Raw genomic sequence first — 72,089 nt, 5'->3', positions numbered from 1 at the left:
TTGGGAAACACTTGATCAACTATCCTGACAAGCTGTTTCTGCCCTCTGCAAACAGCTCTTAAACAAACACTGGATCCATTAACTGATGTGAAATTGCTTTCACTCTATGCACTGCATCAAAGGTGACATGTAAGTGTGTGCGGGCATGCGCGTGAATAGATTCACACAATGATGTTGAAATGATAAAAGAAAAAAGAACTTGATCATGTCTTTTAAGATGCTTCGCTCTCCTTTTGAAAAAAAGAAAATGTCATACATGTCATGAAAAGTAAACCCTGTAGAAAAAAATATAACAGTAACAAAATCTCCCTTTCCTCAACCTCTGAAACTGCTTCCCAGAGACAAAAATTATCAACTGCTTCTTATATGTCCTTCCAGAGATAATTTAATGGACACACACACACACTCTCTGTCGACTGCTTTGGGGCTGTGAGGAAGCACTATGCTCAGGGACAGTGGGGTAGAAGTTAGAGTAAGAAGTTGATGGGAGGGACTTCCCTTGAGGTCCAGTGGCTAAGACTGAGCTTCCAACACAGCGGGTGTGGGTTTGATCCCTGGTCAGGGAACTAAGATCCCACATGCCTCGAAGATGAAAAAAAAAAAAAAAAAGATGGGAATGTTTAGAGAAGAAGTACAGCATATAGGAGACCTGCTTTGAAGTGATAACACAGTGGAACAGTTTTAGGAATTAGGGATGGGTGAGGTGTGGGGTTTGAAGAGGAACGCAAGGGCCAAATGGGAGGAAGGGTCCAAGTAATGAGGGGAGTCTGGGTTTCTTGAGGGGATTGAAATGAACAAAGATAAAGGTCACAATAGAGATGAGTGCTGATGACCACAAAGAGGTAAATGAGGGTGAGGTTATGAGGGTGGAGCTGAAGGGGCTGGGAAACTGAAGCTGGGAGAAGAGGGAGCCTGGCCATGAACCTATGGGGTTTTAGGGAGGTTTTTAACACTTGTAGATAGAGGTGTGGAGGCCAAGTGAGGGGTGGTCATACGTGCTGCAAATGACTATTTTCTCAGATTGTTGTTTGTTTCTTACTTTATTAATATATATAATATTAACAATATATAAATATTTGCATTGACTTTATTGCATATAGGGGAGCCTGGTGGACTGCCATCTATGGGGTTGCAGAGGCAGACATGACTGAAGTGACTTAGCAGCAGCAACATATTCATAAGTATATTATATATTGACTTTTTTGATATATGATATTAATAATATATTAATATATGGTTATAGAAGTTTTTACTTTTTATATTGTCAAAATTATTATTTCCTTTATGACTTCAAGGTGTATTTTTTACTTAAGAATGCTTTCCTTATTACAAAATCATTACAAATATTACAAATTTCTTAGAATAAAAACATTAAAAATGTTTTGTTTTAATATTTTTATTCCCTATATAGACTCTATTTTGGTTTAATGAGTATATAGGAATCTGGATTTTTGCTTTTTCTACATGGCCAACTTAATGTTCCGGCACTATTCATCAAATAGTTCATTTTTTTTTAAATGTTTTGAAATTCCTAAGTTGCCCTTTGAGTGTTTATTTACTATGTGTTCACATCTTTCCCTGTCAGCTCCTAACGCAGTCCTGGACAAAAATTTTCAGTTCACAGGCTTTAAAACAATTTCTGTACTCTCAGCATCCTACCTCTTGGTTTAAATAAAAATCTGAAAACAAACGTCTTCTACCTTTCAAATCTAGATGTATCAGTGAACACAAAGCATCTTGCAGACTTTGGTTGCACCCAATACTGGGACATTCATGCCAATCTTGCCATTTGTGTTTTGGGGACAACGTTTATAAAATAACTCCTGGAAAAACCCCTCTGTAGGTATTCTCTTTCTTAATGACTTCATTTTGACCAACATACTTTCTCCAGAAGAATGTTAGAATACGGAGCCTGGGAAAATGGCTAATATAATCCATTTCACAGTCCATTTACATAATGGCCATTTCAGTAACTCCTTATACTTCAAAGTCTCATTGGAGGTATCTGGAGAGCAAGTCGAAGGTCATCCAGACCAAGCACATCACGTTGCTGCAAACCCCAGAAAACTTCCCTTATTTTTCTTCATTTCTTACAGAAGTGCTTTCACTTCTCAAATTCTCAAGTACTGCCTTAAACCTATGAGATTTTTTGATTCTGAAAAAGAAGGAGGAACACTAAACAGCATTTCCTTAGAGAAATGGATAACAGTCCCGCATCTCTGACATGTGTGATCCATCCTGTCAGATGGGAGCCCTACTCTCTGTCCACTTCCCACGGTCTTGCTCAGCCCTTATGTTCTGAAGAGTCACTACGGCCTTCCTGCCTCCAACTCTCTCCTTTCTAGTCTATGGTCCAGATGGCCTCCCCTGTTCTTCTTCCAGCATGCAAATGGGAATAGGTGGCCCCCTGCTTGGGAAGCTCTCATGGTTCTCTACTGCCTACATCAGGAAGCCAAACCCTGGAGCCCGACATGCCAGGTTCTTCACGCAGAATCCAACCTACAACTCAAGCTGAATCTCCTGCCATCCCCTTGCAGGGACCCCCTAATGGATCCCTATCTAGCATCCCAAGCTTTGTGTACAGTTCTCCCCACACCTGATACAGCTCCTTGTACCTCCAATCTCCCAGATCAGGGAAATAAGACAGTTTACAGCACAAATGCCATCATCGCTGGGAGCCCCCTCTCTTGTCCCTCAAGGACCTTCACTTCCTCATTAGCATTCCTATACAATTTAGTTTCTACAGTGAGAAACAGCGCTCACTGTTTCTTAGTGGGTTGATTATGACACTGGCTCTCCCACTGGACTGCGACTGCTTCGTCGGTAGCAGCAACATTTAAACATCTTGTACCAGCACAGTTGCACCGTCTTGAGCACATCGTGGATTATCTCATTTCGTCTTCCAAACAATCCTCGGGGCAGGCATTTTTATAATCTTCATTTTCAGATAAGAAAATTGAGCCTGAAAAAGTTTAAGTAACAAACGCGCCCACAGATTGTGTGTTCACTCAGTGTACTGTGTGTCTGGGACTCAACCTCTCTGTGTGGCTCCAAAGCCCCTGAATGAATGAAAGAACCATGTGCAACTTGGTGACTTCTCAAGAAATGTGCTTTTGTGGAAGCTCCATGTGGCTCTGAGAGCTCCCTCCCGCCTGTGTGACCTTGGGCAAGTTACTGACTCTCTCTGAGTTTGTGGGCTTGCAACTGTAAAACTAAGATAATGAACTGCTTAACCATCTCACAGGGCTTTTGAGAGGATTAAATGAAATAATGTATGCAAAATACATAAAGGCTGGCAGAATCAGTTAGTAATGGATACTCTCTCTTCCCTTCTCCCTCATTGCCTATGCCATAGAGACAACACACTGTCCTCAGACATCTATCTGGCTGCCCCGACCAGAGACGAAACCAAGCAGGGGCAAGAGAGATAAGAACCCAACCGGACAGCAGTTTTTGACAGTATTATCTTTACCTCATGCCACTTCCACCAGGATCTCAAAAGAATAATGATCTTAAATATGCCATACCATTGCTTTTATCTCATATATCATTTTGGGGAAGAAATGGCCTCTTAGAAGCTATAGAAATAAAGAAGTAACTGGATGTTTCCTCTTGCTTGTCCTAAAGGGACTGTCACTCCTTGCCATAGGATCTTAGCGTTCAGGCATTGGCTTTCAAATTCAAGAGAAAAACAATCCCTTAGAAAGTCTTTTAATTTGCTTTTTTTGGCACCACTAACATCATTATCAAATGACTTCAAAGTTCTGGCTTCAGTGATAAGATTGCAGCTCTCATGGCTGGTGGAAAGATGGGGAAGAAAAAGTGTTTTAACACTTTGGAGACATGGTTTTATGGAGTCACAAACTGTGTCTTTGTTTCTTTCAACTTTCTGAAATCAAGTGTTACGTTTTTGACACGTAGGACATGTGAGGAACTAGAATGCAAGGGTGAGAATAGTCCCTGGACCTTTCTAAGCCCTTCTAGTCTACCAGCAGAAGCAAAGAGGTAAAATACAGCAACTCATTTGGACTGTTCGGTGATTTGAGATAGATTCACACAGTGTCAGGGGAATACAAGAAGGGATGCCTGGCCCATCTGGGAATCAGAGTGGATTGGTAGCGGCTGGGAGCTGCCCAGAGAGGGTATCCCAAGGTCAAAATCTTGGGAGGTGAATAGGAGTTAGCCACACTAAGTGGGAAAAAATGTTCCTTCATAACCTGAGTCAAGCCTGCTATTAGATATGGGATCAGTTATATTTGTATTCACTACAGGACAATTATATTGATCACTGTGACATCATAGAGTCTTAAAACAGAATTGAGATATAATATATATATGTATATTGGGGGGCTTATTGTAAAAGAACAAAAGAGAACTCTTTCTATGTGTGATTAAACATGGTAGTGATATAAGTAGCTTTGTGAGAATATAATCATTTTAGCCCAAAGAATGTAAGAATTAGTTTTTTTAATTAATGCAAAGCATATACCATTATCCAAATTGCATTTGTGATATTGTGATTTTATACTCAATGCTGTGAATCTGAAATAAGTTAAATATATTACTAGGTGCACTTAAAATTTCAATTAAGTTTAAAAATTAGATTAAGATCCATGTGAATTTCTTTTTTTCTGTCATCTCTCTCAAACCTCATAATATCCCTGTGAATGAACCCCCTTGGTAACCTGTTGATAAGGCAGGTAGCACCTTCACTTGAGGAAACCATGTGTGTTTGCCGCTCACTCAAATTCTTAGCTGAGGGCAGTGGCAGAGTTACAGGGACCAAATGTCACTGTCACTGTTAAAGTGACCAAATGTTCAGAAGCAAAAAGAAACTTGTGTACTAGGCAATGTGCTTAGAATTTTCACATAAATTATATTTAATTCCTATACTAACCTAGAGCATAGGTGTTTTGTTCACTTTTAGAAATGAGAAAACTGAGGCTCAGAGTTGGAATATGAGCAAGCTAAGGAGATTTCAAGTGGCCTCGTTGGAATGTGAGCCTGGTTTTCCAAAGCCACTCATCTGTTCTCACATTTCTGCAACCTATATGTTTCAGCTGTATTCTAACATTGAGCATAGTGCCTGTCACATTGTGGCTATCCTTGCACCCACTTTTGTGGAATGACTAAGTGATAAATAGAATGTGTACTTTGGTGGCCAGCAAGGAAGGCAAAAAGAATCAGTTCAGCTGCTCAGTTGTGTCCAACTCCTTGCAACCTTAAGGACTGAAGCACACCAGTCTCCCCTGTCCATCACCAACTCCCTAACCTTGCTCAAACGCATGTCCATTGAGTCGATGATGCCATCCAACCATCCCATCCTCTGTCATCCCCTTCTCCTCCTGCCTTCAATCTTTCCCAGCATCAGGATCTTTTCCAGTGAGTCAGTTCTTCGCATCAGGTGGCCAAAGTATTGGAGTTTCAGCTTCAGCATCAGCCCTTCCAATGAATATTCAGGACTGATTTCCTTCAGGATGGACTGGTTGGATCTCCTTGCAGTCCAAGGGACTCTCAAGAGTCTTCTCCAACACCACAGTTCAAAAGAGTCAATTCTTCGGCCCTTAGCTTTCTTCACAGTCCAACTCTCACATCTGGAAAAATCATAGCTTTGACTAGATGGACCTTTGTTAGCAAAGTAATGTCTCTGCTTTTTAATACACTGTCTAGGTTTGTCATAGTTTTTCTTCCAAGGAGCAAGCATCTTTTAATTTCATGGCTGCAGTCACCACCTGCAGTGATTTTGGAGCCCCTCAAAATAAAGTCTCTCACTGTTTCCATTGTTTCCTCATCTATTTGCCATGAAGTGATGGACCAGATGCCATGATCTTAGTTTTCTGAATGTTAAGCTTTAAGCCAACTTTTCACTCTTCTCTTTCACTTTCGTCAAGGGCTCTTTAGTTCTTCTTCCCTTTCTGCCCTAAAGGTGGTGTCATCTGCGTATCTGAGGTTATTGATATTTTTCCCAGCAATCTTGATTCCAGCTTGTGCTTCATCCAGCCCAGCATTTCACATGATATACTCTGCATACAAGTTAAATGAGCAGAGTGACAATATACAACCTTGGTGTACTCCTTTCCCAATTTGGAACCAGTCTGTTGTTCCACGTCCAGTTCTAACTGTTGCTTCTTGACCTGCATACACATTTCTCAGGAGGCAGGTAAGGTGGTCTGGTATTCCCAAAGGCAAAAAGAATACTGTTTAGTATTTAGTGAAGGAAAGTATTTAGTGTTCATTTTAATGATAAAGGTGGAAGGCCAGGTCAAGGAAGTGAAATATTAACAAATAAAAATGTATTTGGCAAAAGGTAGCAGGGAAAGTATTGCTGAAAATGTCTCTGAATCCTTTTCTCAGAGTCCATAAGCATGGTATTGCACAAAATGTTTCTCTGGACCCCGACTGCCTCGTTTATGGAATCACTGACTTTTCCTTGGCATCAAACTTCTATATACAACAACCTTATTCTTGCTCTTTGTCTGACTCTGTAGGCGATGCAAAACCTCTGCAGTTAATATTTGGCTGGAGCCCAAATGCAAAATTCCTTTTCTTATTTATTTATTAAGGATGCCACTTTTCACAGATGACCACCAGTTAATGAATAGCATTGGCTTTGACAAAATTGGATTCTCAGTTATTCAGCAAATATTATTAAATAGCTATTATGCACAAGAGAGAACATTAACTTTCTATTAGATGGCAGAAAAAGCCTGTTGTGTGAAGCTCCCCAGAGTCAGAGTTCTAGTACTGGGTTCCAGTACTGTGTCTACCACCAATCAATATATGATCTGGGCTACTGAGCATCTTACTTTGAACTCTGTAAATTTAAGATGCTGCCTGGATCTCAGTTTGTGGCTTAACTGTGTTCTTAGGGGATATTTGGGAATGAGTGGGAGTGTATGGGGTCATCCAAATGACATTGGCATTTAGTGTCCTGAGACCCGAAATGATAAAAATTCCATGCAATATGGGAGTCAGTCCCCCACCACAAGAATGCATAGTCTGACCAAGATTGTAAGTGTTTCTCAATTCAAAAACACTGGTGGAAATCTGTTCTCTGAGACAGTGACTGAGAGGCAAATTGCAGTTCCGTTAACTTTGACAAAGTCAACAGGCGATGATGTTAAATATAGACAGGCTTCTGGCAAAATACTTTCCAAGGAGTAGAAACAAACAAACAAACAAAACGGGAATATTAAATGAGCGCTTTTTGTGATGCATCTTGGCAAAGAAGCTACTAAAATACTGCTCATTATTGTAGCACATTTTTTATTCATTATCTTAAATAATTTGTAAAGCAGTAGCTTGAATGCCATATGGAACATTAACCTTGCTAATGAATTCAGTGACTCAGCATTTTTCTCACCATAGTCTTAGTTCCACACCACCTTGGTTCATATGAAAGCTCCCTGCTGCCGCTGCTAAGTCACTTCAGTCGTGTCTGACTCTGTGTGACCCCATAGATGGCAGCCCACCAGGCTACTCTGTCCCTGGGATTCTCCCGGCAAGAACACTGGAGTGGGGTGCCATTTCCTTCTCCAGTGCATGAAAGTGAAAAGTGAAAGTGAAGTTGCTCAGCCGTGTCCGACCCTCAGCGATCCCATGGACTGCAGCCTTCCAGGCTCCTCCGTCCATGGGATTTTCCAGGCAAGAGTACTGGAGTGGGTTGCCATTGCCTTCTCTGAAAGAACCTTAGACTTGGTAAATTTCTCTTTGCACCACTGATTTTCTTTCATAACAGTAACAGAAGAGCTATGTGCTCCAGACTTCCTGTTGCTTAATTATTTCATTTTGCCATTAAAATTAATTGTCAGTAAGGATAATGAAAGTGATTCCCAGACATTTTAGTAGTTTGAATCATCATAAGCCTCTTGGTAGCATGATGCTGGCTGGCGCTGCCATCCTAGGCCAGCTCTATTGCTCTTCAGAACGCATCCCGTCTGGGACAGCCCCATTGTAGTCCTCTGTGCCTTGTGAGATTTTAGGGTTCCAAAGCTTTTTACAGACAATAAAATCTATTTTTAAAATATGAGCATACACAGGAACTTCCCTGGTTGTCCAGTGGTAGAGAATCTGCCTTGTGAAACAGGGGACGTGGGTTTGATTCCTGGTAGGGGAATGAAGATCCCGTGAGCCTGATTGCAGCTGAGTGTCATGATGCTATAACTACTGAGCCTGTGGGCCACAATTAGAGAGTCTGTGCACCACATGGAAAAGATCCTGCATAATATACTAACACTCAACACAGCCAAATAAATAAATTAACTAAAATGTAATAAAAAATAAAAAATATGGGCATGCCCAAAAATGTTCTTATTGACCAAATCAAAGTTTTGAAATCTTTGGCCTATTTTACTCGGTTCAAGAATAGGTAAAAGCAACCTTCTCATCCCACATTTGGCAGTGGGGCTACCTCCCTTCTTTTCCTCATTTTCTCTGGATTTGGGTCTCTATTACCATCACCACATAATGTTTGATTCACGTGGGGCCACCTGCATTACTATAAACAAACCTTGGTTTTGTTTAGAGAAGGCATGAGTCCAGCCTCAGGTGATGGATTGTATCTGATCATGATCAGTCATGACAAACCTCTGCCCCAATTTCCCCAATTTTTACATTTCTTGCAGAGAAGAGATGCCAGTTTATCTAGCTCTGGCTTATGAAATCTTGAAACGTAAAGGGAATTATAGGAAATTTCTAGGAAAGATTATTTTTATAAAAACAAACAAACAAAAGAGGTGGCTAATGATGCTTTGTGTGTCCTCTAGAGTGTGGACACAATGCTTGCAGATGCAGCAGCCGTCTTGTGACCAGGAGGTGGAGCCGAATGATGTAAACATCCTGGTCCCTTGGCGGCATCTTTCAGTGTCTGTCTAGACCTGCCTGCCTTACTCAGGATGTCTCGGAATGTGAAAAAAGAAAAAAGTCAACCTCTATTTGCCTACGTCATTGTAGTAAAATTTTCTGTTATTTACAGTTAAATATAAACCTGACTGATGTATTTTATGCCCAGTTGAACATGTGACTCTGGGGGTCTTGGAAATTTGGGCATGAGAATGTTGCTGGCACTAATATAGTGTAGTGAATTTAACATTAGTATTTTAAGGCTACTTAATGTGAAATATTCCTTCCTTTCCCAAATGGTAGAAAGTTGGGTACATCAAGCATATTTGGATAAAGTAAGTGCTGCTGTTGCCCCATATGTGTTTCAGGAAGCCAAACAAAGCGTCAGATAATAGGAATGTAAAAACATTAGGACTGGACATCTCCAAGGTATCACTTCCATAAGAAAGTGAAGTAACTGGGAGAAGAGAAGAAAACAAATGTTTGCTGGATTTAATTGAACTGAACTGAACATTTGGGGGAATTCAGGAATACAGTTGTGAGTTGAAGTGTGTGTGTGCCGTATTATTCAAGTGACTGAAGAGGGTTATGATGGTATTTTCCAGTGGAAATCATTTACATTTTTATTACTGGGTTTCAAAATGCACTGGGAAAAGTAATGGGTCAACATCTCTGAATCCTATTTGTACTCCATGATTTTACTCAGTCTGTCTGAGTTCCATTTTCTCAACTATGAAATGGGAATAATAACTCATATCTTATCAACACAGAATTGCTGTAGAAATCAAGTGAGATGAAATGGATAAAATTCCATTTTATACTATATTTACTTTGTAAATGAGAGATGCCATCAACATCATCGTAATCATATCATTCCATGCTTTATAAAACAGATGTGTTCATTATTGTTATTTTATTGATTTGACTTTAAAGACAAACCTTTGGGTGATTTTTCACTTGGGAAGGATCCAGAGGACAGTCAGCTGCCCGACTGTTCAGCACATACCCTCTGCAGGGCTTCAGGGAAGCCAACCTTGAAACTGAAAAATTCTAACAGCAACTGAAAATAAAGAACAAGGAGGGTTGGCAGGGAGTTTCTTACAAGGGATAAGATATATTATAAAGCCTTAGCAATTGAAACAGTGCGGCATAGGGGTAATAGATAGATCAGTGATAGAAAACAAAGAGCTTAGAGATACATCCCTGCATACCACAGAAACCTGATTTGGTATTAAGATGGTTTTACAATTCATGGAGGAAAGGCTGCATTGTTTAATAAATGATATAGGGACAACTGGTCTTCAAAACCAAAAAAAAAAAAAAATGTTTAGGCAAACCTCATATCACATACACACACACAAAATTCCAGTCAGAATAAAGTTTAAATAAGAGAAAAAATAAATTTAAGACTATTGGGATAAAATATGGAATATTGTTATAAAGGTGACTACAGGGAATAATATTAAAAGCATAAGCCCTAAAGGGATCTTTAAAGATTTGACTACATCAATCAAAAATTTTATCTTGCATGATGGAAATGCTGTATCATTGAGCAGTAACTCCTCAGTTTCCTCTCCTTCCAGCCCCTGGCAACTTCTATTCCACTTTCTGCTTCTGTGAGTTTGACTACTTTCAGTTCAGTTCAGTTCAGTCGCTCAGTCGTGTCTGACTCTTTGCGACCCCATGAATCGCAGTACGCCAGGCCTCCCTGTCCATCACCAACTCCCAGAGTTCACTTGACTACTTTAGATACCTCATATAAATAGAATCACGCAGTATTCGTCCTTCTGTGATGGGCTTATTTCATTAGCATAATGTTCTCAGGATTCATCCATGCTGTAAGATGATAGGAGTTCCCTTTTTGAAAAGACTGAATAATATTTAATTTAGAAGCAAACAGTTTGCTTCTATCAATGGACATTTAGCTTGTTTCCACCTCTTAAATATGGTAATTCTGCCATGAGCACTGGAATGCAAATATCTATCTCTTCAAGATCCTGTTTTCAATTTTTTAATAAATACCCAGAGGTGGGATTGCTGGATCAAATGGAAGTTCTGTGTTTAATATTTTGAGGAATCTTCATATTGTTTTCCCTGGTGGTTGTACCAACTTACATTCCCAGCAACAGTGCACAGGAGTTCCAATTTCCAAACACTTGTTATTTTTAGGTTGAGTTTGCGTGTTTGTTTGTTTGGATTAATGGACATTTTAACCACTGTGTGGTGATATCTCTTATGGTTGTGATTTACATTTCCCTGATGATTAATGATATTAAGCATCTTTTCACATACCTGTTGGTCGTTTGTACATCTTCTTTGGAGCAATGTCTAATCAAGTCTTTTGCCCACTTTTAAAATCAGCTTATTTGTTTTTCGCTATTGAACTGAAGAGATTCCTTCTGTATTTTGACTGTTAACCCCTTATCTGGTATATGATTTGCAAGTACTTTTTCCCCATCCTGTAGGTTGCTTTGCATTTTCCCTCTGTGGATTGTTTCCTTTGCTGTACAGAAGTTTTCAGTTTGGTGTAGCCTCTCTCCCTCCCTCCCTCCCTTCCCTGTATCTCTCTGTTTCTCTCTCTCTCTCTCTGGTTTTGTTGCCATATCAAAGAATCATTCCAACGAACAGTATTAGGAAAATTTATCCCTTTGTTTTCTTTTAGGAGTTTTATAGCTTCAGGTCTTATGTTTAAGTTCTTAATCCATTTTGAGTTGATTTTTGGTATGGTCTAAGGATCCAGTTTCATTCTTCTACATGTGGACATTCAGTTTTCCCAACACCATTTGTTGAAGAGATTATCCTTTCCTTATTATATTGTCTTTGTATCCTTGTTGAAGATCATTTGATCATGTATGTATGGGTTTATCTCTGGGCTGTCTATTCTGTTTCATTGTTCTATATATCTATTTTATGTTAGTACCATATGGATTGGGGGCAGGAGGAGAAGGGGACGACGGAGGATGAGATGGCTGGATGGCATCACTGACTCGATGGACGGGAGTCTGAGTGAACTCCGGGAGTTGGTGATGGACAGGGAGGCCTGGCGTGCTGCGATTCATGGGGTCGCAAGGAGTCTGACCCGACTGAGTGACTGAACTGAACTGAACTGAACTGAACCATATGTTCTGATTACTATAGCTCTGTAATATATTTTGAAGTCAGGAAGCATTAGGATTCCAGCTTCGTCCTTCTTTTCCGAGGTTGTTTTGGCTATTTGAGGTCTTTTATGATTTCAAATGAATTTTAGGATTGCTTTTTCTATATATGTCTGTTAGGTCTATTCAGTATAGTTTTGTTCCCTATTTCCTTGTTGATCTTCTGTATGAATCTTTTATACATTATGGAAAGTAGAGGTGTTGAAATACCCTACTATTTTTGTGTTGCTGCCTTTTTCTCCCTTCAGTTCTGTCAGTGTTTGCTTCCTATATTTGAGTGCTCTGATATAGACATATGTATGTATATGCATATACTTATAATTGTTATCTCTTTCTGATGAACTGACCCTTTTGTCATTATATGATAATGTCCTTCTTTGTCTCTTGTGACAGTTTCTGATATATTCTATTTGTTGAAGTATGAATACCCCTGCTCTCTTTTGGTTAACTTGTGCTCAATACCTTTTTCTATCCTTTCATTTTTAACCTGTGCGTGTCCTTAAATCTAAAGAGAATCTCTTATAGACAGTATATAGTTGGATCTTTTTCTATGTTTTGGTGTTTTTCACTTTGTTCAGATCTGGGGGTTTTTTATCCTAGGTTTTTGAAACCCAGTGTCTATTTTACACTTAGTGAAAGTAAAGACGTTCAGTCATGTCCGACTCTGCGATCCCAGGGACTGTAGCCTACCAGGCTTCTCCATCCATGGAATTTTCCAGGCAAGAATATTGGAGTGGGTTGCCATTTCCTTCTCTAGATCTTCCCGACCCAGGGATTGAACCCGGGTCTCCTGCATTGTAGGCAGACACTACCGTCTGAGCCATGAGGGAATCCGAGCATATCTCAATTCAAATTAACCACAGGTGTTCAATAGTCACATGTGGCTTGTAACTACTGTACTGGACAGCATAGACCTACAGTATAGAAATTACTCCTATACAAGTTTAAAAGACAACCATAATAATAATTTAAGACTACTGACAAAGGAGAAAATCTGGAGGACTACAAACATATGAAAATATCTCTTTCTGTCATGGATGGAGAGATACATATTAGGACAATAAAGTATTATTTTTCATTTATTAGATTGTCAAGGAGATTAGGAGAAAAAAATGGAACACTTTCATGGTTCTTTCTGTAACTGCCTTTTTCCAAACAGAGAGCATTCTTTCCTCCTTCTGCCTGATAATGAGCTAATTTGCATTTACGTCTTCATTTGAAAGTAATCAGATGGTCACACTAGTTTGTTCCTTGTACTTACAAATGAGCCTTTGATTTAATCATTTGATTAATCAAATTCCATTAGAATCAAGCTTTTAAAAAACAAAAATATGGCTTAAATTTTGTATACAAAATGCTGTTTCAGCATAGGTTTTCATTATAACCCAAAGGTTTATTTACATTTCTGAGAGATTTAATTTTTTCTTTTATGGTTCAGACAGATTGACTTTAAATTTCACTCCAAGTTAATTTTTCCTCTCCAGTGAATTTTCCACCAATCTTTAATGATAGTAAATGATCTGTAAGCAGTTACCTACAAGAATCAATCTTGGGAGGATTCTTTTTGTTAAGAATCTCTTTAAACATTTTCATAATTTGTATTAAAGTTCAGAGTTCTTCAGAATGAGTATTTTTAGTTGGGGCTTCCCTGGTGGCTTAGACTAAGGAATCTGCCTGCAGTGCAAGAGACCAGGGTTCAATTCCTGGGTCAGGAAGATCCCCTGGAGAAGAAAATGGCAACCACTCCAGTATTCTTGCCTGGAAAACCACTCTTGCCTGGAAAATCCCATGGGTAGAGGAGCCTGGTGGGCTACAGTCCATGTATTGCAGAGTCAGGCACAATTGAGCGACTAGCACTTTCACTTTTACCTATAATGGGTAAAATATTTCAGACTGCCAGCTTTGAGATCTGTCCACATAGCTGCCTGTGGTTAGCATTCATCCAGCAGAGCCATTGATGAGAACAGGAGTTCCTTTCCATGGCTAAAAAAAAAAAAAAAAAAGGACTAAGGGAATTGCTCTTAAAATAAAGACAAAAAGAAAAAAGAAGAGCAGTGTTTTATCCCCTGGGTACTGTCATTTGAGAAGAGACCAGAACACAATGAAGAAGCTGAAGGATGGATGTCACTGAAACAAGAAATCTGGGCCAGACCAGCCTGGGGCACAGGGATTGCAGAGATCCAGGGCTTCTGAATGTCACTTAAAAGGGCTCCATCTGGTGCACACACCTTGAAATGATGTTCCTAATTGTTCTTCCTTTTCTTTCTGTCTTTTTTTTTTTTTTCCTTTGGCAAATCACAAAGAAAAAGGGAAAAAATTGCCCAGCGGGAAGAGCCAGCTGCCGAGCCTGTTAGGAGAAAAAAGAATGTGGATATGATGCTAATTCTGCTTCATTTTCTCACTTTCTACGAACGGCTGGCTGGCAGGTGCACACCCTGCCCAAAGGATCTGGGGAGTTTTGATCAGGAGCAGCAGTCTGTCTGGGGGTGGCCATGTTCTCTAAAAATCTCCATTAGCAAAGGTAGGAGAAAAGAAACAAAAGCCGATATGATTTCCATCCGTTCTTTAAGGTGATTGCTCAAGAGTTGACTGGGGGAAAATAACAAGCTCTGCTTTTCTCGACTGGAGACGTTCAGCTTCCAGAACACAGGCATAGTAAGGAGGAGCTGAAACGTATACTGTGATGACTGCTGGGGAAGAAAACAGGCTTCGAGCTGTACTTCTAGCAATATCCATAGCAAAGGAGGGCTTTGCGCAAGCTAGTGTACTTCTCTGTCTGTCTTATGCACACATACACACACACACACACACAGCCAGAGTACCAGGATGGATCAGTAAAACTACAATGGCCCCAGTGTACTCTGCATGATTTGCAAATGCTGGTGCTGGGGAAGACTCCGGGGGTGGGGTGAAAATCCTTTGTTTAAAGCAAGAAGCAGAGCATCCATTTTCCTGAGACCTTTAGATCTTCCCAGGAAGAGAGAAAGAGTGTCTCACAGTTCTGTGTCTTTTTTCCCCCAGGTAGGACTCTTCAGATCACATAATCTGGCCTAACCGGTGGGCTTTGAGGCGGGGTTCTTTGTTTCACTGGAAACCATGCCAAGCGTGCCAAGATTTCTTTCTTAGGATTCAGACAGTTCATGCGTGTCACCACCACTTTTCAGCTCAGACAACCACATCCTCTCCAAGGGTTGAAAGTCATGGTCTGGGGTCACTTTAGGCAGTTGGGCAGCTCACACTCAGCAGTGCACCTTAGTGCGATGGCCTCGCAATTTCTTCTCCCCAAGCAAAATGAAGATGGCCTGCAGAATGAAGCTGTGAGCCCTGCCTTTGCCAGCCCTAGCTGAGATCATTCACTGTAGTCATGCCCCCATGCACGCATCAGGCTTGAAGGGGATAGAAATGTCCATCACCAGAGTGGGCAGATCAGCTGTGGGGTTCAGAACTGGAACTGCTGCTAGAAATCCAGAATGTCTGGTGTCGAGTCCTGGGCTCTTGCATATCTGTTGGGTTGAAGATGTACTTAGATCCCTGAGATACTGCCTCTCCCTGCATCAGACTCATTTAAGCTGTTGTTTAAATGCAGATCCCTGGATCTCACCCCAAATTCATTATATAAGGATGGACCCTTGTGTATTTTAACACAAGGAGAATAGCCCATGAGAAAGAGCATAACAATGACTAGCAACACCAGCTTTGGTGATGACCTGTCCCCCTTCGCTTAATATTTGAGTGATCTTAGGGGAAATTTACTTAACCTTCCTCTGTCTCATGTGTCAAATGGTGATAATAACCTTAATATTCACCTCATAGAGAGGATTGAATGAGTAAATCCATTAAAGTGCCTGGAACAGTTCTAGGTACATAAATACACTGCCATTTGTTGTTGTTTAGTCACTAAGTCGTGTCCAACTCTTTTGTGACGCCACGGACCATAGCTCCACCAGGCTCCACTGTCCATGGGATTTCCCAGGCAAGAATGCTGGAGTAGGTTGCCACTCCCCACTCCAGAGGATATTCCTGAACCAGGGATCAAAACTGGGTCTCCTGGTTGGCAGGCGGATTCTTTTACTGCACCACAAGGGAAGCCCAATCAGGCTTCATATATGCTGGTTGTTACTATTATTACATAACAAGTACCCATAGTAATTCTTTATAATTAAATTTGAGGTTCGTAGGTCCAGTGTGGTCATCTTGGATTCCATTTTTTGATCAGTGCAGCTGGATCCTCCTGGATTTAGAGCTCTGTGTTGTTCCCCTAACCTCAAATATAGACCCTCTCAACTCTCGTGTAAGCCTTTTCAATTCTCCTCTGGGGTACCAGGAACTGGTAGTGCTGACAGTGGCAGAATTATACCGATGGCTTCATCTTTTCTGTAACTTAATAGGGATCTGAGGAATTCCACAATATGGTGCTTCCTGAATGCACTCGGAACTGGTACTCACCAGTCTGTCGTGTTTGCTGATGTGCATAGCAGCAAGAGCTGTAAATATCAATTCTTCCCTAGGTCTGGAGGTTTGTGTGCTGATTGCATTTCAGGTGGAACACAGCAGAAGGCCTTGCTTTTTTATTTCCCCAGAAGAAGAGATTAGGGAAGAAGAAAATAAGGATCGAGGTTTTATAGAGCTGTAGAAATTACACAGGTTGCCAAGGTAATTAATCAACATCCAAAGACAACATAAAATCTCATCCTGTACATATATGCCTCTAACCCCAGTAGGCGTCAGTCATAATATCGAAAAGAAGGAAATTACCTGAAGGAAATTGCCTGAATGGGACTGTTATAAGAGGAGGGTAGGGCTTACTTAATTAAAACACAGTTTAATTAATGCTATAACTTAAGGAGATGGGGTGAGGGCCATGCAATCATTTGGGAGTAGGAGAGGTCTGGGTGCTGTTGGATAACAATTTCACATCATTGGGAGAGGCGATGGGGAATGCATGATTAAATGCAGAAGCAGGCTGATGAATGAATCATTGGGGAAGTACATTTTTAACTAAATGGAAATGAGTCCAGGAAGAATGGTAAAAAAATCATTATAATTATCATTGTAGGGCTTTGTTAGGGAGAAGAGAGAGGATGATCTGTGGGTCAGAACGATAGCTGAATGGCTGAGCTCTGGGGTCTGCCTTACTCAGCGGGACCCCCAGTGAACCTGGGCACAGTCCGGGAAGTGGTAAACCCCTAACGACAGAAGGGCTGCTTGTAAAGACCTGGGGTCTCCTCTAGCGTTGGGCTCACACCCTACTCCATGCCGCCGCTGCCGTCTGGAGGTCTCCAGGAAACCACCAGCTGCCCTAGTGCAACATCCCCACCAGGCTGCCCTCTCCCTGCCTAATTCTGGGCAAGGATGTTCACTTCCTGGCACTTCCAGTTTCTCTCTCTCTCTTTTTTAACACTTGTCAACTGGGAAGAAAAACTCTCATTTGCTACCAACCTCAAAATAAAACTTTGTAAGTGTCCGCAGGGGAAGAGATTTATCTGGTCAAAGATGAAGATGAGAATAAGAATATGCAGTATTGTGTTTCACTTTAAGAGCATTGTCCAAAGTGAATGAGAATGAGAAAAAAGAGAGAAAAGCCCTTAACCTATCCTTAGTAGGCTGCTGCTGCTGCACCGCTTCAGTCGTGTCTGACTCTGTGCGACCCCATAGACGGCAGCCCATCAGGCTCCCCCGTCCCTGGGATTCTCCAGGCAAGAACGCTGGAGTGGGTGGCCATTTCCTTCTCCAATGCAAGAAAGTGAAAAGTGAAAGTGAAGTCTCTCAGTTGTGTCCGACTCTTCGAGACCCCATGGACTGCAGCCTACCAGGCTCCTCCATTCATGGGATTTTTCAGGCGAGAGTACTGGAGTGGGGTGCCATCACCTTCTCCGACCTTTAGTCTACCCATAACATGTTCCTGAATATATATATATAAAGTGAAAGTGAAGTCGCTCAGTCATGTCTGACTCCTTGCAACCCCATGGACTGTAACCTGCCAGGCTCCTCCATCCATAGAATTCTCCAGGCAAGAATACTGGAGTGGGTTGCCATTTCCTTCTCCAGGGGATCCTCCCAATCTCGGGATCGAACCTAATTCTCCTGCATTGCGGCAGATTCTTTACCATTTGAGCCACAAGGGAAGCCCCATATATATATAGGTATAGATATGTCTACCAACGACCTACCTACTGAACATATTTCAAAGTTTATTGATTTGGCTGTGCTGAGTCTTCATTGCTGTGTGTGCTCTTCTCTGGTTGTGGCGAGTGGGGGCTCTTCTCTAGCTGCAGTGTGCTGGCTTCACACTGTGGTGGCTTCTGTTGGGGAGCACGGCCTCTAAGCACCAGTTCAATAGTAGCGGTGCACAGGCTTAGTTGCTCCATGGCACGTGGGATTCTCCCAGATCAGGGAACGAACCCGTGTCTCCTGCATTGGCAGGCAGTTTTTTTCCACTGAGCCACCAGGGAAGCCTTCTACTTAATATTCACTATCTCTCTAGTTATCTATACCATCAGTATGGACTCATAATTCCAGTTTTAAACAGTAGATTATTATCCAGTATGGTTCTTAATTATTCTGATGCTCAAATTATCACAGATTTAGCCAATGGGAACCCCTTCAAAGCAGGGTTGGCATTTAAACCAACACACATCTGGCCATTAGATGTGTGGATTGCTTTTAGGTCCTCTTAACAGACAGTACCAGGAAATACTGGAGAAGGAAATGGCAACCCATTCCAATATTCTTGCTTAGAAAATCCCATAGACAGAGGAACCTGGTGGGCTACAGTTCATGAGATTGCAAAGGATTGTACTCGACTGAGCACACGCTTACACTAAGAAATATATGTATTTTTGTATTTGAAATGACGAGTTTGTACTGATACTCAATGATGTTTGCCCTTCCTTTAGCCTTTCTACTCCATTCCACTATCACTTGTAAGTAACAAATTTCACTGCTTTATGATTCATCTTTTTGGTAATTTTCTCCCTAAAATTTCAGATTTATGTATGTTTTGTGATTTTCCCTCATTTCTTGAACAAAAAAGATACTGTATCATATGAAATCTTTTGCATCTTGTTTTTTTAATTTAACAATACATCCTGGAAGTCATTCCATGTGAGCTAATAAAGGTCTTCCCAATTCTTTTGTCCAGCTGCATAGTATTCCTCTCTGTGCATGTTCCATAGTATTAACCAACTTCCTATGCTCAGGCATTTAGGTAATTGCCAATAATTTGCCATTACAAACAATGAAAGACATTATGACTGTATATTTTTGTGTTGTTATAGGTATATCTTCAGGATAAGTTTATACAAGTGAGATTGCTGGACTGGTTAAAAGGTGGATAAATATGGCATTTTGGTATGTATTGCTTAATTTCCCTCCATTGGTTTACCATTTTTGCATCTCTTCCAGCAATGTAGGAGCAAAAGAGAGAGAGAGAGCGCCTGTTTCTCCAGTCTTATCCAAAAAAGTATATTGTTAAACTTTTAATTTTTTCCTATCTGATAGAAAGCCTAGTATTATGTATTTGTATAGAGTATAGCTTTGATTTTAAAATCTCTGCACCTGATGTGATATATTGTTATCTTTTTTGTCCATTAAGTCTTTCTGAGGCTTATCCATTATATAATCTTTTTTTCAATGACCCAGCATGTAGTCTCTTTTTAAACATATGTTTGTATTAATGAGATATGTTAAAGAAAGTGTGTATCAGTGGATGGAATATAGTAGAAACAGGGCAATGTTTGGAGTCAGGCAGACCTGAGCTTGATTCCTTTCACAACTTAAGAGCTGTGAAGCCTCAAAAAAATTCCTCATCTTCTCTGATATTCAGTAGCCTCATTTGCAACTTGAAATAATAACAAAAATCTGCCTTCTTCTATCTGTGGGTTCCACATCTGTGGATTCAACCAAACTCTGATCAAAAATATTAAAAAAAATCCAGAAATTCCAAAAAACAAAACTTTGAATTTGCCATGTGCCAGCAACTATTTATATAACATTTATATTATATTAGATATTATAAGTAAAATAGAAATGATTTAAGTATATAAGAGGATGTATAGGTGATATGCAAATACTGAGCCATTTTATATAAGGGACTTGAGCACTGGAGGAATCCCCTAAGGATACCAGTTTGTAATTTTGGAGAGATTAGAAAATGGAAAAGAACCTGACACATTGTAGGTACTCATTATAAGGAAGATGATATTCTTTTTGCTCCTAACTTCATTATTTCCTTTCTTGGGACCTTTTTTTTTTCCCCTCAGAAATCTTTCCTTTATAGCTTAGCATGTGTTTTTCATTTTTATTTAAACAATTGAAGTTTATAAATTTATTTCTAAATTCTGCTTGGGCTCATTTCATGATTTGATATGTATTTGTATTCCCATTATTTTCTAAATGATATATTTTTGTATTATTATTTCCTCTTTGATCTCATGGTTATTAGGAGACTTAAAAGAATTCCAAATGGTTAGGTGTTTTATGGTATAATTTAAGTAAATAGCTTTTAGCTTCACTGCACTGTGGCTAGGGAGTGTGGTCTATTGAATTTCTGTTCTTTAGTTTATTGAGATTGTCTTCATTTCTGACCCTCTGGGCTCCTTTGTCCATGGGGATTCTCCAGGCAAGAATCCTGGAGTGGGTTGCCACTCCCTCCTCCAGGGGACCTTCCTGACGCAGGGATTGAGCCGACGTCTCCTGCATTGCTGGCAGATTCTTTACCAATTGAGCACCAGGGTAGCCTGACCATATGATTATTTGGTAAATATCCCATGGATCTCTCAAAAAAGAGAAAATCTATTTTCTGTGGAAGAGAGCAGACTCAGGGGTCCCAGGTATGTTAAAAAATTTAGATACAATTATGGCAGAGCAGAGGACTTCCCTGGTGGCTCAGATGGTAGAGTGTCTGTCTACAATGTGGGAGACCTGGGTTCGATCCCTGGGTCGGGAAGATCCCCTGGAGAAGGAAATGGCAACCCACTCCAGTACTGTTGCCTGGAAAATCCCATGGACAGAGGAGCCTGGTAGGCTACAGTCCATGGGTCGCAAAGAGTCGGACACGACTGAGCGACTTCACTTCACTATGACAGAGCGTGAAGTTAGGCAACATTGGCCATATGCCATACGTGGCCAGAAGCTCTATGGGGAACAATGTGAAGTATGTCCAAACTGGGATTTAGGTACCTGTGCTAAGTCTCTTCAGTCGGCTCCGACTCTTTGCGACCCCATGGACTGTAGCCCGCCAGGTTCCCCTGTCCATGGGATTCTCCAGGCAAGAATCCTGGAGTGGGTTGCCATGCCCTCCTTCAGGGGATCTTCCCAACCCAGGGGTTGAACCCGTGTCTATTATGTCTCCTGCACTGGCAGGCATGTTCTTTACCACTAGCACTTCCTGGCACACCCAAGAGGGATTCATGCATACCTAGGCACATTTAGTGGATTGGCATGTTGGCAAGTTAATTCAGATTGCTGAGTGGAATTAGACAGTTAAATAAAAGTACCATAAGAGAGAACAGCAGCAGGCCTGTGGGCTAGACTCTCATCAACCTCTCTGATGGGGGAACTGATCCTACAGCAAGGCCGTGCTACCCGGTGCAGACCTCTAGCAATACCAATGAGCCCTGGAGTTTCAATAACCTTCCCGGAAGCTCTGTCTGTAACTCCACGGTCTGAGAAGTGGAAGTGAAAAGTTTGTCACCAGAGCCTAGGAAGTGTTGCCGTTTTCTTTTCTCTCTCCCACCCCTATAGAAAGGGCATCCACAGAGTGGATCAGTGCTACGATACAGTAGAAACCTCTATTACAGAAACCAGTGAAGTTTTGTAATGCTGGTATGAACTGTTCATGAGGCAACTCCCTTCCTCTGTCAGGGGAGGGGCCTGAGTGCTGGTCCACTAGCTGTACCTGGGAAGCCCAGTCTCTGCTGTACAATGAAGTAATATATGTGTGTGTATATATATATCCCCTCCCTCTTACACCTCTCTCCCATCCCCCTATCCCACTCATCTAGGTCATCACAGAGCACCCAGCTGAGCTCTCTGTGCTATACAGCAGCTTCCCACTAGCTGTCTATTTTACACGTGGTAGGGTGTATATGTCAGTGATCAAGGAATAATAGTTTTCTTAAGATATAATCCACATGCTAGACTCGCCCTTTTAAAGTACACAACTTAATGGTCTCGGTATATACTAATAAGAATATACAACCATAATGACTGTGCAATTTTAGAACATTTTCATCACCTCAAGAAATCTCATACCAGTGAGCAGTCACCCCCACACCCTTGTCACCATGGCAACCATTAATATACTTTCAGTCTCAATGGGTTTGCCAGTTTTGAACATGTCATCTAGAAGCGTTCATCTTAAGTGAATCAAAGAGCTGAGGACTAAAGTGTCTATTTAAGTCCAGAGCACCTTACCCTTCATGTTGTACTGGTTTTTGTCCTAAAAACACAGGGACTAGTTGGTACAAAACCACACCCAGGATCCCATCCCTGGGAAGATTATAAACATCTATATATGTATATTTGCATATATATGTACATATATGCATACACATCTATTACTATGCAAATATATAATATTATTTTAAAGTGACACTGCTCAGATGCTTTATTATTCTTGGGAGCATCTGTCTGCTGTGTCATAGGCTGATGTGGCTATAAAAATTGTGTTTCTACATCACCTCTTTTTATTCTAATGGTTTTTGCTCCAGGTCTGTTGTTGTTTTCTCTAATAGATGACACTTTGTTATATTATGGCTTTCTTCTTTTCTTGTGTCTTTTTACAGATGTATTGTTTTACACACTGAGGGTATGTTACATAGCAGAAGCACACACACGTGCACACACATCCAAAGATTTTCCACAGCCCATCCATCACCCTTGTACTTGTGATCTGTTACAGATGTATGTACTCTTGACAAGGTGTGAGAGGATCATATGCTATCTTTACATGACAAGGGAGAGAAATAATATTTCTCAGTGTAAACGCTGCTGTCTTTGAAAATGTGGACATTTAGTGTCTCTAAAATCTGACTCATTGGTCCATAGATCTCCATGTTAATGTTTTTCACCATAGTTTTCAACAGTTCCTGGTTAATCAAGCTGTCAGTTTTTTGCAATAATGGGACCATTGGATACTTTTGGGTGTGAGGATGTACAGAGGAGGTTTGCCTCCTGATGTGATCTCATAATGTTCCATAATAGTTGTGTTAAAACATATTTACCAGGACATTCCTGGTGGTCCAGTGGCTAAGAATCTGTCTGCCAATGCAAGGCACGTGGGTTCGATCCCTGGTCGGGGACGATTCCACATCCCAAGGGGCAACTAAGCCCATGTGCCCAACTGCTGAGCCAGCATGCTGCAAGTACTGAAGCCCATGTGCCTTGAGCCCTTGCTCTGCAACGAGAGAAGCCCCCATCACAAGAAGCCCAGGGCATGCAACTGGAGAGAAGCCTCCACTCACTGACACTAGAGAAAGTCCATGCACGGCAACAGAAACCTAGCACAGCCAAGAATAAATAAATATTAAAAAATATATATATGTTCACTATCTTCAGACTACTAGGGTGGAGAATCTTTGAATATCTGTTACAGTACTCAGAAAACAGAGTGCTGCTGCTGCTAAGTCGCTTCCGTCGTGTCCGACTCTGTGCGACCCCATAGATGGCAGCCCACCAGGCTCCCCCATCCCTGGGATTCTCCAGGCAAGAACACTGGAGTGGGTGGCCATTTCCTTCTCCAAAGCATGAAAGTAAAAAGTGAAAGTGAAGTCGCTCAGTCGTGTCCCACTCTTCACTACCCCATGGACTGCAGCCTACCAGGCTCCTCCATCCAAGGGATTTTCCAGGCAAGAGTACTGGGGTGGGTTGCCATTGCCTTCTCCCAGAAAACAGAATGAATCCAGGTAATTACTGGGCAAGTCAAGATGGCTAAAACACCACATCAGTTTCCAAAACACAAGTGGATGATGATCTACAGAGTCTGAGTCCCTTCTTGTCTAATGAGCTTTCAAGTTTCTTCCCTGCTATTAACATGGAACATGGGCTTGAGAGGTGCCCAGATCTAATCCTAGAGATTCTGAAGCACTTTGTAAGTAGCTGGTGGGCTGCCTGTAGGAAAGAGCTTGTATCCTGAAGTGTCTTCGGATCGGAGGTCATCATGAGTGCCAACAGTTCTAGCCATTGGAAATATGGGACATTTTGATATAGCTGTTGTTGATCTGTCAACAGAGATCTGAATACTTCAGATACATGAATTTTCCTGCCGTTTAGATGCACTGTCAGATCAAACTTGCCTGAAAAGAGGTAACAGGTGTGCCAAGACCAGGACTTGATGATGAGATGCAAGATTGACTTGTCCGACTTGAAAAGGAAGATGGAAAAATGCATACCTTCTATAGACGGGTTTGACTTCAAAAAATATCTTTGCCGACTCCCCTAAATAGTACACATGGAAGACAAAAGCCTCTGAATTACTGCAACATGTAGAGCAGCGGTAGTGGCAAAGTTCGGGCTCTCTTGAAAGTGACCTGTCGGCACCCAACATTCAAAAAGAAGCTGGGGAATCTAGAAACGTGGTACTGATGAACCTATTTGCAGAGCAGGAATAGAGACAGACGTGGAGAATGGACTTGTGGACACAGGATGGGAAGGAGAAGGTGGGAGGAAGTGAGAGTTGCATTGACATATATACACTACCGAGTGTAAAACGGATAGCTAGCTAGTGGGAAGCTGCCGGAGAAGGCGATGGCACCCACTCCAGTACTCTCGCCTGGAGAAGCCCTTGGGCGGAGGAGCCTGGTGGGCTGCAGTCTATGGGGTCGCGAAGAGTCGGACACGACTGAGCGACTTGCCTTTCACTTTTCACTTTCGTGCATTGGAGAAGGAAATGGCAACCCACTCCAGTGTTCTTGCCTGGAGAATCCCAGGGACGGGGGAGCCTGGTGGGCTGCCGTCTATGGGGTCGCACAGAGTCGGACACGACTGATGTGACTTAGCAGCAGCAGCAGCAGCAGTGGGAAGCTGCTATATAACACAGGAAGCTCAGCTCAGGGCTCTGTGATGACCTAGAGCGGTGAGATGGGGGGAGAGTGAGAAGGAGGCTCAAGAGGGAGGGGATATACGTGTACTTTTATCTGACTCACATGGTTTTACGGCAGAAACTAACACACCATTATAAAGCAATTATCCTCCAACTTAAAATAAATTTTAAAAAAAGACGTTGAAGAAGAGGGATGTGAGCACAGGTGAGATGTCCTCAGTTATCTCCCAGAGCAGAATGGGGACTTGAGTAAAGGGGCTGAGACCCATCTAGCCAGCAAGCGCCCCCTGGGTTTAAAGACAACATAACCTAATTTGTACTGTCTGAGAAGTCTTGGCAAAGCTTGGGTTATAAATGAATAATAACTTAGTAGTTTTGAATAGAGGACATGTGTAAAACAGAAAATCACATGCTCATCAGAATTATGTTTTGATTAGGTGCTTTTGTAGATTCATCAAAACATCGATTGGGTAGCTCAGAATAGGGGCAAATTTCCCATTTCCTACATTTATCACCATGGAATCAATCATCTGAGTGGGCCTTGAACAGGGAGCATTCACCTTGAAAGATTAAAGTCCAGGAGAGAAAATGTGTTTGAAAGCAGGGGGGAGTCTGGCTGTCCTGTTGCCAGACATTTCAAAGGGGAATTTACCTTGGTGATTTAACCACACCGTCCAGGGTCTGGCCCTTTTGTTTTCCAGGTTCTAAACCTGAGAAAATTGCTTTTGTCAGCGTGCTGGGGTAAGATCAGTTTATCGGGCCCCTCAGTCATACTAACCGAGTTCACAAGAGACAGATGTGTAAATCAAAATGCCATTTTATTAATTTACAGCGACAAGTAGAATCGGCCAGGAGATCAGACACACTCTGTTTCAAGCACATTCTCTCCCTGTGGTGAAAGCTACGTGGGAAGTCAAATTATCTGAAGACAGCCAGGCAGCCTGGAATCTGAGTGAGAAGAGGCAGCTGTCTGGAATGTAGAGGAAGCTGGGTGCTTGGCTCTCCATCAAAGGGATTTACCTGGAGGGAATCGGACGACTGAATTCTCAGGCAGGTCACCATCCAAGCACAGACCTGGGCGTTCCCAATTTCCTCTAGCAGTGGACACAACTTTGTCTTGAGATGCCCACACCTCTGGGTCGACACGTTCCTTCTTCACCAGCACCAGTTTCACTGACTAGCTTACAGCCCCGTCACCTAGTGAGGCTGGAACATGGGCCATTGTCCCTAAGCGACCCTAACCTAGAGTCAGCAGTGCCTGTCATGTTCTGTTGAGGTTAAGAAGCCTTATATAATCACATGTGATCAGTGTGTAGACTGAACATTGCCTCCAGGCTTTGCCTGTCAAAGTCCAGGCCAGTTCCAACCAGGCAGAGGAAGCTAATGAATTGCTAATGATGGGTGATCAATGCCTTTATTTCAGAAAAGGGGCTGCCTCTTCCCTGCGAACCACTGGCTGCTCGAATTGAACCAGAGATGCTGCAGGAGCTGAGCTGATGAGAAGGATGGTCTCCTGCTCAGCCTTGTCCTCATGCATACATAATACTTGAAATGCTCAGGATGTTAGCTGACACTTGTACGAAAGGGAAGGAATAGCCTAACGGCTATTTAGGCTATAGCAGCTCTGGTTGGTTTGCTGGGACAGTCCATTCAGGGCGATCATTGCTCTGGACGCAGCCCTTCGGTCTAGTGTGACTGTCTTCCCCAGTCACCCCTTCTCTAGGCAACTCTCTTACTAACAGAGTAACCCACATGAGCCTCCAGTTGATGTAAATATATTAATAAATAATAGGTCCTGAGAGCTTGTCATTTGCCAGACTTTGCTCTGAGGCCATTACATATTAATTCATTGACGCTCTGTGTCAGTGTGGAGTTTGACGGAGTTTCATTGATGGTCCTGTGGAGTTTGGTACTATTGGTATCTTCATATTACAGAGGAAGAAATGGGACAGAAAATTTAAATAACCCAGGCCCAAGGCCACTAGTTAATAAGTGACGGAATCAGAATTCCAAACCCATCAGTCTGTCTCCCGAGTCTGTCCTTTTACCTGCAGTGTCCAACAGAGCTAAGTGGTTTCTCTAAAAAAGTACTCAGCTTTCCCCACAGAACTGTTTACATTTTAGCAGATTAGCCTGGCTCTTACTGAATTTCTAGGAATCTGCTTAAAGACTTCCCTGGTGGCTCAGATGGTAAAGAATCTGCCTGCAATGCAGGAGACCTGGGTTCGATCCATGGGTTGGGAAGATCTCCCGGAGGAGGAAATGGCAACCCACTCCAGTACTCTTGCTGGAGAATCCCTTGGACAGAGGAGCCTGGTGGGCTTCAGTCCATGGGGTCGCAAAGAGTCGGACATGATTAAGTGACTAATCATAGTACACCTTAAATATTGGGATATTCTAACAACAAATATTTGATCCTCAAGTTGTACATCCTTGCATAAGCCCTTTATCTCTCTGGAACTCAGTTTGTTTAAAATGATACAGCTGGATTGCTGAGTCTCTGACTTCCCGTCCAATATTGACTTTTTGAGTGGACCATAACCTCTGCTACTATTTTGTATTTGTAAAGATTCTAACCATTTACATAAATTATTTTATTTTTCCATTAAAGTCATGAAGTCAAGAAGTAATACTTTTATATTTCCAGAACTAGCTATCACAGTGTGGGACTTCATATGTACTGCTTATACATTGATGAACTGATTTTCATAATCATCCTGTAGAATGGGCAGAAAATATTATCTTCATTATACAGATGAAGAAACTGATGCTTAGAGAGCTTTAATAAATAACAGAAAATCACAGAGTTCATTTCTGTACCCCGCTTTGTTTCCATCCATCCCTCTTTGGTGTTGTAAATGTGCCTGTGTTTCTACAACAGCAGATTCTCAAGTAATAAACAACAGTGCAGAGTGCATTTCCTAGGCAGCTGTCTGCCAGAGAAACAAGAAGATCAGTCCTGGCAAAATGTAATTTTTCTAGCTCATTTACGAGAACTAACTGAATACTGAATATTACGGGTACATATCATTTTTGAGAGGCTTCCCAGGTGGCTCAGTGGTAAAGAATCTGCCTGCCAATTCAGGAGACACAGGTTCGATCCTGGGGTTGGGAAGATCCCCTGAAGAAAGGAATGACAACCCACTCCAGTACTCTTGCCTGGGAAATCCCATGGACAGAGGAGCCTGGCGGGCTACAGTCCGTGGGGGTTGGAAAAAGTTGGACATGATTGAGCAACTGTGACTCACACATGACATGTTTGAGGAGTTGGTAGCCAAAGATGAACATTCATTGCTCCTTTTTGACTGCATTTGAAATCCTCAGTGTTGAACAGTGACTCATGCAAGGTCACCAGGAATTGGATGCAATGAAAAGATAGCACCAATGATTCAGACTTCAACATTTTAATATATCCACCTTTTGTTATGGGCTAAAATAGTCCAGATTTCTGCAAACTCCAAATCTAATGGGGATGAAAAGAGCTCATCAAGAATTGGATTCATACTTTGATTAATTAGGGTTTTATATGTGATCATTAATGACTTTCACCACCAAAGATTTTCCAAAGAGATACTCTTTGAGCAAGGAGGAAAGAGAGTGCTAATGATCTTAAGATCATTCTGAAGTTTTATTCCCAGAGGCTCTGTTCTCTGGGAGTTGCTCAGCTCCTCCAAGCTTCAGATTCTCCAGACTTCAAAAGGAATGTTGGCCTCAGATGGGATGATCTGATGGGAAAATAAAGCCCCATGAATACATCAACCCTAATTATCAGCATGAAGAAACTCTTCCTTGGAGATCCTTAGGTATGGGAAACATGTGACAGGAGGAAAGGGCTGAATGAGAAGAGAAAGTTAGAGAGTGACTGTAGCTGGAAAGCATAATGGGCAGCTTGAACTCTTGTGGCCCACGGAAAATAAAAGTCTAGAAACACATCTGGCCATTAGGGGCATATACGCTTGCTTTTTTTCTCAGCCAAATGACTAGGCACCTCTGCAACTGCTGCTTTTTTCAGAAATGCCTTTGCGGGGTGAAAAATAAATATCTAGACATAGCTGTAATGGGATATTACTTATCCCATTCACCAACAGAATTTTGTGCACTCATCTGATTTTGAGCAACCTGAGGGCAGGGGGCCGATATGTTACCTGTTACCATTATTGTTGCTATAGTGATAGAACAGTAAAGGACTTGGAAATATAGGTAATATTTTCCTATTTGCTCCAATACTTTGGCCACCCGACATGAAGAGCCAACTCATTGGAAAACACTGATGCTGGAAGGATTTTAGAGGTGAGATGAAGGTTGGCTCTACAAATGTTATGAAAATTCAAAGTTTGGTGTGTGACGTGTAGATCAAGCTGGGTTAGTGACCCTTTGGGTAGGCATGGGTTGTATGGCATGAAGAAAGGGTCCTGCCACGTGCTCGGTCATGTCCGACTCTTTGCGACCCCATGGACTGTAGCCCTGGAGAAGGAAATGGCAACCCACTCCAGTGTTCTTGCCTGGAGAATCCCAGGGACGGGGGAGCCTGGTGGGCTGCCGTCTATGGGGTCGTACAGAGTCGGACACGACTGAAGCGACTTAGCAGCAGCAGCAGGACTATAGCCCGCCAGGCTCCTCTGTCCTTCACTACTTCCTGTTCCATATATTAGGCACAATTATATGATCAAAATGAAATAACCAGCACACTGGGCTATCTGTCTAGTATTTTGAAAGCATGTTATTGCTTATTCTAATTGAAATGCTAAAGTTAAAGATGCATGCAACCTATTTTCTTTTTGAAGGCAAATTTGTCTTACTGTTTTATGCAAGTGGATAAAATATGCTCATAAAACAATCCGTTCTGAGAAAGGCAAATGTTTCAGGGAAATTTCTGTGGGATAAGTTCTTTGTGGTTTTATTACCTAACCCTCTGTAAAAATGACTGAAAAGACAAAAGGTATTAAAAAGGGGAATGGTTCCAAATATAGAGGGAAGCAGAATAGCTGAACAGGAATTTATTATTAAAGGAGATTTATGCAAATCTCAAGAGTGCCTTAAAAGTTAATCTTAAAAACAATCCCTTTAGTCTGAGAAGATTATGCTTAAGAAAATCTTTTTGAGTAAATCCATGGGGAAAAATATTTTAATTTCCTAATTTAAAGGAAAATAGTATACATTTGTAATAGCAGGTTAGGATTTATTGTTTTAGGTGAAGTCACACCCCAAACTATTTTTCTTTGATATATCCTGCCTGTGCATTTTCTAGGTTATTTGAAAACATTCTTATTTCAGCTAAAATACATTATTAGTTACAATGAATCATCCAAACCTTTTTAAGCAAAATACTATATTAGAAAAGAAACCTGTTCTTTTTGAAGGATAAGGCAATTAAATGATGGATTGTTAGAGTTCATAGAGTAACAAATGATGGGATCCAAATACACATAAAGCAGTTATGACAAATCTCATTATTTGTTGATTCATACTCACTAGCCTGACCTGCCTCTTGAGAAATCTGTATGCAGGTCAGGAAGCAACAGTTAGAACAGGACATGGAACAATAGACTGGTTCCAAATCAGGAAAGGAATACGTCAGGGCTGTATACTCTCACCCTGCTTATTTAACTTACATGCAGAGTACTTCATGAGGAATGCTGGGCTAGATGAAGCACAAGCTGGAATCAAGATTGCTGGGAGAAATATCAATAACCTCAGATATGCAGATGACACGACGCTTATGGCAGAAAGCGAAGAATAACTGTTGCTGCTGCTGCTGCTAAGTCACTTCAGTTGTGTCCGACTCTGTGTGACCCCATAGGGAGCCCACCAGGCTCCCCCATCCCTGGGATTCTCCAGGCAAGAATAGTGGAGTGGGTTGCCATTTCCTTCTCCAATGCATGAAAGTGAAAAGTGAAAGTGAAGTCGCTCAGTCGTGTCCGACTCTTAGCGACCCTGTAGACTGCAGCCTACCAGGCTCCTCCATCCATGGGATTTTCCAGGCAAGAGTACTGGAGTGGGGTGCCTAAAGAGCCTCTTGATGAAGGTGAAAGAGGATAGTGAAAAAGTTGGCTTAAAGCTCAACATTCAGAAAACGAAGATCATGGCATCTGGTCCCATCACTTCATGGCAAATAGATGGGGAAACAATGGAAGCAGTGAGAGACTTTATTTTGAGGGGGCTCCAAAATCACTGGAGATTGTGACTGCAGCCATGAAATTAAAAGATGCTTACTCCTTGGAAGAAAAGTTATGACCAGCATAGACGGCATATTAAAAAGCAGAGACATTACTTTGCTAACAAAAGTCCATCTAGTCAAAGCTATGGTTTTTCCAGTAGTCATGTACGGATTTGAGAGTTGGACTATAAAGAAAGCTGAGTGCTGAAGAATTGATGCTTTTGAACTGTGGTGTTGGGGAAGACTCTTGAGAGTCCCTTGGCCTGCAAGGAGATCCAACCAGTCCATCCTAAAGGAAATCAGTCCTGAATATTCATTGGAAGGACTGATGCTGAAGCTGAAACTCCAATACTCTGGCCACCTGATGCGAAGAACTGACTCATCTGAAAAGATCCTGATGCTGGGAAAGATTGAAGGCAGGAGGAGAAGGGGAAGACAGAGGATGAGATGGTTGGATGGCATCTCTGACTCAATGGACATGAGTTTGAGTAAACCCCGGGAACTGGAGATGAACAGGAAGGCCTGGCATGCTACAGTCCTTGGGTTAGCAGAGAGTCAGACACCACTGAGCGACTGAACTGAACTGAACTGAACTCTTTCTCTAATCAACTAAGAAGGAAATAAGCTACCAACATGTAGAAATGTGAATTTTAAGCATTTATGTATCTCCTAGTTCCTGTACAGGGTTTTAATGAAGTGGAAAATAATTATCTTCAACACCAGACACATGTGCCCAATATGCCTTCCTCAGAAGCTCAGATGGCTGTGCGCTACTGTCTCTTCTACTTAGAACTTTGAGATTAAAATAGACCAAGTCAAGAAATTTCAGAATTGGGAGGATTTTCAAAGATGATTACAAGAGCTGTAGTTTATAGAATGCGTACTATGTTCAAGTCACTGTGGGAAGCTCTCCCAAGTCTACGCTTGCATTATCGCCACACATTATCTCATTCAGTTCTTGGACAGTACTAAATCAGCATTGTTAGCTCCAAGCTTCTTGTTCAAGCGCTAAGTCGTGTCCTACTCTTTGCAACCTGATGGACTGCAACACTCCAGGCTTCTCTGTCCTTCCTCCATTATCTCCCAAATTTCACTCAAATTCGTGTCCTTTGAGTCAGTGATGCTTCAGGCTTACAGATAAGAAAATGAAGGCTTTGAGAAGTAAATGCCCCAAAGTCTAAGGTTGTTAAGTGGTGGAGCTGGAATTAGGATACAAGTCAGATTCCAGGTCTCCTCTGAACCTGAACATTGCATTGCTATGTTCTATTATGCATTTAAAGTTTTCTTGCAAAAATCCCATCCGTGATCCTAGCCCATGTTTGAGGATTTTCATGATATTGTGAGCCCCGTAAAACCAGAGATGGTATACATTTTTTCCTACAATTGTACGAAATACATATGGCACAGTCTTGACAGCTGTTCATATTTGTTAAGTGAATAAACTCCCCTTATGTGCATATCAAGCTTTCATGTGTCTAGAACTTCAAAGAATTAATATAATCACATAATTCTTCCAATCCATTAAAAAAACATAGCTTTTTAACAAATGGGAAAACATAAGCTTAAAAAGATTGAATGAATTGGCCAGTATCCCACAGCAGTTAGTGGCTTACATTTCTCTCCCAGGTCTACACTTGGTACTAAAAGATGTTTATCCACTCTGTCTCTGATTTTCTGTCTGCCTTCACCTGTTACTCCGTCGTTCCATGCCTTTGCATGTCCCTCTTCACCTTTCTCTTCCGCAAGCCAGAGAGCAGAGACTGTATCATTTTACGTGGCTTGAATCATCTCTGCATCCCAGAACCTAGAGGTCTCCTAAACTATTGATTGTTTAAATGGATGAATCACTAAGGAAAACATAATTTTTATCTAAAACACCATTATTGCTCTCTCCCTTTTTAGAGCCAAGACCACTCTCTGCCTTATAAATGTTTCTGTAGTTTGGAATTACAGAATGTAATTCTGTCATGTAAAAATGAACTCGTAAGCCATACTTTCATGAAACAGCATGAAAGCTGCAGAAAGAATGCTCACTTGATGCAATTCAATGGCCTTGTAGGTCTGTAGTAGTTGTTGTTTTCAATACCTGAGAAACTGCATCTGTTTTACCTTATTTTCCTCTTTGTCTCCTTGATGAGTGTATATGAGTACACCGTTCAGAACTGTGGTCTTCGATTTGCTTTCTAGAGAATTTCTAAAACAATGAGGATCTTTGCACAGATGCGGTGAGGATATGTAGATTTTCACCTTTCCTGAAAACAGCTGGCAGTCCTACACATGTGGCTCTTTGAGTTCTATGGCATAATGAAAGGGATTTCCTTCCCCCTACAAATTGCAAGGCATTACTTCTGTAAAAAGATGCAGGCCGTGTACAGTAGCAGGTGCAGAATTGCTGGTGGCCTTCCAGCTCTAAGGACCATATTGCAGATCTTTCATGCTGAGGAATGCCCTTTAGGAAGATTTCAAGGATAAATTTGGGAAGCAATAGAAGGCTAACACCTTGCGCCCATATGCAAATAAGCTAATATGTGGGTGTTCTTGCCTTGTTTTGGCAATGAGATGGTTAAAACCCCTCTAATGATTCCTGCCAAATTCTGCCCCAAAGTATGGCTGCAGGCAACATTAGACATCTGCTATAAGGTAGCTACGCCAACATTAGCTATGGAAATGGAGAAAGTATCTCAATACTGAACAAATTCAAGAAAGTCTTTAATCCAGAGTGAAACAACATGTGCACCCCTGTTTTCAGGACAGTACTAGCCTGTTTCGTGAAGAAAACCCCAGATATTTCCGAGTCTTGTGTCTGTCGGCACCTTCTTACCTTTGTTATTTAGTCGCTAAGTTGCACATGATTTTTTTGCGATCCTGTGGACTATAGCCCATCAGGTTCCTCAGTCCATGGGATTTTCCCAGCAAGAATACTGAAGTGGGTTACCATTTCCTTCTCCAGGGGATCTACCTCACCCAGTGATCGAGCCAACATCTCCTGCATTGGCAGGCAGATTCTTTAACACTGAGCCACCAGGGAAGCCCTCTTCCTACCCTGCCTGCCCACAAAGACGTCTATGCTGGCAGGCTGCATACACGTGCATGAGTCAGTGGGGCATCTCAGGACATCTCACCCATTAATGTGAAGGGCTTCCAGAGATGAGAAGTTTAGTCTCTAATCATTCTATGTAATGCAAAAAAGCAGGGGTGAGGGAAGATAATTACCCCTTCCACTCCGGAAGTGTAGCAGAACAAGTCTGAGGCAGGGGAAGCTAAAAGCTTGTGTCGCCCAGTGCTATTTGTAAAAGTGGGGAAGGCAAAGGAAGGGGAGAGGAGTCACTTAAATTGTCAGATTAAGTCTGGGCTCTAATGCCTTCCTTTCTCAGTTCTCTCAGCCCTCATTATGTCTGCCTCATTTGACAGTGGAAAGGGCAGTGTCCCAGTTCTCCATAATTTTTCCCAGTAATTCTAGTAAGATTTTCTAGGTCATTGTAGTAATGGACCATTTTTCTTCCTCGTCCAGCAAGTTGCACTATCTTTCTCTGGTACAACATGCGGGGAGGATGTGGAAGTACAGTTGCCAGAGTTGGGTGGGGCGCCATCATTGCACAGCACTGAACAGCTTAAAAGGCACCATGCAAAGTGTCCCTATTTTATGGATGAGGAGAGAGAAGAACTGTGATACTGAATGACTCGGCCAGGGCCACAGGGCTCTTGAGTGGCCGAGGGGGCTTGAGCCCAGGTTTCCCAATTCAGTGATCTTACTAAGCACATTCTCTAAAAGAGACACTCTAAAAGAGTGTCTTCCCAACAAGTTTCCTTTGCTCCTTTTATTTTTTAATTTATTTTATTGACATATAGTTGATTTGCAATGTTGTGTTAATTTCTGCTGTGTAGCAAAGTGATTCAATTTTACATATATATATTCTTTTTCATATTCTTTTCCATTATGGTTTATCATAGGATATTGAAAATAGTTCCCTGTGCTGTACAATAGGACCTAGATGTTTATCCTTTCTATATATAATAGCTTGCATCTGCTAGTCCCAGACTCTCAATCCATCCCTCTCCCACCTTCCCTTCCCGTTGGGAACCACAAATCTGTTCTCTGTACCCATGAGTCTGTTTCTGTTTCATAGATAAGTTCATTTGTGTTAATATTTTAGATTCCACATATAAGTGCTATCATATGGTGTATGTCTTTTTCTTTCTGACTTAATTCACTTAGTAGATAGCATATTCAAAAGCAGAGACATTATTTTGCCGACTAAGGTCCGTCTAGTCAAGGCTATGGTTTTTCCTGTGGTCATGTATGGATGTGAGAGTTGGACTGTGAAGAAGGCTGAGTGCCGAAGAATTGATGCTTTTGAACTGTGGTGTTGGAGAAGACTCTTGAGAGTCCCTTGGACTGTAAGGAGATCCAACCAGTCCATTCTGAAGGAGATCAGCCCTGGGATTTCTTTGGAAGGACTGATGCTGATGCTGAAACTCCAGTACTTTGGCCACCTCATGCGAAGAATTGACTCATTGGAAACAACTCTGATGCTGGGAGGGATTGGGGATTGGACGACCGAGGATGAGATGGCTGGATGGCATCACTGACTCGATGGATGTGAATCTGAGTGAACTCTGGGAGTTGGTGATGGACAGGGAGGCCTGGCGTGCTGCAATTCATGAGGTTGCAAAGAGTCGGACATGACTGAGAGATTGAACTGAACTGAACTGAACTGATGATAATCCATAGGTCTATCCATGTAGCAGCAAAAGGCATGATTTCATTTTTTATGCCTGAGTAGTATTCCACAACACACCACATCTTCTTTATTCATCCATCTGTCAATGGGCATTTAGGTTGTTTCTATGTCTTGGCTATTGTAAATAGTGCTGCTATGAATATTCAAATGCATGTAATCTTTTCAAATTATAGTTTTGTCCAGGTATATGCCCAGGAGTGGGATTGCTGGATCATACGGCAACACTATTTTCAGTTTTTCTGATGAACCTCCATACTGTTTTCCATAGTCGTTGCACCAGTTTACATTCCCACCAACGATGTAGGAGGGCTCCCTCTTCTCCACACCCTCTACAGCATCTGTTATTTGTAGATTTTTAAATAATGGCCATTCTGAGCCATGTGAGGTCTTAGCTCATTTAGTTTTGATTTTCATTTCTCTAACAATTAGTGATGCTGAACATCTTTTCATGTTGTTCCTTTTTGGGGTGGTATGTTGTTCTGGTGGTTAGGACTATAATGAAAAGGCAAGACCATGACCACCAACAATCACCATGTTGGGGTGACTCCTTTGGTATGTGTGGGTGGGTGGCTGGGACCTACTTGTGTTGTCCTAAATACGCATGCGCTTTCACAGCTCCAGTCTTGCAGAAGATGAATCTTCAGTGAATTAGCAGGTAAATACTATCCCTTGTCCGGCACCCAGCCCACTTTCAAGCATCTGTAGCCAGTGCTGCTGGCCTGAACTCCGCAGCCAAGGAAAGCAGATGGCTTTCAAACACTGATTAATCACTACCCTTCCTTCTGTTAACTTTCCAGCTGTGGTTCACTTCTCCTTCCTGGCATGGAGTCATTTCTGCCCATTTCTTTTCTTCCTGGCCAAATGTGAGAAGCACTCCTGCCTTTTACTAGATCTCTTTGGTTATTGGCTTCATGTTGCTGGTGGTTGGCATCACTTTTTAGCCCATCTCAAAGCCACCCTTAGGCTGTGATCTTCATCTGTTTGACAGTCTATCCTTATCTAGCTCTTTGACCTCTAACTGCATGGTGTGGTCAGGATGAAGGAGAAAGTTAAGCTGAAAGGAAACCTCTGTGGATCAAAGAAGTCTTCCTGTATATCTCCTAGAGTTGCAGGAGAGCCGGCACCTTTGGGCTTTTTAGTTTTTTGTTTAGCCTAATTTCAAAGTCACATAGTATATACAAAACCAAAATGGAGGGATCCATGATGAAACCTTAGAGTTTGGTGAATTGTTGGTCAGATTTATTAGCATTGAAATAGTACATCTTGCCACACGGTTTTGAAGGTGGAGCAAACTTTCTTAACCCCCTCTTTTCTCGAAGCAGTGGCTCTGAATCAGAGATGCTCATCTGGATTGCTTTGGGAATTCCATCATAAGACCTGTGTTCAACCCCCACCCTGAGAATTGATTAGAGTCGAAGCATTTGTGTTTTGGAACATCTATCCAGGTGATTTTGGTTAAGAAGCATTGCTCTAAAGGGATATCTCTAAGGTAAAAGAGACAGCACAGTACTAATTAAAAAAAATAAAAACTCTGGATACCTGGGTGTAGATTCTGGCCTCTGCTAAGGGGAGACCATATAATTTATTGTCCATATCAGGATACATTTGAGAGTAAAAGAGGGAGCTGTTAATAACTGTGTCGGGACAGGAGACATAAATTGAAACTGTCCAGACAAACCAGTCACCCTACTCATTAGTCAAATGAGAGATTGGAATAGACAACTCTGAGGTTCCTTTCCGATTTATGATTCTATAATTCATGACCGCGGGGACAAGTACAAAATATGTTTTCATTCCAAATGCGTGCAGGACGGAGTTTAGGCATCAGCTACTCTCAGGGAAGCTGAGATGACAAACATCTGCAGCCTAGAGGCTGAGACCTGATAGCACTGAGCCTGAGCGGCCTGGGAGATGAATCCAATAGGAGGGGGTGACCTTCCCAGAGCAAAAGCACCAAGAGCCGCGTGTCAGTAGGGATAGACCCACCGTCAGGGTTTGTCAGAGCAGCTGTGATTTCCATCAAAGCACCGAGGACAGGAACAGACGAGATTTGAGGTCTGCTGACATTTACACACACGTCTGGATCCTACTCCAGGATACGCTGAGACATTTACACACATTTCTATATTGTCTTCCAATGTGTTACATGAAGAATTTGTACAGCTGTTTCCATGGTGCATGTCTGCCATGTGGCACAATTAGGGAAGAAGGGTTTAGGTCCATCAAATGTTCTGGTTGATTAAAAGTCAGCATATAAATTATACCCTAGACAAATTACCGATTTCCTAAAAATTGAAGTGTAATATAATGTCCTTCCACAATCCCTCAAATGCTGTTCATTTTCTCTTTTATATTTTAGAAAGCACTTCAGAGCTCTGCACTGGCATAATAAAGATCATGGCACGCTGCAGCTGGGAAAGGTCAGCCTGACAGAATCCATGGTATCAATCAACAAGTTTTAGGGAGTGCAGAAGTGTTAAGCTCATTATAGTCTGATCTTTATGGCTTTTTTCTACTTTATTTTTTGTTGTTGTTGTTGGTGGTGGTGCTTATCAAGTACATATGAAAGAAAATCTTTAGACCCTGGAACATAGTGAGAGGGCCTGAGTAGATGACACCTCCATCACAAAAAGGGTGATGGAGAGTGTGCTGAACTCTTGTTTGTGGCCTTTAAGGCGTTGGGGAAATTAGTAGAATTGTGGGGAGAGAAGCACATACAGATAGAGCGAGGAGAAGAGAAAGAGGTGGGTGAAGAAAATGAGGGGACGAAGGGAGTGAGCAGAAGGAAAGGGGAGATAAAGAGAGAGAGGCAGGGGAAAAGGAAGAAAGGGAGAGAGAAAAAGGAGAGGAAGAGGAAGCCGAGGAAGAGAAGGAAGAAGAAGGGAAGGAGGAGGGGAAGAAGGGGAGGAGGAGTGATGGAGGAAGGAAAGAAAGGAGATACTCAAATACATAAAAGGAGAAGCAAATAGAAATATGGAAAGAGATACCAGAGAGGGGAAGAGGAGGTGGACACACACATACACATACACAGATACACACGAGTGTGTGCACACACACACACACGTGTGTCTCTGAGTGAACAGGAGTAACTTCCGGGTTAGAATTTTCAGTTGTCAAAACCTAGAAAAGTCCTGAATCCGAACGTAAGAAAGGTAAGGGCTCCCATCGCCGCTGAAGCTGTTTTGATGAACAGGGTCCAACTCATTCATTTCACATCAATTTCAGCTCGCTCTGTTTGAAAGGAGGTTGACGCCGGGGCCATGCTGGAAGGGTGTACTCCGAGGACTGGCAGTGATGGAAAGCTTCTCCCTCCACGCCAGGAGGAAGCTGGCAGATTCTGAACAGCTCTGTTTCCACAACTGTGCCTGTGGCATCTGTTTGTCAGAATCCGTGCCCTGCATGTATGTGGGGTATGAACACGCTTAGCCCAGGATTAGAATTCTCCCGGCTGCAAATGGTTTTTGCTTTTTACTGATTCTTACCCATGGCAGAGAGCAGCCATGCAGCAAGAAGAAATTGCTATTGTCTGGTGAGGGGTCATTTTCAGAGAGCCTTGGAGAAAGAGCCTGTCCCTGAGAATAGAGGGGGAGAGGAAGCCAAGATGTTATCTTTTGGCTCATGGGCTGACATGGGCATATGTGGCCACAAAGGCCAGCATGAGGCTGGGGGCTCCAGGAAGAGTTTTGAAAACAAGTAGCAAAGACTTGCTTTTACTTGAGGAGGGATGCTATGCGTGTTCTCATCTCTGCACTTTAAGAAAGCCTTCAGGAAAATTGAATTTGTATCCTACTGTTGTGTGAAAATTGTACAAATCTTAATTATGTTGAATTGGTTCACAATACTTTTCAGGTCTTCTCTGAATCCTTCAACTTCTCTGAATATTCATTTTATTAATTTTTGAGTGTTTGAAATTGAAACTCTTAACTAAAAATCTTTATCTACTTAAAAATAATTGTAATATATAGTGGAACTGTATGTAACTTTGTTCAGTATTTTTCCAAGTTTCATGTAAATGTGTTATCACAGTTTTGTAAGTTAAAAAATTTTTTAAAAAGAAAGAAAACCCTAATGGAACAGGAGAATGCCCAGGGATGGGCAATGAGGTGATCAAGGGGTCAGAGGTCTGGGCAGAAGGGAAATACTGAGGTCTTCAGTCCAGAAGGGCAGAGACAAAGAAGGGAGAGGATGGCTGTCTGAAACGGGGGAAGGGAAAGGATGCAGATTGTGTGTGTGATCACAAGATTCTTGGATACCAAACGCTCAAGGTTTTATAGAGGTCATTTTAGCAAAAAAGAAACAAAATATGAATTTTTCTAGTGAACAGTAACCTTAGAAAACTTGTATATGGTAGCTAAACACCAGTAATTACCATTCCACAGACTCTCAATTGGCCTTGGGCCTGAGATTTTCTGATTAAATCCAAGCAGGTGGTTAATAATTTGTCTCTCCATCAGTGCTTGAGTCTGTATCCTGGTATCTGCCCTAGGACGTAGGGAATTTGCCCAACAAAATATGGACACCTGGTTGAAAGGTGTAACACAGCCAAGTGGCAGGTACAGAGGAGGGGAAAGGAAGGGCGGGGTTCTGGAAGTGAGTTCAGTACATACCATGCAGAAACAGCTGATGTAAACCGAGACGGGGAATCCTGGGATCCTGGTGCAGGGAAAGGGCCTTAGGTAATTAACGATTCACCGTGGAGGGCAGGGAGGATCCAAACCTGATCATTGGGCGTATTTGGTATACTTAATGTCATTGTAATGTTCCTAAAAAATAGAAGATGGAATGTGTCCAAGTCTTCTTGGTGAAGCCATTCAGGAAACAGGCTGAGAAAGCATCTCAGGGCACACCGGACAGAAATGCTGGAAAACAGCTGTCAGATGCAGTGGTCCCTCCTCTGGCCCCATAGTTCCCGGCACTGCTGTAACTGGACACTCACCACGCTTCAGAGCATCGGTCTGTTTATTTGTCTGATTTTGTCCCCAGATTTGTGAGCTCTGTGATGGCAGAAGCTCTGTGTTGCTCATCCAAAGACCTCCTTGGCCCATCCTCAGTGTCTGTTGGTAGAACAGATCATGTCCGCCTGGCTCTAGACAGGATGTGTGGTTGGCAGTGTATCCTCCATGTGGTTTATCTGCTTTCCCTGGAGCCCCTAGCACCTGCCCTGGAGCTTCCCCTTCTCCACTCAGGTACAGGAACATCACGAAGAGGATTTGACAAGTACTTAGGGAATGTGAAGCCCCCTCCCCTATCTCACAGAGGAAGAAACTGGGGTCCAGACAAGGAAAGTAAGTTAGGTCAATGTTAAGCAGCTAACCAGAGGGACATTCTGAATGAGAGCTCAGGCGATCCCTACATCCTTTCTTCTTGCTAGGCAGTGCTGCTTCCGATGTCCAGAGTTTGCCGAAATTCTAAAATAGACTGTGTTAATTGATTTGCTCATTTTTAGCTTCTATGCCAAGCTGGAGAGGATGGAGCTGAAATGGGGTGAGTTCACGCTTTATCAATACGCCGAGAGATTAGCTTTCCTTTCCCACTAGGTGAATGAGAGAGGTCTGTGCTGTGGTGCGTGGTACCCAGTAGGGAGGGAAGGAGAGGCTGCAGGTGGGGAAGAGCCCAAGGGCTGTTCGTTGCCTCATCAGGCTTAGGAAGTTCAAATTTAACCAGCTCTTAGCCAGACTTCAATGTCCTTAATGATTTGTGCCTGATGAGCTTTTCAGGCCATATTTTTCCAAAATAACAATGATAATAGTTTAGAATTTTCAAATAACTTCCATGTCCACTATTTAATTGGATCCTTCCAAGGACCATATGAGAGATAAAAATGTTGTCAAGAAAGGAAAACCCAAGGTCCTAGTAGCCTGCTGACTTTTCCCAGGACCTGTGAAGAGTCTGGGTGGCTCAGTGCACGGATAGTTACAGACATGGCCTCTGCTTGATTCAAGGCCCACCTTCTCTTCCTGAAGACTCTGCTCCCATGGCTCTGACAGTCTTGCAACTCTAGCTCACTCAGGTGACCCTTAAATGGGCTGGCTTGGACTACTGGGTAGCTTTTATGCGTTTGTGTCTGTGGCATCTGGTCCCAGCACTTCATGGCAAATAGAAGGGGAAAATGTGGAAGCAGTGACAGATTCTATTTTCTTGGGCTCCATCACTGCAGATGGTGACTGCAGCCATGAAATTAAAAGACACTTGTTCTTTGGAAGGATAGCTATAACAAACCTAGACAGCATATTAAAAAGCAGAGACATCACTTTTCTAACAAAGATCCATATAGTCAAAGCTATAGTTTTTCCAGTAGTTATGTACAGATGTGAGAGTTGGACCATAAAGAAGACTGAGTGCTGAAGAATTAATGCTTTTGAATTGTGGTGCTGGAGAAGACTCCTGAGAGTCCCTTGGACCATGAGCTAATCAAACCAGTCAATCCTAAAGGAAATCAGTCCTGAATATTCATTGGAAGGACTGACGTTGAAGCTAGACTAAAGCTTTTGCTAAAGCTTTTGACTGTGTGGATCACAATAAACTGTGGAAAATTCTGAAAGAGATGGGAATACAGACCACCTGACCTGCCTCTTGAGAAACCTATATGCAGGTCAGGAAGCAACAGTTAGAACTGGACATGGAACAACAGACTGGTTCCAAATAGGAAAAGGAGTACATCAAGGCTGTATATTGTCACCCTGCTTATTTAACTTCTATGCAGAGTATATCATGAGAAGCACTGAGCTGGAAGAAGCACAAGCTGGAATCAAGATTGCCAGGAGAAATAACCTCAGATAACCTCAGATATGCAGATGACACCGCCCTTATGGCAGAAAGTGAAGAGAAACTAAAAAGCCTCTTGATGAAAGTGAAAGAGAAGAGCGAAAAAGTTGGCTTAAAGCTCAACATTCAGAAAACTAAGATCATGGCATCTGGTCCCATCTCTTCATGGGAAATAGATGGGGAAACAGTGGAAACAGCATCAGACTTTATTTTTCTGGGCTCCAAAATCACTGCAGACAGTGACTGCAGCCATGAAATTGAAAGATGCTTACTCCTTGGAAGGAAAGTTATGACCAACCTAGATAGCATATTGAAAAGCAGAGACATTACTTTGCCAACAAAGGTCCATCTAGTCAAGGCTATGGTTTTTTCAGTGGTCATGTATGGATATGACAGTTGGACTATAAAGAAAGCTGAGTGCCGAAGAACTGATGCTTTTGAACTGTGGTGTTGGAGAAGACTCTTGAGAGTCCCTTGGACTGCAAGGAGATCCAACCAGTCCATTCTAAAGGAGACCAGCCCTGGGTGTTGATTGGAAGGACTGATGCTAAAGCTGAAACTCCAGTACTTTGGCCACCTCATGCGAAGAGTTGACTCATTGGAAAAGACTCTGATGCTGGGAGCAGGAGGAAAAGGGACGACAGAGGATGAGATGGCTGGATGGCATCACAGACTCGATGGACGTGAGTTTGGGTAAACTCCGGGAGTTGGTGATGGACAGGGAGGCCTGGAGTGCTGCAATTCATGGGGTCACAAAGAGTCAGACACAACTGAGCGACTGAACTGAACTGAACTAATGCCAAGAGCCAACTCATTGGAAAAGACCTTGATGCTGGGAAAGACTGAGGACAAAAGGAGAAAGGGGCAGCAGAGGATGAGATGGTTGGATAGCATCACCAACTCAATGGACATGAATTGAGCAAACTCTGGGAGATAGTGAAAGAAAGGAAAACCTGGCATGCTGCAGCCCATGGGGTTTAAAGAGTCAGGCATGATTTAGCAACTGAAAAACAAGAAGACCTGGGTTTACCCACAGAGCAGGCTTGGCCCATTGTCAGAACAGGCTGGGCGCTAACATCTCCTGGGGAAAGTGACAAGTAGGGTGACCCCAGATGGCATGTCTCATATGTGAGAAGCCAGTTAGATTCTGATGACTTGCCTTCTGGGGAAACTGAACCTGAGACCGGGACCTCAAATTTCATTAGTATTTTCCGCTAAGTGCACCACTTTCCACTAATATTTGGAGGGGAATTGCTTTCTAGAAGTGCAGGGGAGGCAGCGACTTTATAAAACCTCCCACTGAGCTGTCACAAACGAAAACACCTTTGGCTACCTGGAGACCAGTCAGCAGATGAGACAGAGCTTAGGTGAATGCTGTTTGATGGGTCGCACAGTCTTTAGAGGAAAAACCATGTTTGTATTAGCATCGGTTTGCCAAAGATGAAACAGAATTTAAAAACCCGATAATTCAAAGAGCTCCGAATCAAAGGTTGAGATGCTTTATAGACTTTGAACTATGCCAAAGGAAGTGCCAGTAGTTTATTTCCTTTGGAGAAGAGTGCTTACAACTAGTGTAGAGGAATTCATAAATTTTCATATTTTTTTTTACTGTCAATCCATTGATGTCCTCCTTCCTTCATTTACTCAGTCATTCAATAATGACATTTTTCTGCATTTTCTCTGTGCTGGGCACTGCTCAAAAATTTGACAGCCTACTTTTTTGGGAACACTATCTGTGTGCGCTAGAAACTCCTCTTCTAGTAGACTGTTCTGCAGAAGAGGTTAATTCCATTTTACAAAAGAGGAAACAACATGTCAGAAAAACTTGGTGAATTTCTCTCTCAAATATATAATAAAGCCTTCAGAGGATTGGTGTGAGAAACCTCTTCCCTTTCCTCAAACCTTGACAATGGTTCCCAAAGATCTGTAATTTATCATGTAAACAATAGTTTCTTGACACCTCTATTCTCTCTCCCTGAATCACAGAAGCTCTTGAAGCTGAGAAGAAATTGAGGGCTTGAATTCAGGTCTGCACATTTTCAGAGTTCAAGATCAGAGAGCCAAACTCGATTGTCTCACACAGTGCTGTGGAGGACAGAACTTTTACCCTGGACACTGGTGTATTCCAGATCCATGTGAATAAGTCACTTTCTATACAGAACAGGAACACTTTCTTGGCTCCGACAGGGCTTATCTTAAGGTCAGGAATCTTCCTAAAGAAACTAGCAGAGACATAACTCTGCAGCGTTGGGTAGCCTGTTTTAAAGCTGCATGAGATGAAATTTATTCCTCCCTCATGCTTAATTGGCAAACTCATTTTCCTTCCTCCAACTCCCTGATCCGAAAGAAACATCTATTACCGACATACTGCTGCTGTTGCTAAGTCGCATCAGTTGTGTCTGACTCTGCACGACCCCATAGACAGAAGCCCACCAGGCTCTCCTGTCCCTGGGATTCTCCAGGCAAGAACACTGGAGTGGGTTGCCATTTCCTTCTCCAATGCATGAAAGTGAAAAGTGAAAGTGAAGTTGCTCAGTCGTGTCTGACTTTTAGCAATCCCATGGACTGTAGCCTATGAGGCTCCTCTGTCCATGGGATTTCCCAGGCAAGAGTACTGAAGTGGGGTGCCATTGCCTTACCGACATAGAGAAACAAAAAGATCTTTCCTCCAATTTTATATTATGCTCTGTTCTGTGAATGACCACAGGAGAACTCACCCTTGAAAAGAGAAAGAAAAATCAGCCCTCGTGCTTCCTAGCCATTTACAGGAAGAGACTGCCTTCTCTCTTTAGAGACTGACTATATTGATTGAGAAGTGGGCTTTTGCCATTTTGGTTCCTGCTCATTGACTGGAAGGAGCCCATTTGTACTGCAGCTTCCTTGATGTAGTTGATCAGTTCAGTTCAGTCGCTCAGTCGTGTCTGACTCTTTGTGACCCCATGAACTGCAGCATGCCAGGCCTCCCTGTCCATCACCAACTCCCAGAGTCAACCCAAACCCATGTCCATTGAGTTGGTGATGCCATCAAACCATCTCATCCTCTGTCATCCCCTTTTCCTCCTGTCCTCAATCTTTCCCAGCATCAATTCTGTTCAGTTCAGTTCAGTCGCTCAGTCATGTCCGACTCTTTGCGACCCCATGAATCGCAGCACACCAGGCCTCCCTGTCCATCACCACCTCCCGGAGTTCACTCAGATTCATGTCCATCAAGTCTTTTCAAATGAGTCAGCTCTCCACATCAGGTGGCCAAAGTATTGGAGTTTCAGGTTCAACATCAGTCCTTCCAATGAACACCCAGGACTGATCTCCTTTAGGATGGACTGGCTTGATCTCCTTGCAGTCCAAAGGACTCTCAAGAGTCTTCTCCAGCACCACAGTTCAAAAGCATCAATTCTTCAGTGCTCAGCTTTCTTTATAGCCCGACTCCCACATCCATACATGACCACTGGAAAAACCATAGCCTTGACCCAGGCTGTATTTTCATACTTAGAGGTGGAAGACGAGGAAGCTGGGTGCAGGGGAGACGAGTGACCCTCTATCCACAGTCGACAACTTACTAAAGAACTGGTTAATGCAATAGTTTCAAATGCTGGGTGTCCATTTGTTTTGTCCTTTTCTTGTCTTCTAGAATTCATGTATAAATGTTTGGGAGGATTGCTAATGTCAAGCCGATGAGTCTCTTCAAACTCTGTTCTTCGGGGGAATAAATAACTATAGTTATCTCTTGCCTTGATCTTGCTCATCTTCTCTGTTGGCATTTTGTGGGCTAAATGGGCAACATTTCTCTTCCATTCCCCTTTTGCAGACACACAAACAAATTTTGGGTTAGATGATTTTTTTTTTTTTTTGGCCCTCTAGCTTACTTTTAAAGGAGTCTCTTACTTAAGGATGGACTTTTAATTTTTTACAGCTTCCTCTGTTGATTAATTCTGCTCCAGTACATTTTCTTTAGAAAATAATTAGTCTGAGAGTTCAAAGGGTTCTTCAGCTTAGCACAATGCTGGGCATGAAACAGGCCAATTATTGGCTAACAGAAGTACCCTCTCTGGGGAAGAGGCTCCTGAAACCTCATGCAATAAGATGCCTTATTCCTTAAGGAGAGGAGACCCCACGGTAGTTTGGGGAAGACTGTCAAGGTGAGTGATCAGTCAACAGACAGACCTTAAGAAGTAACTGTTCGAATCATGCGCTTTGAAACAGAGTCGAAAGTGACTAAGATTCTATCTCTGATATTACTAACAAAATAACCTTGAACAAGTTACTGAAATTTTCTAAGCTTCCATGTCTTCATCTATAAACTGGGGACAATATTACTACTTATTTCATAGAGCTGTTGTGAGAATCAAATAATATTAGTGTGTGAAGTGCTTAGCATGGCTCATGGCATTTAGAAAACACTCAGTGACTGGATTCTTGTTCTTATTTCTATAACTATTCCAGTAACCAGAGAGCTTCAGGATCTCCCTTGTGATTTCTCATGCTCCAAAGCTATTTAACTCCTCCCCCCACTAAAGCTCAAGAAGTAAACAGTCCAAGTTTGATAAAGATTGTGTCTGCGTAGTTTATGGATTAGACTATCTTTGAAGGCTTTTCCTAAAATGCTGGAGGCTGAGTTGGAGAAAAGTTAATAGGAACATTTTCTGAGAAGAGATGTTCAGCCAGCTTCACTAGGAGAGATTGGACTATCTTTCTATTTTGAAAAAGCTTTTTGTATGAAGCTACAGATGAGCCACGAAACAATTAGATCCATCACCTTGGCAGGACAGTTATCCAAGGGCCCTGGAGCACTGACTGTAACCCTATGGTAATCACTACGTATCCAGGACAATTTCATAGAAGAAGAGACGTAAAACCACCTTTCATGGAGTTTCAGTTTCTTATTAACTCTGTACTGAACTTCAAACAATTTCAGAGAAAAGGATAAGATGACATTTCAACGATGATGTCCTTCCATTACTTGTCAGTATTTACCTCTTTTTTTTTTTTTTCCCCCAGCAAATTTACACTGAGGACAACTATTGCCAACTTCTGTCTTCTACTTTAGATGATGGTTCAGTACGTTTTCATGAATCAATGGAGCTTAGAGACTCATCATTTGTAATATTGCTCAGCTATGAGTTTTCTCTTTATGCTATAAAACTACAATTACAGAACAATATAGGTGGAGAGATTTTAGAGCTATGTTATGTGTAATAAGAACCAAGACCCTGATGGTCTAGTGGTTAAAAGTCCTCCTGCCAATGCAGGGGACACGGGTTCAATCCCTGGTTCAGGAATTAAGATCCCAAAACCCAGCGCAACCATAAATAAATGAACAGAAAAATGTTTTTTTAAGAAATAAGAAGCAATTTTTATCAAACCCTTACTATGTGCCAGGCTCTGTGTGCTAAGTGCTTTATACATTTATTTAGTCATCACAATCCTGTGAGGTAGGTTTTACTAATCTCTCCATTTCACAGATAAGAAAACTGAGGCTGAAAATTTAAATGTCCTGTTCAGAGTCATGCAGGCAGTAGGTCTTAAACTCAAAACACAGGCTGGACTAAGTCTATACCTATGCTTAACTAGTATGCGATATGGTTCTTTTACTTCAGATGAGGCTCCTGGACCCCGGAGGAGTAGTGTGAGTTTGCTTGGAACCCTCTAGTTAGGAACGGGCAGGGCTGGGACCTGGTTCTTTGGACTCCCAGGCCCCTGCGTCCTCTACTGTACAATTGATTCTACCTCTCTTTGTTATATTCTAACTTTTTGTTATATCCACTAGTTTGTTGTATTTTTTAAGATTTCACATATAAGGGATATCATATAGCATTTGTCTTTCTCTGTAGGAGATTTGCTTTGAATAAAGCATCTCTCCGTAAACGCTCTTGCCAAGAACTCTCTGGATTCCTCAGAGAATGGCTCTGAGGCACTAGGTGTCTTAGCAACAGAAGACAGACCATCCCAGTTGCTTAGTTCTTAGGTCTTTGTTTCTTCATTGTTTATTATTATTATTGGCTGCACCATGGAGCATGTGGGATCTTAGTTCCCCAATCAGGGATCAAACCAAGCCCTCTGCTTTGAAGGTACAATGTCTTAACCTTTGGACTGCCACGAAGTCTCATGGCCATTGTTTCTTTAGAAAGCAGGATAAAACACATGTGTTCTTGCCCAGAATGGAACTTAAATGAAGAAAATGATCAGATAAGAAAGGTAGCCAGATTCAAATTAAATTTTATTTGCTTCATTGCAGCCTGCTCCTTCCTTTCTAGATATATCCCCCACAAGACCCTCAACAAACGGGTCACTATTTATTGCACACACCTGTCAAATATCTCCTAAGGTCCTATCAAGATCGGACTATCTCTGTTTGGATCCAAGAGGAAAGTGATGAATAAAATCTGCTCCTTTTGTGTGTCACTGTTTATTTACTTTCTGGATGAATTCATATTACAAGAAGATTCTGGAAGGGTTGTTAATTATCCCTGTAATCTAATTTATTTCTCTGGGCACCTGATATGTTCTATACCTTTGATAATGTTAATTTTATTCTTTTGTGAGCTGAGCCTGGTATTCGCAAAAAGCCGTAAGATGTAATTTACTTCTCCCCACTTGCATTCTAAATATTAACTCTATTGAAAATGATTAAATAGATTATGTAAATCATGGTCGTTGCATCCACTTTAAAGGTTAATCCTGCCATCGTGTAGCCAGATAATTAATTTGAATTGGTTCCTGAGCATTAATTCTCAGGGAAGCCCAGGTATAATGGTTGCAGTATCCTATTATGGATGTCAATGCATGCCTGCTTGGCATAAAATTTGGAAGAAACAATTCTCAGAGCTTTGAGAACAAAAGTTCCTTAGGGCCACTGAGAGACTCAGTGCATCACGGGATTAGAGTTACACTTTCTCTAGAATTTTAGAAGATAGACTTGACCAAGCTTGAGTTTTCTGAGATGTCACATCCCTTGTTGGGAAGCCAGACCCAGTTTTTCCAGTTGATTCTTTCTCTTCTCTGCCCTGGGACAGTGACCCCTAAGGACTCAATCCCTGGGACCCTTTGCTGATTGGCTGCAGGTGGATTTGGTCCAAGGGGACAGGACCAGGGTATCAGAGAGGCAGCAAATTGTTCACCCCTTCCGTGACTCCCACCGTGTGGCCTTTCTCCGTCTTCAGCTCTCATTGGCTCTGGTCCCTCCATTTCCTCCTTGTCTGTCTGCCTTAGGGATGACTGGCTTTCAACATTGCCAGTCTCTGGATATCTTTGGTCTCTGGTTTGTTTCCTTAATCCTGCTCATCTATCTGTAGATAGCTCTTCATAAAATCTCTTCATTCAAACCATCTGCAATGAATTCTGTTTCCTCCCAGGACCCTGAGTAATGCACAGGGTTTAAATAAAGACCAAACAACCCAAACTTTGGCAAATGCACTGTCAGCGATTGTGATTGTCTTCTCTGGGCCCTGGGAGCAAGGTCACAATCAATTTCCGTAGAGCTTCCGAAGGGGGAAGCCTTGGACTCCCTGTGCTCTGGAGCCAGGGGAAGTTTGCAGTCTAGACTCTGAGAAAGAAGGCCAGCATCCCATTGGTGGGCAGTTATCTGGCCCCTGCGACACGGTGACAGTGGAAGGTCATGGCCCATGAACTCAAACCAGATCAAGTTCTGATTAGTTAGTAGTGATCCAAAGATTAAGGACAGTTACATGGCTTCCTCTTCTAACTTGTTTATCAGGAACTTATTATTTTGCCTCTAGCCGACCCATCCCACTTAAAAAATCCAAAAGTAGAACACAAAAATAGTGAAAGATACCACAAGCTTAAATTTTAGGCCCCTGCCAAAAAAAAAAAAAAAATTAGCTTTGGGTTTGGGACATCAGGATAGTTTGTTAAAATCTCGGTTCATAGTTGTCCTCCGGTGATTATAGGAGACAAGAATGCTTCCCCGATGATCTCCGAAGTAACCATGTTATTTCTCCATCTGTCCTGCCTCTTTGTTTTTGGAACTCTCTTTCCTGCACTCCATATGACCTGTGGGTTCTGCCAATTGAGGGGTCTCACTGCCTCTGCTCTGAAGACAGGCATGTAACCCAGCCTGACAGACTCAATTATTCTGGAACCAGTGAGTGGTCCAGGGGCAGAATCAAGGCTAATCAGAATCCTTTACTGAAGCAGATATTGGAAAAGGAGCTTTAAGGGCAGAATAAGCTCAAAGCTGCCTGCAGCCATCTTGCTGTCACAAGAAGGAAATCTTTCAGGGCATAAAGCCAAGCAGAGTGGGAGATGAAAAGAGTGCGCCCATCTTACCGTTCAAACCCCTAAATCCAGCAAGGGCTGTAGTCCAACCCTTGGACTTCTATTTACATGAACCAATGATTTCGTCTTTTAAAAAAGGAGTTAGTTGTTGGATTTCTGTCACTGTTTCGTGGAAAGGTCTCAATGAATTCTCCTCCCTTCAAGAATAACTAACACCACTCAGTGCAAGGGAGTATGTTGCTTTTTCTTTAAGGCTTAAAAAAAAAAAAGAAAGAGCCCTTGCTCTTTCATCTGTTTCTGAAGCAAAGGCCCTCCTTATCGATCCCTCTAAATCCCTCCTCTGGCAATTTAACTAGGCTTCCTTTGTTCTTTTCTCAGTGCCTGTGTAAAATAGCTGGTTACCCCCTTCCATAGAGTCATCTTTGTATACATTTAGACTCTAATGAGTTACTCTGAAGCCAGTTTCCTCCAGGCTAAGAAATCCAAGTCTATCGCAAATATTTTTTTTCCAGCATCTTTCTCTCTAAATTGCAGAATTTTGAACGTTTTCCTCTGACCTGGAGAGGTGGAAGAATGTTTCAGAAACTTGTAGAGAAGGTCTTTATAGGAAAAAAAAATTTTACTCCAGTCATAAAAAACTCTAGTACTGAAGTCTCAAGATTAAATAAATGGGTAAGTAAATAGGTATGAAAAATTTCAGGCAGAAAAAAAAGTAAATATGTAGTCTCTAAGGGGCCTCCCAGGTGGCGCTAGTGGCAAAGAACCAGCCTGCCAATGCAGGAGACATAAGAGATGCAGGTTCCATTCCTGGGTCAGGAAGATCCCATGGAGGAGGGGATGACAACCTACTCCAGAACTCTTGCCTAGAGAGTCCCATGGACAGAGGAGCCTGACGGGCTATGGTCCACAAGGTTGCAAAGAGTTAGACACAACTGAAGTGACTTAGCACATGCATGTAGTCTATAAACCAGTTTTGGGTTCAGTTTTAGAAGAGTTTAAAGGCAGATGGATGGCAGTTTTCTGAGACTGCAGTTAGTGGTTGGGTTTTTCCATCAGGTTCAATGTGTTGTCCATGTGAAGGAGGAGGTGAGGGGTGGCTGCAGGTGGAGGCTCTCGGGTTAGTCACTACCTGAGTATTCACATACTTAAAAACAGAAGGTTGATTACTCCCAGTCTCGTTGGATATAAACTTTAAAAAAATCAAAAAGATTAGAATTTCTAGGGGCATGGATCCTACAGGAAACCTTAATTAAAGAGTGGGAGGTATAGATTGCCTTAAAGAAAAACTTTTGTTCAAGATTTATTTTTAACCATGATGAATGTGCTCTTAATTAAGACTTCTTTTGGATAAGACTCAAGGAGTTACCGTGAGATTACTGTCTTCTACGATTAACCTAGGAACATGACCCAAAATGCTTTAAATAGAAGACTTGTTAAATTTAAAGAGAACTTTCTCTCCGGTAAAATAATGCTGAGAATAATTAACTTCCAATTTGCTTTAATTACTTTTAAACATGTTTACATTTTCAAACACTAGGATGACACTGTGTTCCAGGGAATCTTGGGGTGTGGGGGTACCGGTAGGGGTCCTGAGATGAGCAACAGTTTGCATGCCTGCATACAAATAAATTATTTCAGAACCCAGGTCTCCTCCTTTCCCCCATTTCCTTTCTTTATCTAACTTCTAAGTATAATTCAATCATAGGTTTGAGTAATTTAATTAATTACATTTCCACCACTTGTTTCAAGAATGGTGTGTATCCCTGGTAATCTAAATTATTTTGAAGCAAATGAAACATTTAGAGAAGTGGATTGCAGCCCATCAGCAATTATCATTATCTGGGGGAGCTTTGAAAAAAAAAACACCAATAATTCTGGTTCCACTTCCAGAGGTTCTGATTTAATGGAAGTGGGAGGGAGGGCAGCAGCTATCAGTACTTTTTAAAGATTCCCACGATTTTAACCTGTAGTGAGGGTTAGGAGTCACGGATTCAGAGACTGAAAGAAATCACACTGCTAGTTCAAAAGCAATTCACCAGGAAGCAGTAGGGCTTCTTGGGAAGGGCTCAGGATTCAGAGTTGAGGGTTTTAATCCTGCCTTCACTCATTGTCCACTACTTGGACTTGCTCATGTACTTGGCCTCTCTGTATATCATTTCCTCATGGGTAAAACTGGGATAATTGTATCCCCTTTATGGAATTGTTTTGAGGACAAGACCTACCTGGTACATGGGGGAACCTCTGTAGCAAGAACTATTATTAATGTAGCATGTAACTGTCTAGAAACACATGTCTCCATATTCCCCTTACTTGCCTTCTCTGTGCCAGCAGGAATCCAAGTCTGCACTATTCCTGGAGACCCTGAATTCCCTGAATGGGAATGGATGACCCTGGTAGCTACACTGGGCTTGCAGAGAGACAGGGGTTCCCCAACCTCCATGATCTAATGCCTGATGATCAGATTTTTATTTATAATAATAGAAATAAAGTGCACAATAATTGTAATGTGTTTGAATCATCCCCAAATCATTCCTCCACTACCCCTAGTCTGTGGAAAAACTGTCTTCCATGAAATTGGTCCCTGGTGCCAAAAAAGTTGGAGACTGCTGGAGAGGGCCAAACACTTGTTCCTTCCAAGCCTAACCAATGCCGGTCAGTGAAATGAGTCTGAAGGTCTGAGTCCAGCTTTTTTACAAACTGTGTTACCATTTCTGTTACAAGTTATGAACTAGCTCTGCCCCCCCCTCCCATTTTTCTTAACCGATAAAATGGGATCAGACTAGAGCTATGTTCCATGTTCTTCCAATAACATGAGCCAATGAGCTTTAAAGAGTCTGTCAGTTTCAGACCAGATCTGAAAATATTTTTACCTGGTGCCCAAGCAGCTTCTACAATGAGGAGGTCCCATGAAGAGAGTGGATTTTTTTTTTTTTTTTCTGGAAAGCTGGTTCTTTTGCAATTGAGAGTAGAAAGGGTTCCATCTTGACTTTTAGCTTGAGGACAGTGATTCAAGTTACCCAGTCAGTCTCAGTGGAGAGTAAGGTCTCAGGATTGACCATAGGGGTTTATTTTTTATTGGGTCCACAGCAGAGATGGAATAACATTGCCCATGCAAGATTTAGACCGAAATTATCAGTGTTGTCTGGACCCTCAAGACCCGGATGCTGGGAAAGATTGAGGGCAGGAGGAAAAGAGGGTGACAGAGGATTAGATGGTTGTATGGCATCATGAATTCAATGGAAATGAGTTTGCCCAAACTCCAGGAGACAGCATAGGACAGGGAAGCCTGGCATGCTGCAGTCTGTGGGGTCGCAGAGCTGGACACGACTGACTGGCTGAACAACAACTGAACCCTTAGCAGCTCTCTGGGTCAGTGGGTTTTTTTTTCCCAACTGGGCATGTGTTGGAAGCCCCTGGAGGGCTTGTTCTGTCTCAGATCCCTGACTCCACCCCTGGAGTTTCTGACGCAGGAGGTCTGGGAAGAAGTCTGGCACTTTGCATTTCTAACAAATTCCAGGATGATGTAAGTGTTGCTGGTCCCAGCGTCACACTTTTAGAGGGACTTCTCTAGGTCTTACTTCACAAACGCCTGTGATGCTACAGTCCACGTAGAAAACTCTTTAAAATACTAATTGCCAGATCCCACCAGTAAAAAGTCTGATTTTGTGGATTTACAGTGAGGCCCAGGCTGTACTCATCATCAGGGAACTCGGGAAACCCTGACTGGGTCAACTACCCATTCATTGCAACAGAATCACCTGGGTGGGGGGTTGGGGGGAGCTTTGAACAAACTCTGAACCCTGGGCTTACTCCCACTTCTCAGATGCTAATTCTGAAGGGCAGGGCTGGGAGAGTGTGCATTTTTCAAGTGACCCAGTTGATTGTGATGTGGATCTAAGTTATCTCACTTTGTAGGTGAGGGCCCTAGAAAGACTGAGGTATTCATCTAGAGCAGTAGCAGAAACGGTACTAGAAACTGCATGGCCAGATCCTCTGGGCTTGGTCCACACTTCCACATTCCTTCTTGTCTGATCCATCAGAGGCTATTTCTTCTGCCATTGATTTTCAAATGGAGCACCCCGAGAGCTGGATACAGCACTGAGTTCTGACATTGATTCTTCAACACCAACTGTGTCCTCCAGTTCAACTCAATTTTGACACTAACTGCCTAGAATGAGCAACAGATCTCACAAGTTGAAAGGTGAGGTTCCCCAAAAGACGGCTCTTGCTTTAGCTGCCAGTCACAGCTGGGGTCCTCAGGCTACCCTCTCTTGCCTGTGACTTGCCTACAAATTCAGAGCTTCCCATACCACTTTAGCTTTGTTCATTTGCTAGAACAACTCACAAAATCCAGGGAAGCGCTGTCCTGCCAATTACCATTTTCTTATAAAGGACACGAATGTACAACAAGATGAAGAGACACGGAGGGGAAGGTCTGAAAGGGGCCCCAGCACAGGTGCGTCTGTCCCTGTGCACACCTCCCAGCACATCCATAAGTTCACTGCTGCTGCTGCTGCTAAGTCGCTTCAGTCGTATCCGACTCTGTGTGACCCCATGGACTGCAACCTACCAGGCTCCTCCGTCCATGGGATTTTCCAGGCAAGGGTGCTGGAGTGGGGTGCCATTGCCTTCTCCTATAAGTTCACTAACCAGGAAGATCTCTCACTTTCTCAATCACTGTTGTTGCAAGAGAGGCCATCGGAGGCGAGCAGAGATTCCAGTCCGGTCTGGGGGCTGGAAAGGGACAGTGGAAGCTCTTCCTCTGCAGAGAAGAAGATCCTTTGTCCCGTCCCAGTAAGGCCACTGCCAACCAAGCATTCCTTCCCCACTACGCCTCCCAGCAGAACCCAGCAGAACTTCCCAGGGGATCTCGGTGCTGCCAGGCCTGATGAGCGGTCAGAACAAATGTGCTGCCTCATCTCATTAGAGCCAGGCTCCAAGGTAAGCGCTCAAAGGTCAGGAGCCTTTGAAGTGGAAGAGCAGAACTGCTGAAGGGTCTTGATTCTTTAAAAGAAGTTTTCCTTCCTACTGACCGATTCGATGGAAATTCTGGAAGTTTCATGTCACACAGCAGAAAGGCCAAGTACTAGTGGGCTCGCCTGAAAGGACAAACACATCTGAAAGACGCCTCCTCGTCTCCAGACTCCTCCCACACAGATGTCTGCAGGCAGCCCAGGCTTTCCGTCACCTAGGCTTGCTGCCAGGGAGCGGTTTTTCCCTCCATTGTTTCTGAGATCTGATGGGTTAACCAGTCTCAGAGAGCTCATCTCTGTGATTCATCTCATATCACGCCCTCCCTATTCATCTTCACTGCATTATTTCTGGCCCGCATTAACTTCTCCCATCTTTATTTTAATTACAAAAACGGCACATGCTTGTTTCAGAAGAAGCCAGAAGCCAAGAAGCACAAGGAATGCAGCTCTAGAAGCTGGAAAAGACAAGAGAACAAATTCTCCTGTAGAGCCACCTTAATCTGGGCTCAGAGAAACAGATTTTGGACATCTACCCCCTAGAACTCCAAGAGAATATATGCCATTTGTGGTGATTTATTGGAGCAACCTTAGGAAACTAAGACAGGTTGATTTCAATTTTTTGGATGTGTAAATATTTTAGTACCTCCTATCTCTTGATTATTCCCTGGAGTAGGAAGTGGCACCCCACTACAGTATTCTTACCTAGAGAATTCCATGGATAGAAGACCCTGACGGGCCACTATCCATGGGGTCGCAGAGTCAGACATGACTGAGCACACACCTCTTGATAGAAACTGTTATCTCTTGAGTTTCTTGGAGAAACTCTTGACTGAAGTCTCCCTTGGTTTCAGTCTGCCCCCCATGGCCACTCCTTGACTCCCCACTTCTGGAAAATGTTATCCAAATTCTTTAGTCCAAAGGACCCCCATGCACTAACCTAACCCACTTCTTTTACCTTTGACTATTCTATGACCACTCACACCCTCAACACACGTTTGCTACCTTCATTACTTGACACCCTTTTCTATGCCTGCTGTGCCTTCCTTCACCCATCTATACGTACAGTACTTTAAGCTCCAGTTCAAATGGGACCTCTCCCCAAATGACCCTTCTGTGTCCTTGGCCCATCCTCAACAAGATGTGATCTTCACCTTCTTTGAACTTGCTTAACATTTTGCATCTCTCTTGTGGCAAATATCAACTCCATCTTGTATGGAATTGGCCAAAAGTTTCATTCAGATTCTTCCATAAGATCTGATGGGAAAAATCCAAATGAACTTTTTGGCCAACCGAATATTTGAGTTACAGATTTTATATATAAAGAGCCTAGTACTTTAATCATTTGTTGAATTATCTGACAATTAAATACCTATTGAATTGAAATGTGAGCCACAATAGAATGGGTTTTCTTGCTGTTTGTGTCGTAATTTGATACCCATGATGTGATGGGCTTCCGTGATGGCTCAGACGGTCAAGAATCCACATGCAAGCAGGAGACCTGGGTTAGATCCCTGGCATGGGAAGATCCCCTGGAGGAGGGCATGGCAACTCACTCCAGTATTCTCGCCTGGAGAATCCCATGGACAGAGAAGCCTGGCAGGCTACACCCATGGGGTTGCAGAGAGTCAAACATGACTGAGCAACTTAGCACATGTGATGAGATGGAAACCATGGACTTTAACAATGAAAGATGGACGTAGGAAAGGAAATTAATTCGGCTTGAAATATGCTTCCAGTTTTTCAAATCTCTTCCCTTCTGCCTTTCCAGATTCAAGAATAAACAGGATAGTGATGATTCAGGAGCAAAGAGAATATTCGCTGACTCCAAGCTCAGTAATGATTCTCCCCTGTGATTCAATGCCATCTCGGGCTGTTTACAGGCGTGCAAGTCCAGAACAAAGAGGAGATTGTCTCATGGCTTTTTCAGATGCATCTTCTGCAGGAAGCATGATGAATGCTACTGCTGTTTCCTAGAACAGATACAGCATCAGAATAACCTGGGATGCTGTGAAAAAATACAGATTTCTAGATACCACCTCCAAGAAGTTTCTGAATGAACAGGTTAGGAAAGGGCCCAGGGATCTATATTTTAACCAGCATGAATTGGTGGGGGCTTACCAGTCTGAAAAAACCCTTAGAGTTATTTCCACTTTTGAAATTATATTATTCAGAGTATTGTGTCCAGTTTCTGGTTCCATAATCTGAAGCTCCCAGCTTACTGACTCTGCTGGTTCTTACCATTGGCAGCCCCAAGTTTTGGTCTTCAGAAACTGTTTCTTTGGGGAAGGGAGCACTTAGAAATTGGCCAATAGGCAAGTTTGGGGGGTTTGTCTCACTGGTTCTTTTAGAATTTCGCCATTAGTAATGAGGGCTGTAACTCACAAGCTCCAGCCACTCAGTTTATCTCCTAGAGATGAAAGAAACAGGTTATTATTGCAGCTGAGAAGCCACCCAAGACAAAACATGCAAGCGTAATCCGGCGGCCATGAGTACCTGAAGGGGAGATGATCCAAGGAAGCAGAGGCGCAGATAGAACTGGTGTCTCGTTAGAACTGACCCTGTGTTCTAGGAGGAGACCTGAATGAGTCTTAGAAGCCTTGTTGCCTGTGACCTTTCCTCACCCCAGGGGCAGAAGCGGTGTTAGCCATTCCCAGTGATGGGGGTGGGACAGCTCAAGTGCTAAAGAGAGGCAAGAACTGTTGCAGAAAGGAGAACCCCTTCCAGGGCCCAAAACTGGAGTCTTGTCTGACATTTCGAAATGATTTGTCCGAGGAGACACACGTGCTGACAGAGCAAGAGATTTTATTGGGAAAGTGCACCCAGGTGGGGAGCAGGAGGGTCAGGGAACCCAGGAGAACAGCTCTGCCATGTGGCTCGCAGTCTTGGGTTTTATGGTGATGGGGTTAGTTTCCAGGTTGCCTTCAGCCAATCATTCTGACTCAGAGTCCTTCCTGGTGGTGCAAGCCTTGTTCAGCCAATATGTATGGCAGACAGAAGGATTCTGGAAGGTGGATGGACGTGTGATGTCTCCTTTTGACCTTTCCCAAACTCTTCCGGTTGGTGGAGGCTTATTAGTTTCGTGTTCCTTACCAGGACCTCCTGTCCTAATACAACTCATGCAAATGGTTCCTCTGGTGCCTGGCCAGGGTGGGCGGGTCCAGTCAGCGTGCTTCCTCTAACAGAACTAGGGAGCTCCATGCCCTGGCCCTCTTGCTCTGGTCATTCCATTCCAGAGATTTATTGCCACCTCCTAAATAAACAAAGCTATTGGAGCTTCAGGAGCCCAGTCTGACAGATGACCAAAAGTCATTTTTCAGCCTTAACACTATTTGTTTACCGTGTGTCCACTGTCATTAACCCATAAGAGCAAAAGGAGACCAGTCCATTTCATTTTCTGATTATCAAGTTTATGACATCGTTAAAATTAATTGAGCACTTATCTCAGCACATAACGAGTGAGCCATGTGGAGCAGGCAGAGTTCCTGGAAAAACACTGATGGAGGGTGTGAGTGCGTTCTTGCCATCAGCGTGGTGCAGTTGGGTCCCTGGTCCCATGCAGGTCATGGAATCTTACAGGGGACAGTTGTGCAGTTCTGGTGGTCAGCAGCCTGTACTCAGCATTGCTATTTCTCCATAGGAGGACTGAAGTAGGGCTTGGAGTCAGAGAGGAAAGACAAGACAGTCTGCACACTTACTTCTTTTGCATTAAAGAGGAAGTGGAGAGTTTCTATTTGGGATGATGACAGTTTTGGAAATGCGGGATCGTAATGGGTTGCACAGTATTGTTGAATGTAGTCCATGCCACTGAATTATACAGTTAAAATAGTTAAAATCTTACTGGTCAATTTGTGGTATGCATATTTTACAATTTTTTGAAGAAAATGGACTGGCTTATCCATAGACTAGTCCAGTCACTGTTCTCTGTGCTCAGCTGTGTCTGACTCTTTGTGACCCCATAGACTGTAGCCCACCAGGCTCCTCTGTTGTGGGATTTTCCGGGCAAGAATACTGGAGTGGTTTGCCATGCCCTCCTCCAGAGAATCCTTCCCACACAGAGATCGAACCCACGTTCTCCTGCGTCTCCTCCATTGCAGGTAGATTCTTTACCACTGAGCCATGGGGGAAGCCGAGTCCACTGGTGTGGTGGTGATTAACAGTTGCCATCTTGTTCCCTCTTTTGATTGTGAATGCCTCAGTGACCTTCTGTTCCTTCGGTAGGTTTGGCTTATCCTGGGGGCAGTGACCAAAGCTGTTTTTTTTGTTGTAGGAACCAGGCAGATATTTTTGCTCAGTCTAATTCTGGGGCATTTGAGAGCAAATGAAACTTCACTAACTCCTAAGACTTAAATGCCTAAGTATTGGAATGGCTTGAATCCCTTTTATCCGACGCAAGATGGGCCTAAGAGTTTGCCTCTGGGGTAGACTGTCCTACTTTTCTTATGGAAATGATAACTAATTACCATTGAGTGTGGGTATTCAGTGCATTTTTTTTTTTTTGAACGTCAACTCTCTCTTTTCCTCCCCATTTCCAGAACTGAATACCTCAGTACAGAGCTGGAATAAATAAAGGCTTTTGGATTTGTGGCCCAAACTCACTTCACTTTGCCTATGAATGTTTTCATCACCCAGAGTTCAGAGACTAACAGAACCACAAGGTTGAAAGAGTCTGGAAAGATCCTGCGTTCATTACCCATGGGATGCCTGTCAAATGGTCACACACAGGCATGGCTTCTATCTTAGAGAAAGGTCACACCCTGTAACCATTATTCATCCTGTCTCCTCAAAGAGCCCCTCAAAATTGCAGACATAAACACATTTTTAAAGTGTATTCCACGAATCCAGGGGCTTCCCTAGTGGCTCAGTGATAAAGAATCCACCTGCAGTGCCGGAGACTTGGGTTTGATCCCTGGGTTGGGGAAGATGCCCTGGAGAAGGAAATGGCAACCCACTCCAGCATTCCTGCCTGGAGAATCCCATGGACAGAGGAGCCTGGTGCCTGTCTGTGGGGTCCCATAGTCCACAGGGTTACAAGAGTCCGACACCACTTAGCGACTGAACCACACCAATCCAGAGATTTACAGTTCTGCCATCTCCGTACTGGGTTTAGATCACTTTATTTTAATATTCCAGGAAGATGTTTTTCAGTTGAGAAACTTCAGTTCAACTCACATTTTCTACTTGTAATTTCTAGCTGGAAATTACCTACGGCAGCTGAGTCACCCACCTTCCCGCCGAAGCCCGCTGGCTGTTTCCAAGGCCTTCCTCATCATTCAAACCACGATGCGGCCACAGGAATACCAAAAGCAACGCTTGATGGCTGTGGAAGATTTTCATCCTCACAGGTCGTGAATGCCTTCTGTTTATCACCTGCACTAAGGATTTACGACTGTCTCAGTGTTGTATTTCTAGCAGCTGTACTCTGAAGGAAAGCATCCTGCCCTGAGGTAAGGACACATTCTTTATTCATAGTGAAAATGAAAGCTTAAAGGGCAAGATTTTTTTTTTTTTAATCCCACTTTCAGTCTGTTCAGAATGAAAAGCTTATTGAAATAAGACCTTTAAAGTGTTTCCTTTCACTGTTCATTTGGGATGTGACTTCACAGATGGTACAGACATCCTGAGATGTTGCCTGGTCTGAAATCTTTTTATCTGTAGCTTTAGAAGAGCAAAGGGTATGACATACGGAAAGGAGCAAACAGCCGTGGGAAGGCATGGCTAGTGACAGGGACAGGAATGCAAATTATAGAATGGATGCTTGCCTCAGAATATTTCTGGTGGGTTTCTGTCCGTGGGGTACCACTCGAGGGTACAGGAGGGAGGCTACGTATGGGGCAATTGAGGGAAGATGTGATTCTGTGATAGGCATGCCGAACCGCAGGCTCAGCAATCTCCAGCCCTTGACCCAAACCACAGTGTTTTTACGTAATCACGGTTGGTGTGGACTGAACTGTGTCCCTCCCAAATTCATACACAGAAGCCCTAACCCTCATATCTGAATTGTGGCTTTATTTGGAAGCGGGGTCATCGCAAGAGTTAAGATGAGGTCATACTGGAATAGAACGGGCCCCTAATCCAACACGACTAGTGTGCTTATAAAAGGAGGGAAGTTGGACAGACTGTCTCTGACAGAGACAGACCCATAGAGAGAATAATGATCTGAAGACACAGGGAAAAGCCAACCAGTCACAGGGAGAACCAAAGACTGCCAACAAACCATCGGAAGCTAGGGAAGAAACATAGGACAGCTCTGTCCTCTGTTAAAAACAAGACAGCAGGTCCAATATGGAGTCACTTTTGCTAAGCCCCACATCAATCATCAAACCAAGAGTTAACTTAGTTATGATTTTAGCTCTCCAGGAAATGTCATCGTAAACCAGTCAATCAGGCATCACTTCAACAGCACTAGTTAAGTCATCTGCCTGATGGACCCTTGCTGTCCCTTAAAGGAAAGTAACTTTGCAATAACCTGCTTTTTTGCCTAATACAGCTTCCTTGTTCCTGCTCTCCTTTGCTTGTATCATTTTATACAGCTCCTCGGAGCTCCTATCTGCTCAATTGGATGCTGCCCAATTCAGGAGCTATTGAATAAAGCCACGTGTTAGTCATTCAGTCGTGTCTGACTCTTTGCAACCCCATGGACTGTAGCCCACCAGGTTCTTCTGTCCATGGAATTTGCCGGGCAAGAATACTGGAGCGGGTTGCCATTCTCTTCTCCAGGGGATCTTCCCTACCCAGGGATCGAACCTGCATCTGCCGAAGCCAGGAAAAAGCCAGCACACAGGAACGAAGGCCCAGCACAATCAAACATCAATAAATGCAATTATTAAATTTACTTGGCAGACTGAAAAAAATATCTTACTGCCCTCTGAAGGAAGCAACCCAATGAACACTTTAACACTGAATTCCTAGCCACCAGAACCTTGAGAAAATAACTGTCTATTGTTGAAGCCTCCGTTTGTGGACCTCTGTTGTGTCAGCCTGACCTGACTTAATAAACTGGCTGTACTGTAGGCATCCAGCGCCCTGCGTTGTTGCACAGTCACAGAAGCTATAATACCTAAAGGTGTCATTTTATCTGTAAAGCATTTATGATTAGAGATGTTTCTTTGAAATTACAGTTACCAGGAAGGAAGGGTAGTGGGGGAAGGATTGTTAGAGAGCTTGAGATTGACATGAAACTCTGCTATATTTTCATGTAATATAAATTGCAAGTAACAAGGCTCTTAATAGCATGCTTTTTTAAACAACTTTTAAAAATTTATGGCTGTGCGGGGTCTTCATTGCCACAAGAGCTTTTTTCTAGTTGTGGCCAACGGAGGCTACTCTCTCGTTGTGGTTCAAGGGCTTCTCACTGTGGTGCCTTCTCTTGTGCGGAGCTCTAGGGTTCCTGGGCTTCGGTAGTTGGGGCGCACAGGCTTAGTTGCTCCACGGCATGTGGGATTTTCCAGGACCGGGGATCGAACCCATGTCTTTTGCACAGAGCCACCAGGGAAGCCCTAACATGATTTCTTAAAGTGACATGGTAATAGAAAGTGAGCTCCCATAAACTCCTGCCTCAGAATCACTTGGGGAAGCCCTTCCCCTACTCTCTGAAGTAACTCAGCTTCCTTGGGTGAGTCTTGCGGCCACTGAAATCAAGGAACCGCTGATCTAGGCTGTGCGTCAGTAGAGATACAGTATCAACCGAAGCACGCACACACTGCAGATCAGCTGCATCAGAAACAATGGCTTCTTTCTTCCAGATCCATTCTTCTCGTGCAAGGATACTTCTGAGAGCATTCGCTTATCACAGCAAAGAATGTCTCCTCCAGGCTCTAGCTGTCACACCCCTGACCTGCCACCGGTGTGGTATCCCATCAGGTGCTGTGGATGAGGCAGGCACTTGTCACTGCCTGACACACCGTGGAGCAGAAGCTTCACAGGACAGGCTGAGAAGAGGAAGAATCAGAAACAAACCGGACACAGCTTTTCTAGAAAATGCTCTCCAATACAACCAACTCGGTGAGAAAGGACTTCAGGGCAAGCATGGCCGCGGAGGGAGGCGAAGCCCGGCAGGTCAGATCTGAGAATGGGATGTCATGATGATGGGGGAAAAAGATGGTTGGTTCAGGATCCAGTTTCTTTGACTTGTATTTCCCTCCACGTGTGCTGTAGAACACTACTTCTGCCCAGTGCCCCAGGAATATAGGGTCTCATGGTAAAACCGTTTTTTAGATATTCTAAATCATTTTTATCTATTTTTTAAAAAAAATAATTACATGCTCTCTGGTTTTTGACTCTCTTCTGCTCTGAGACGTGGGCATTGGTCTACGGGCTGACCCGAAGGACGGTGTCCACGGCTGACACTCACCTGGATCTCTGACCTTGACTCTTGCTGTAAGAATCAAAGGGTGCCTTGCTGGTCTTCCTGAGGCATTTCAGCCCCTCTTGCAAACAGATTTCCTGTGGGTTCTCTTGTCATTTAGAAATATCCTTCTTTATCTGAATCACAGTTCTGGTTCCAGCCATTCCCAAAAGAACTTTCCCAATGTATGAGAAAGTAAATTCTGAAAGTAAGTTGGTACACCAGTCATTTAGAATTTGGGCCTCACCTCCCAGAGCTACAAACTGATACATAATGGCAAAGTTCCCAGGCCAGCCCACAAAAGCCTAACTTTTCCAAAATGAAACATTGGTGGGTGGTATAGTTGTGAGCATAGCTGCCTTTCAAAATGTAGCTGAACCAAGGCAATAAAGTGATACTCAGCCCAACTGCGCTTGGCATGGTGTTTCCATTGGAATGCATGTCCTTTACCAACTGGGAAGCCAGGAAGGCAGAGGGAAATAAATCTTGAGCTGAAATCTCTCTGTAGTTGGGATTTTGCAGCCAGGTACCAGTAAGCCAGCCCCAAGGGTGGAGAAATGTAGGATATAGATGCTCACAGAATCATTTGTTAAATCTTGGGAGCTCCCAAAGAGATGTGTAGAATTAAAATTTAGTTCTGTGGAAGCAGAGCCTCAGTTGAATACCATCCACCAAAGCACTGCGACATCTGTCATCTTGGGATGAGGTCGAAAAGCCTCAGTCAAGAGAAGACGAAGTTCCTCCTGGTGGGGGTGGCACTGGGCTATGGAGACCATCCAGGCGAGCAAGAAATGCAGCTGGGACTCTGGCAGAGGCAGCATGCTGTTGACCACCTGGTTTGGGAAGTGGTTCCAATCCATTTTGATACAACGACATCCTGGTTTCAGTTTCTATCAAATGGTTTTCTCTTTTTGAGTTGCTCACTCTCCATCTCTCCACAGGGGCCAAGAGAACAGGCCACTCAGCAACATGAGAAAAAACAATAGAGAGAGATTATCTTTAAAACTGATGAATCAGCAAAGAGGCTTCATGACCAAAGGAGAGAAGTAATGAGCTGAGGACCTACTATGTGCTGGTTGCTATTGTGTCTTTTCCCCTTCCTATCTTTCTCCATTCCCCTAAATATCTTACGACATGGGCATTATATCCCTATTTAATTGATGGAAATTGAAGCCTGAGACGGGATGTGAGACTGAGAACCTTGGACCAATAGTAAGAGACCTTGCAGGGACTCAAACACAGCCTCTGGCTCCAGAGTGATGGACCTCCCACCATGGGAGCGGAGCATCCCCACATCAACGCCCTAGATGCAGGTACATTTTACTCACTGGTTTTCAACCAGTGCAGGGGGGGGGCAATTCAAAAAGCAAGGAGGACCCCATTTTTCCTTAACCATTTTTCATTCAGGAAAGGTGATAACTGTACCAAGTAGATGGCATTGAGTAGTCTTTGCTGCACACTACTGGTCAGACTGACTGAGGAGGTCAGTTTCCAGAGAGCCTGGGTGGACACTGGGCTCTGGTGAGGTTGACACCGAGCTGGACAGCGGTAAGAGGGATGGGTTCACCCACTCGTTTGACCGTGTGCGGTACCCAGCTCAGAGAGATGATTGTATTATTTGATAAGAGAGAGAGGGGGAAGCCCTCTGGTGCAGAGGAAGTATTTAAACTTTTTAGATTACAAAAAAATTAGGCTGTAACACCCACTCAGCACCCAACTTAAATCTAACCACAAAATCACATCAAAGCCAATATATAGAAAAGAATTGTGTTTCCCACAAAAATCCCATTTCTTTTCAGTTCAGTCTCTTCCATGATAGTTCCTCGGGGCTCTTGGGCTGCGTTAGAGTCTCCCCCTAGTGGACAGCTGGGACATTTCAGCCTCTGTGATCTGATTTCAGAACAATAGAAATGTCTCAAGTTTCTATTTTTAAATGTTTCTTTAGTTGGAGCTGAGCAAAAACGGAGACCAAAGGCAGTGGATTTTTAGGGAATGGAGGCAATAGTGGAACTCCTTAGCTTCTTCTAAAGCGCATGCTCAGGAAATCAGAGACCATGCCCCGCCCAAAGCACAGGTTTATCTGAACAGCCAGGTTCGTGCCTGCGCACGCTTTAGTGTCTCTCAACTCCTCGCCTCCGCAGAGACCCAGAGTTGCGAAGGAAGTCATCACGCATTATTCTGATGTGGTATTCAGGTCCCACAAAAAGAAAAATTCTTGTGTTGCACGTGTTTGTGCTATATTAATACTGAGGGAGAGAAAGGGAGCGAGAGAGAAAATATCAACACATATTAGGCACTGAATTTTGGGAATTTGCCCCGTGTAGAAATTGAGCACTCTGAAATGAGCACAGTAGCTCAGACATGGAGATAGAGCAGGATGGTGGGAGCAGAGAGGCCGGATGAGGCCCAGGCTGTGAGACTCACCCTTGGCCCTTCTACCAGGGGCTGCCCAGGACCTCGGCGGCAGGTCAAGCCTTGGACTTCACTGCACCCAAATGGCTCTCTAACGCCAGGGCAGGGGGCAGGGAATCAGGGATGCCTGAGCACGCCTGGGGCCCTGGTGGCAGAGAGGAACTTCTGCCCAGGCTGAGGTGAGGGCAGCATCAGAAAAGCGGAGCTGAGCAAGAAGTTAAGGTCAGAGAACCAGACAAGAGTCTCTAAAGTGCTCTAGATGTGGATTTGAGAAGCTGAAGGGGTAAGCCAGGGATTAGAGCCCGGGTATCAGAGGTCTGGAGGATAAAGAGAGGCCAGGCTGGAGTACACAGACCAGGCATCCCAGCCAGCAGTGGCTGCGGTGCTAAGAGGAACGGGTTCACCCACTCGTTTGACCATGTGGGGTACCCAGCTCAGAGAGATGATTGTGTGTATTATTTGATAAGGGAGAGAGGGGGAAGTCCTCTGGTGCAAAGCTGCCTCGGGGAAGGGGAAGGGGAAGGGGAGAGGCGACTGGCTGTGTGTGAAGGCAGGGGTGCTTTAAAAAGCTGCACCCCTAAACTGTGGCGGTTCCGGCCAAACCTCCCTCCAGAAGTGGCAAGAATGGTGTGTGTGAACCAGTCCTTCCACTAGTCCTGGTCCTGGTTAAGAGTGCGCACCAATCCTGAAGCTAAGTAAAGCAACAGGGGTCATCAGAGGGCCAGTTTCATTCTTGCCTACCTTGCGTTGTCTCCCTAAATCTGGGCAGAATGGAGACCTTGGAGATACACTAAGAAGAGGTGTGTGGACTGGTCTTGTGGAATCTGATTTATGGTGCCATGGGGGACTAGCTCTGACTCTTGTGGTTAGGTGGTCAAGTTGTTACTTAACTAGAACTTGAGAAGAGGCAAGAGCTTAGTGGAACCCACCCAGTACTAGTAGCTGGTTCCAAACTCTAGAGAAGTTCCCATCTCTTTCCAGTGGGGTCCAAACGGGTAAGTGTCTCTATCCTACCCCTGCACTGCACTGAATACGGGATAAGGGTGCCCGTTTGTAAGCTCCCAGGGACCTTATGATATAACCCTCTACATTCACCATCTGACACGGTGGCCACCAGCCCCCTGAGACTACCGAGAACTTCAAAGTGGCTACTCTGAGTTGAGATGTGCTGAATGCTAAGACTTAATATGAAAATAGAATGTCAGCAATCTTGTTTGTATGCTTATACTAATTCCCTGTCAAAATGATAATATTTTGGTTGCATTAAATATATTATTAAAATTAATTTCTATTTGATTTTATTTTAGCAGACTTCCCTGGTGGCTCAGACGGTAAAGCGTCTGCCTACAATGAGGGAGATCTGGGTTCAATCCCTGGGTTGGGAAGATCTCCTGGAGAAGGAAATGGCAACCCACTCCAGTATTCTTGCCTGGAAAATCCCACGGATGGAGGAGCCTGGTAAACTACAGTCCATGGGGTTGGTTGCAAAGAGTCGGACATGACTGAATGACTTTACTTTCACACTTTCTGATTTTATTTTTTATTTTTTAAATAGACTATTTTTCAGAGCAGATTTCACTTCACAACAAAACTGAGCAGAAAATACAGAGTTCTCATCCATGCTCTCTGTCCCTACACCTGAAGCTTCCCTGCTGTCAACGCTCTGCAGTTCCATGGGACATTTATTACAGTTGAGGAACCTAAGATGGCATATTGCTATCACTCACAGTGCACATCCCTTTACCTCTTAATGTGGCTGCACCACATTTTAAATACCAGTTGGGGCATATTCCCTCAAGGGAACGCTGCTTTTCACTGTACCTGGTGGCAAGTCCAAAACAAAGACCCTTAAATACATTGGGTGATAAATGCATACTTAAACCAAATAGACCGACCCAGACTTTGAGATCTTAACCCAATTAAACTGTGGTGTTGGAGAAGACTCTTGAGAGTCCCTTGGACTGCAAGGAGATCCAACCAGTCCATTCTGAAGGAGATCAGCCCTGGGATTTCTTTGGAAGGAATGATGCCAAAGCTGAAACTCCAGTACTTTGGCCAGCTCATGCAAAGAGTTGACTCGTTGGAAAAGACTCTGATGCTGGGAGGGATTGGGGGCAGGAGGAGAAGGGGACGACCGAGGATGAGATGGCTGGATGGCATCACTGACTCGATGGACGAGAATCTGAGTGAACTCCGGGAGTTGGTGATGGACAGGGAGGCCTGGCGTGCTGCAATTCATGGGGTTGCAAAGAGTCGGACACGACTGAGTGACTGGACTGAACTGAACTGAACTGAACTGAACCCAATTAAAAGCTGAACTTTACCCCCCCCCCCTTTTTTTGAGATTTATTGATTGATTGATTTTTGCCTGTGCTGGGCCTTCATTCTGGTGTGCAGTCTTCTCGTCTTGGTGGAGTCTCTTGCTGCAGACCACAGGCTCGGTAGTTACGGCCTGTGGGCTTAGTTGCTCCATGGTGTGTGGAATCTTCCTGGACCAGGGATTGAACCTGTGTCCCCGTATTGGCAAAGTGGCCAGCAGATTGTTAACCACTAGACAACCAGGGAAGCCCTGTCCCTTCTTTTTCTAGCCAGTTAGGAAAGAAATTACTCAGAGGAAGATCTTCATATGCCCTGTCAGCTGAAAATCTTGTCTCAGACCCAGACTCACTTTCCATCCGTTCCTGAAATGTGACAATAACAGCAGCTCGTGGTGGCTCAGGAGGGGACATGGGCCTCCCTCTGGGAAAACGATCTCGAGTGTCTCTGGGAGTTTCTGGCTTTGGTCCTATTCCCTCAAAAGGCCAGTTTCAGTCTCCGATCTCACAGGTCCTGTGCCCAGACCACGTCTCCTTATGTCCCCTCAGGGGCCTGGCCAGCCCGGGACAGGCAGAGTCAAGGTTGGGTGGCAGCCTCGTTCTTTCTTGGCTCTACCCTGGTTACCTTGGAGGCTGTTTTTTCCTCTCTGCCCTTGGCTGCGGTTATCCAGAAGTCTTGTGCCATAAGCAGATTGGCTTTCCACACCTCACAAACCAGCGCTTGTACTCCCCCACCAGGGCTCGCAGAAGACCGGTCTAATTTCCAAAGCTGGCTGGCATTTGAGGCCAGAATTGGCATGAGCCGCTGTCCAAGGCCTGGTGAGAAGGCCTTGTTTGCCTAACAGGATTAAACTGAACATAGTCAGCTAAGCTTGCACGGAGTTGGTTAAAGGACTTCAGCTCTAATCTCTTACTAGTGAAGGTCTTGTCAGCAACCACCAGCCATGAGGGCCTTTCCTTATGCCTGATGCTGCTTGGGACGCGCCTTATGGCTGATGCTGCTCGGGACGCGCCTCCCGAGGGTGTCACAGCTCGTCTTTTTGTTGTCAATCCACTTCCCCTGCACAAACTCCATCTTTATTCTTGCGGAGAATGGACCCATCTCCCTCCCTCGCTTCTACTCACCCTGCCCCTCTCACCCACCAGGCTGCCCCATCACAGAACAGAAAGAGGGAATGTGGTCACAGGCTCACAGCCTCCTCTTGGAAGAACTTACTTCTTTGTTCCAAAGAAACTTCTGATTGGAGAAAGCAGAGCATAATTCTGGGTTTGTGAGCAATCTCGACCTGCAATCCACCTCTCGATTCTGATTTAATATTCTTTCACCTGTTGGTTCTAACACCGACCTTGGAGTCAAAGGTCATGATCGAAAGTCAGTTTTCCCATAATACCTTTCTGTATCATTGAAATATTTAAATTCTTTCTTTTCTGTTAGAGCTATTTTTTTCCTCTTTGGTCAAGGAGCTATTACAAAGTATATCATGCAAATAATAAAATCCTAACTAATACATCAATATTTTACTTAAGATTCTTGCATAAGATGTATTAGCAGAACTCATCTGCTATGTGTGAGTTCTGTGTGTGCGTGATATAGCATCAGTGTCAAATTTTGGCATCAGAGTTATACTGGCTTTATACGAAGGCATTGGAAGCATGTATTTTGCTTACTCTAGAAAGGCTTTTAAAGTGTTAGAATGACCTACTTCTTAAAGATTTAAAATAATCCACTTGTGAATTTATCTGGATCTGGCATCTAGACAACTATTCAACTTCATATATGTTAATAGTAACTCCTTAGGTTTTTATATGTGTTTGCTTATAATTTAGCATCATTTTTTTTCAAAATCTCCTCCATCTTTGTGCTATCTCCTCATTCTCCTCTTTAATTTTATGGATTTGTATTTTGACCCTCAATTTTTTGGAGGGTGGGATATCCACCCTCCAAAATAGCTAATGGATAATGGTTTATCTATTTCAGTTAAATTCATTAGGCTTTGGATTCATTTATTTTTCTGCCAAGTATCTTTTTTTCTTTAATTTATTTCATTTCAACTCTCAACATTATGTTTTCCTTGTTCCTTCCTTTCTGTAATTACCTTGGGCTCTTTTTCGGACATCTTGAGTTGAATAATCAATGCATTATTGTGATTACTTTTTATTTATTAATGCTAAGTGCTTAAACCTGATAATTTTCCTCTGAGCATTGCTTTAATCATATCCTTAGGTTATGAAGCACAGCTTTTACATTTATTCATAATTATTATTGTCTAGGTTTCCTGCACAAATGGGCTGGGCTCTCTGCTCTGAATACCTACCTGCTTTAAGTTTTGGGCTTTCCTCTCTTCTGCAGTAAGAGGGGCTGAGGGAGGAGGTCTTAGAACACACTGGTGGCTGGTTCAAGGATTCCATCCTATGTTATCCGTACATCTCCTGCCATTTTGAAACAAGAAACTTTAGAATATCACTACAGAAAACGGTCCCTCTTTCCTCTGTGTCCTCTCTGGGAATTTAATTGTTCCAAGTATAGCACCCCAGGTTGGGCTTTATAGAATTCTTTCACTTACTTTCAGAGATGTTAGCGTCCTGCTTAGATCTGGAGAGTTGATGCTTCATTATACATTCAGTCAACATTTATCACGTGTCAAGCACTGCTCTGGTTGTGGGCATCCCTGTTCTTGCTGCTCTAGTTCATGCGTGCATGCTCAGCCATGTCTTGCTCGACTCTTATGCAACCCAGTGGACTATAGCCCACCAGGCTCCTCTCTTCTGTTCATGGGATACCCTAGGCGAGAATACTGGAGTGGGTTGCTGTGCCCTCCTCTAGGAGATATTCCTGACCCAGGGATCAGACCCGCATCTCCTGCATTGCAGGCAGATTCTACTGCTGAGACACCAGGGAGGCCCCACTTTAGTTCAATCAGTGCCAAATATTCTTCAGGATGGTTTGGGAGTTATAAATATTAGTTCCTGTATGTTCCAGAATTTTATTGCACCATTTTAAAAATCGTATATATCAGTAGTTAATCTGTTGACAAATACTTGAAAAGCTTTTTAGACCCATGAGACTCATAGTAAACTTAAACTGAATTTCCAAGTGACCACACTCATGAA

At 43.1% G+C, this 72,089-nt stretch overlaps 1 long non-coding RNA gene across 1 annotated transcript; it reads left to right on the top strand.

Moving 5' to 3' along the window:
- Window positions 1-46,731: 46,731 nt before the first annotated feature.
- Window positions 46,732-67,948, top strand: LOC132658687 (uncharacterized). The gene is made up of 3 exons (XR_009598611.1): window positions 46,732-46,838; window positions 61,099-61,351; window positions 63,650-67,948. It is a non-coding gene; the product is annotated as an uncharacterized LOC132658687 (long non-coding RNA).
- Window positions 67,949-72,089: the final 4,141 nt, after the last annotated feature.

This window comes from Ovis aries, chromosome 26 (genome assembly GCF_016772045.2).
Source record: "Ovis aries strain OAR_USU_Benz2616 breed Rambouillet chromosome 26, ARS-UI_Ramb_v3.0, whole genome shotgun sequence".
NCBI classification, from domain to species: Eukaryota; Metazoa; Chordata; class Mammalia; order Artiodactyla; family Bovidae; genus Ovis; species Ovis aries.
Note: the sequence above shows the minus strand (reverse complement) of the source record. Positions and strands in the feature narration are given on the sequence as shown.